We start from the raw sequence: 52,537 nt of genomic DNA on the forward strand, positions 1-52,537 counted from the left end.
TAGTTATTGTGCCTAACAGCTTGCAAAAGAACCATATCAGATAGAATAATTATGATGCAAAATTTGCTCGTCATTTCAACATCTCTAAATGGCCAATGTAAAGTTATTATGTCTAAACATACTATTCCATTTTTTAAAAATTTTATTTTTAAGCAAGACTGGTCATTTACCTACATACCCAATTTGTTTCTCCTCATATATTGGTTAAGCATACAAAATGAATAGCCAAATAAGAAAAAATAGGAGGGGGATCCATTTGTCCTGGTGTTCCATGTAGTTTAATAGCTTGTTCTTTTAAAAATAAAAAGCAGCAATTGTTCCAGTTGGGTGATAACAGCTCTCTGTTCAAATCAACTTTCCCTTTTTCTTGGGGGGTCCTTTGTATCCTTTAGCCTTTCTTCGCAAGGTCCGCCTGTCTACTACGGGCACCTCAATTTCCGCTTCCTCTGAACTGCTATCTACAGCTCTCTCAGACGCTGGCTCAGCCGATTCTTCAGACTGTTCGTCCAGCTGGTTCTTTTGCCCTTCTGTGTGCTGCTGGTATGAGATATCCTCCAGTTCAACCATCACTAAAGCACCCTGACCCAGACCAACTGGAGCCTCTGGCGAGTCGGACCCTCCCTCCTCGCTTTGCTCTTCCAAGGAGGAGGTTGTGTTGGGAGATACATTTTCAGAAGTAGTATCTTCTGGCCCCTCAGTCACTACAGAGTTTGAAAGGCCATTATTGGGGCGGTCTTCCTTTTCTGCGGCCGCAACAGGATCTGCATTTGGAGCAAATGCTGTTTTTCTTTGCGTCACTGGATGTTCCTCTTCTGGTAGGACTTCCACATCAGCCATGTTCTCAACCTGAGGTTGGATGAAGACTGACTATAGTTAGTCATGTTATAAGTTTTTTAATCGGAAGAGTACATCACTGTTTTGTTCATTTTCACCATGGGTCAATACAACTGAAAGAAACCCAACATTAAGAAGACAGAAGCCCAATGCCGGAAACACTTAGCTTAGGGGAATTAAAGGCCATTTAAAAGTGAGCCGGGGGGGGGGGGAATAGCAGCCAATTGAGACGATACAGCTTAGGTAATGTCCCCAGAACAACCTCCCCATACCTCAAGAAGCCTCCAAAAGACTCCATATAAAAATTAGGGATTGTAGGAAGAAGAGACGGGGAAGGACGGCAGTGGTAGTTTTCAAATTCTGTCGAAAAATCCCATGGAAACAAACAGATTTTGGTTTAATGGTTATATGCACCAAGGCTTAGATACTGAATAATAAATACTGTATACAATGATCTCTGCATTTTGTCCAAGGCCAGGTCTATATAACTCAGCTTTGTCTCCTGGTTCCCACAAAACCCTGCAGCATTGCTGCTGCAAAGCAGAATAGAAAGAATTACACAGTAGGAGTGAGTGCAGGCAATCCTGCCTGGGGAAAATTAAGAGTGCCATTGTCAGATGGTGGGAATAGGAAGCAAATAATGAAGGACCCAAGACAACTGCAAAAGAACTTTTTTAATGGCAACTCTGTGCAACAAGTTGTAGCAACTTTACATATCCCAATTGCCCTTACTTTTGTTCCCCAACTTTTACATCGCCATGGCGGCCATCATGAGGCTTGTTGAGCCTACCCCCTGCCCTGCATTCCCGTGCCTACTCCGCACCAGGATCTGCCCCGGTACACCCACTTTCTAAACCTGAACTGAAGCCACCACTGACAGACTTGGAAACAACTGTGGTGACATTGGAGCAATGGGAACCATTGCAGTAAATCGACACTTAGGGGAAAAAACCATGCAATTTCACGGGAGAAAGACTGGTGTGGCTACGAGTTGGCGGCTGCATCCTATAAACGATGGGGCACAACTGCGCAGTCACAATACGGTATTTAGAGCATATCGACAAGACCCAGCACTCCTTAGAATAAAATTCTAATAACTTATGTTTATATTGCAATGATGATACATATATATTCTGCATGTGTTTTTCTTGTAACATTGCCACATTTGCCTTTTCTCTGTATAACTCCTTAAACATTTTTCTTCTCTTAATTGGATAGCGCAAACCAGGAGTAGGCAACTTTCAAGAACTGGGGGTCCACAAAACCAAAGACAAAAATGGCAACATGGCTGCTTTCCCAGCAATTCTGAACATGCTGCCCACCTGCCTTGTTTCCCAGTAGAAAGACTTAGAATCCGGAAGTACAGCAATAGTGAGCCACACTGTGGAGACAAAGGACCCAGGTGGCCTGCAAAACTCCCCCTGGGAGCTGCATGTGGGCTGTGGTACCCCTGATTTAAACCTTTGACATGGATAGAAAATAATTTAATTTCCTTAGAGCTTCGGCTATTGGGCGGTATGAAAATGTAACAAATAAATAAATTAGTAATTCCCTCAACTTCCCTGTGGTGAATTTTCATGTCATTTGATGCAACCTCAGATTCTGCTCCCTGATCATTCCTTCTGATCTGACTTACTTCTTGCTCATTTGTTCTCCAGCCACCTTAATTTTTTAAAAAATTCAAATAAAATGGAAATGACAGGATGGTGATATATATTTTTTCTTCCTTTGGTGGTTTTAAAATCTTGGGAACTAATAAAATGTTGAAACAAGAAAGGACATTTTAAACCTTTTTTTTTTTTTTTTTTTTTTTGCACATCCCTCACCTTATCTGAAACATTGTCATCACTGTCTTCAGTGCATTTTACTGAAGGATCAAGGATCAATGGGACAAGTAAAGTTAGAGTTGCTTCCTCTGAACTTTCAGACTGCAACTTTGATTCTCCATCCATAACTTCATTTGCTGTTTGCCCTTCAGACACAATTGACACCTTGATAGCATCTTCCATTAGTTCACCGTTGAGTGGCTCTACATCCATTTCCTAAAATGACAGGCACACATCAAAATGGGGTACTGCCACTGTGACAAACATCAACAAAACCACTATCTTTTCCTAGTTAGACATACGTGGAAAAAGAAGGGGCTTTTTCAAACAACCCTTTTCTAACCCAATACAGAAGGGATGTAAAAAAAAAAATTCTCAGGCACACCCTCTACGTTATAAATTAATATGTAGATTGGCCACACATATCCCATTTTCCTAAATCCCCTTTTACAGTTCATACTTTGCTTTCTACCCAAGCAGAGGAGGGTAATAAAATGCACACGATGATTATGGCTTAATCTCCTCTCATAGTGGGTAGGAAAAAGGTTGCCAGAATAGAGCCTTTGACAGATAGTCATCCACCAACAGCTAGGGGACCTAGGGCAACTGGGAGGCTGCAACTTGTATTTCCCAGGAATAATAACATCAAGCCAAGGGGGAGACCAACCTGGCCCATCCATTTGCCAGAGAAGGAGCAGCTGAAAGGAGCCTGCTTTCCCCTTCGCTGCCCGAAAGAAAACTCTGCTCCTCCAGCTGCCCATTGCTCTGGGACTTCAGAAGCAAAAGAAAAGAACACTCTGGCCCCATCCACAGCCAAAGGAAAATGAGGCAATGCAAAAACACCAGCAAGGAAAGATAAGCCTGAACTGAATACAAATGCCTGCTCTTCTGGCCCTGAAGAACTCTCCCTCCTCTGTCTTTTCCCTGCACTCCCTTTCCCTTGAGTGTCTTGTCTTTTTAGGTTGAAGGCTGGGCCCTTTTTTATTATTGATGAGAGCCATTTTGGGCAACAATAATTGGCTGACAAGCAGGATAAAAATACAGCTCCACCTCCAGTGGTCTTTAATGTAACCAAAAGGTACCTCTTTATCATCTTGCTTCTCAGATAGGGGACATAGCTGTGGTGTTTCTTGGACTGGTTGTTTTTGATTTTCAACTAACACCTCCTGCTCACTTTCAACAGCATTTTCTTCCATCTCATCTATCAAGTCTTCTGAACTTTCAGATACACGTTCAATTGGTTCCAGCCTGCGCAGCAGCAACAAAACATGGATGTAAAATATTTAACAAGAATTATGGAATATTAAAATCCACACTATTAGTGTAGCAGAAGGTAAAACTTGAATCTATCAGGAGATCACAGGGCAATCTGCAATAGATTGGCAAGGATTCCTGACTCCCAAATATTTAACAATAGCAGCAAGAAGAAAATGGCTTGGGAGTAACCAGGAGTGGAAGCTTGTGTAAAAGGGCTGTGAGCGCCACTGAGTTCTGATAAATTCAATTCCTGGACTCGGAATTCTTTAATTCTAAGTAGTATGTCTTTTGCACCAGCCTCTGGTTGATGGATCTCAGGCGTTCTAGTAAAAAATAAAAAAATAGATTCCACAAGCCTAACATGTGCCCACCCATGGTGCAGCATGTGAATATAATTAGATAGGAACATGAAAAAGTACAATAGGGTGACAAATAATCAACTAATGTAATGTACAAACTGAGGCTGTATGTTCTATGCACCAGAAAACAAGAAAGCCTTGCACTTTTCTTTCTTTCTTTTTTATTTCTGCTTTTGTATTTAACTCAGTGTAGTTCCCATCCCACTGAATCCTACAACAGAATTTAAATATCAAATTTTGATCATTCTTCAAATTTCTAAGCATATGATGACACATACATATAGCTAACTAAGGCTGCAACTCTGTACCCACTTACCTAGTAGTAAGCCCCACTGAACTCAATGGGACTTACTTCTAAGTAGACATGTATACAATTGCACTGTCAGAATCTTAGATAAGTGAAAAATCTGGACTGCAAACTTTAATCAATATGTGGAGTCTATTTTGGTTCTAGTACGTTAAAAGAACAGATACTTCCAACATGGAGTGGTAGTTTGTTTATTAAATGGGAAGTTCTCACGCATATTTAATTTTGGCAATATTTAATTTAATCGCAATCTGACTTTTAAAATAAATTTTAGTTGGTTTAACTATTTGGTTGACAGATTAAGTAGAAGTCCACTAAGAGGACAACTAGCGTAGACAAAAAAACAGAAATAAGTTTCATGGCAGCCCATTATTTTGTTTACTGAACCTCATTGCTGTTTAAAAGCAATCAAGATTATTTGGTAAATGTAATCTGCAAATATGCAAGTACACATGTTATTTTTTGTATAAATCAGGACCTCTTCAGAGACTCCAGATACTACTGCAACACACAATGTACCTGTTTTCTGATGTTTGAGAAATGTTTACATCTTCGCCTTCAGGAATTTCAGATTCGTGGCATCTTTTCCCCAACTTTGGACGTTTCAGATGATTGCTTCGTGATCGAGTAGAAAGCGGTACAGCGTTAAGTTCTGGGAAAGGGGGGGAAATACAAACTTAGTTCTACATACAAATTTTTATCTTGGTTGTGGTTCTATACTGTTGTTTTATACTTTGAATTGTCTTAATTTTGTAAACCGCCCAGAGAGCTTCGGCTATTGGGCGGTATAGAAATGCAAAGGCAATAGGAATTAGTCCAAGGTATGTATGTATGTATGTATAGGATGGAACCCTAGTTTCTGAATATGTACTCTTTTGATAGCAGCAAGAGTTGAAGTTACCAGGAAGTGGAAACACAAAGACGGGCCTATAATAGAAAACTGGTTAAAATGTATTTGACACATAGTCTACATGGTTAAGACTGATCTCTTCCGGCAGGTCTACCCAGTCGAATTTTAAGATGTCTGGCTGTTATTTTAACAATGTATTAGTTTTTATATTTTTTAATCAGTTTTATGTATATTATAATATTTTGTATTTTATGTTGTTCCCTGCCTCGATCCAGAGGGAGAGGCAGGTTGTTGTTATTATTATTCTAAAGTAAAAATGAACAGAAGGCAGAACTGCTAGAAAAAGACATAAAGTCATGTCTGTTTTGGCTCTTAGTGAGGGTCAGAGAAGGTCAGACTAGGAAACTAAGAAAATTGTATTATAATTGGAATTGTTCTATAATAACTTTCTAGAACTTGCAAAACAATCAAAATTTACAGAGATATTATAGATTAATCTTTTGGAATTAGTTGCACACACAATTTTTGCCTGCTGTAAAAATCTAAATTTGGCATGTTAGCATGGACAGGTTATATAAAATGAAGAAAACGGACTCTTTTAGATGTGGAACAGCATACAGATATAAATAAATAACATTTAATAGAAAAGATGCAAACTGGGTTTTTTTTTTACCTTCAGAAGTGCCTTCACATACATCTAAACCATCTTTATTTTTATGAACATTAACCTAGAAGAAAGAAACATCGAAGTTTAGCATATACGCATACACACATGTCCTTGGTGTTACATAGCTGCTGATACATTTCTCTCATTCAAATTGTTTTTAATTATAGAGGAGTGGGGCAGAAACGCTTTCTGTTCCATAGACACTCCTGAGGACTGCACTCCAGGGGTGGGCAGGGCTGAAGATAAAAGGGAGCAGGGCCAGAAAAACCCCAAATATCGGCATATTTTAGCTTACAATGTCTTCCTGCCAGTAACTAAGGCCCTTTCTACACCTAAGGTTATCCCAGGAAAATGGAAGGATCACCCCTGCCTGCTCCCGGGATCCCCTGTGTGGCATTTGGATGCCCAGGGACGATCCCAGGAAAAAAAGGCAGGCGTAGAAACAGCCTAAGCCTTAAGAGAGGCACTTCGATATTTTAGGCCACATCTACACCAAGCAGGATATAACACTATGAAAGCAGTCTGAAAACGCTATTTGGAATGTGTCATATCGGCCCCAACAGTTGTCAGTGCACTTCAATACCGCTATAAACCAGCAGGGTAGATCCTGCCTTAGAATGAGTGAAAAGCTGTACAAACGCCAGGAAACTAGCAAACGATCAGGGACTTGGGGGCGAAGGGAAGAGGGCATGGGCTTCTGGGGAATAGTGGAAGGCCAGGTTTGGCCCGAGGTTCTGTTTCCCTGTTCTAAAAGAATATCACCAAAAGACATTGGGGCAAGACAGGGAAGAGAAACTGAAGCAAAACAACTTTTTAAACAGCTTTCCCACCCATTTTATCCATTTTAGAAAAAAATGCTCAGAATTGTTGTTGTTCTTGTTGTTAGTTTAAACCAGAGCATGTGGTTTAAATTAAACCAGAGTTGTTCTTGATGTTAATTTAAACCAGAGCATGTTTTTAAAAAGCACACATAAAAGTGCTAAACAGCCTTTTTAGACCCATGGGCACATTTGGGAACCCTAACATAAAATGGCTTCCATGGAGGGAGTGGCTAATCACATAATGGATGCCGTGGGGGCCTGGCTAGTCAAAAGAGGGGAATGGATGTGGCAAGGGAGGGGGGGAAATAGCAAGACTAGAGGCTGGGAGTGGTAAGAAAAAGCAAAATAGAGGGGTGCGTAGGAGAGAAAGAGTAAGGCTAAGGACTCCATCACACCTACTTTTTTTTCCTGGTTTGCCTCTATGATTTCTACCTCCATTTCATTAGTTGGTCAAGCTAATGGTCCCTTTCACATGTGTTTGTGGCATCACCACTGTACCAGTGAAATCTCCTTTCGCTTGTTTGCTCTCCCAATCCACCCCGGCCCACCCTGGCCCTTCTCCTTCCCCCTCCAGTTCATTGGTTCTTGTTGTTCAACTGAGTCAGCATAAGCCCATTCATTTGACATGGCGTGCTGGAGGAGAACCACCCCACCCTCCTCTTTCAAAAGCAAGACCTCCCTACAAACACACACACACAACAAAGGACATAGCGCAAGGACAGCAATACACAGGGGCAGAAGGGCACTTTCATCCTACATGGAGGAAATAAACCGGACTTGCCCCAATCTAGGAAAATGCAGAAAATGGAGGGGAAGAGGCGGGGTGACTGCAGGACAGGTACGACGTTATGTGAGTATTGCACTGCAAAATGGCAAACCAGGCATGATGAGAGTGTGATAAAATGCTGATGTGATGGAGCCCTAAGGGCTAAAAAGGGAAAGAAAGAAGCAGGCTAAGGATGGGGAATGGAAAGAAATAGCAAGGAAAGGATTTGGATGGAAAGAACTAGCAAGGCTAGAAGCAGGGAGAGAAAGAGCAAAGGGAAAAGCTCTGTGTGGACAAAAGACGATAGGGTTGGGCCATGAAGCAACTCTTCCCTTCTCTTTCTGCCTGCTGAACAGCTGATCAGCAGCAGATTCAGGAACAGGAAGGAGAACCTGGTGCCCTAGTGTTTTTCAAGTTTTTAAATTAAAAATGAAGTTTTGAACGGGGCAGGGAGTGGAACGCTTCACAGGCACCGTTGGAAGGCCATGCAGGCACCACATTGGGGACCCCTGTGCTAAATGATGCAAAGAAAATGGTTTGTGAACCTACACTTAGGCGTGTTTCACTGGGCTCAGTAGCCTGTTCATTCGCTGTGCTGTGGTCCATGACAGTTTGCAGAAAGCTATCCTCACTCTGGGAAGTGTTACTTTCTTTTTGTGAGCCTTCTGATCACAGGGGGAAAAAGAGACAGAGAGAGAATGCAAATACCTCTTTAAAATATCCTCACTGAGATACATTAGCAACACTATATTTTTCAGCATCACAACTGTAGATTTATAGAATCGACTTTGTTTTTCACTATAACCCCCAAGGTCCACCAACCAGAGCCGAGTGCAAAACAGTGGCTCAGAAAGGCAGACACAGAATTGCAGAAGAAGAGGGCCTCTGAGCACATGCTAAGCCCAGGAATTAGTTTTGAGTACCAGAACTGGGGCTTACAGACAAATCTACTCCTGTCCCCCCCTCCTCCCTCAAGCTTTCTTCAAAAGCCTTTTTGTCATCATTCCTACTCTTAAACCATGAAGGGCACAATCCTATGCACGTTTAGACAGAAAAAATGCTGGCTGGAGAATGCTGGGAGTTGTAGGACGTTTTTTCTGTATAAATATGCATAGCACCCTAAGTGTCAGAACCCTTTGCTGAACTACTTGCAAATTACTTGGAGATCTATTACAAGATCCTGATCCACCTTCACCCCACACCTTCATCATACCCCACAGCCATCATACCTCTGCGTTTTAAACTTTCTCTCTGCAATATACTAGCTACCGGTGTTCGCTGGTGCAAATGACCTATTCCTTCAACTTCCCACAGAAGGTCGTGGTCCCCTGGGTACCTTTCAAAGTACTTCTGGCAAGCTGTGGGGAAAATATAAAACAGAACAGGTCCAGTTATGCATAAGACAGAATTCTGGCAAAAAATGTCCTCTCCCCACCCTTTATTTTAAAAGTTGCCTTTGAGGGAGTGTGGTGCAAGAGATGGATAAACCTTGTTTTCTTCTCTGAAGGTACAATCCTATGCATGTTTAGACAGAAAAAAGGCTTACAACTCCCAGCATTCCCCAGCCATGCATGGCTGGTTGGGGAATGCTGGGATTTGTAGGACTTTTTTGTCTAAACATCCATAGGATTGTCCCCTAATGTATTTTTGCCTTTTCCCAAACATTACATTATCTAGATTTATACAGAGTCTAGAAAACTAGAAGATAAAATTTATTGAATTATTTCATTATATTTCTATCCCACCTTTTTTCCTCTTGCGAAGAACCCAGGGCAGTTTACATGGTCCTCCTCTTCTCCATTTTTTATCCTCACAACAACCCTGCGAGGAAGGTTGGGCTGAATATCAGGTACTGGCCCAAAGTCACCCAGTAAACTTTATGGCATACTGGGGACTAGAATCCCCAAAGTCTCAGTACAATACTCAAACCACTACACTTTGAAATTTGAATTCTTTGAAATTTCAAAGAAAGCTGCACAGATCCTTACTGTCACAGGTAGTGTGTGTTCATGTGTGCACACACAGACATACATGTGTAAGTATTACACACGTGTGTGTGCATGCACACACATACATATGCACCCTTCTTTTATGGGTCACCACTTAAAGGAATGAAGCAAAGTTGCGAAAAGTAAATGTAAGTTGCACTTGAAGAAGGGCTTACCAGCATGCATAAAAGATGTGAGTGGGAACCGCAGGCCAAGTGTGTCTTCCGTGAAAGAATCCACAAAATCTTCCAGCATCAGTAGCCCCATGTCTTTCCCCCGATGTTTCTTCCTCACAAACATTGTGTCCAGGACTGGAAGCTGGTAGCTCTGGGTAAGGAAGGCACTACAGATGCTGCCTGCAATCATAACAGCAGCTCTGATTAACACTTCTGGGTGGGGTCATCCTCAGTGTAAGTGAGGTGTTTCCTAAAAGACCATGCCCTTTACATTTTTCAACAGCATTCTATAACATCTCTAAATTAAAGGCAGGGGCTGTAGCTCAGTGGTAGAACATGTGCTTTGCATGCAGAAGGTCCCAGGTTCAATCCCCGGCATCTCCAGGAAAGGTAGGAAAAAACCCTGCCTGAAACCCTGGAGAGCTGCTGCCAGCCAGTGTCAACAATACTGGGTTAGATGGACCAATGCCTGCTTCCTATGTTCCTATCATCTGAATGACTCAACATGAACTTATATTTTTGGTTATGCATACCAAAAACGTTTCAAATTCTTCTCCTCTAAGAACTTCACTGTTGCCCTGGTTTTAGTTGACTCATTGCTTTCCTTTGCCCCCCACCTTCAAGTTGTATTTAAATTATTGCTCTTTTAGTCCTGCCTTATAGCTGCTAAGAGACAACTTTTTCTCTTTTCCGCTAATATTCTGCTTCGGGCAATGCCAGCCTGACAGCATCATCTCAGATGGCAAAGGGATGCAAGAAGGGCTAGAAAACAATGGCAAAATGGTGTCTAAAAATGACCTACCGCGCAGCCTTAACCTCAACCACCTCCATGATGACAAGGAGATGGACTTTGGGTTGCTAGATTACTTGGGATAGTTTTATAAGAATCACTTTAAAAACACAACCAGATAAAAAATCCCTGAAACCAGCCAGAAAGCCTGCACGTGCTTTTCAAATCTGTCTCCATTGACAAAGGCCAGAATATCAACAGGGACCACAAACAAAGAAAAAACCCTGCCATCTGCTTATTACCTTCTCCCAAGATTTGGCAAGTCAGAGCAGACTGGAGGCCCATCTGGCCAAATATCAAGTTTCTAACGGTCGTCAAGGCCATATAATTCGTTGCACTTGGCAACCAATTTCCTGAGAAATTAATCCATTGAGGCTAAAGGGAGCAACTATGGTGAATGTGGCTTTGCACAAATCCATTATATGTTTATTTGTGTTCAAGAAACACTTACTTTTTGAACTGAACAACAGGGGGGTTTGCTCTCTATTTACAACAGAAAACAGAAAGGAAAGAGTAGGTCTGCACCAAGCCCCTTGGATATAATTAATTTTGTTTTGATTTGTTCCTCGTTTTGCAGTAGAAGTGAGTAGCACAGGATCAACTGCAATGGCAAACAGTCACATCTAACAGCAATATGTTTACTTGGGGAGAGGCATCCCAACCTGCCACTTCAACCAACAAGCTGAAAGCAATATGCCTAATTGAGTAGCCAGGCTGGATCAGACCAACCAATGCCTACTTAGTCCAGCATTCTGTTCCCACAGCAGCCAGTCGAATGGCCCAATGGGAAGCCCACAAGCAGGACACCTGTGAAACAGCATCTCTATCCCTGCTCATGTTCCCAGTAATGGGAGGGGCCGTAGCATAATGTGATAGAGCACATGCGTCTCATGCAGAGGGTCCCAGGTTCAATCCCTGGTATCTCCAGGTAGCGCTGGAAATTAATCCTGCCTGAAACCCTGGAGAGCCGCACCCAGTGTCGAAAATGCTGGGCTGGACAGGCCAGTGGTCTGACTCCATATAAGGCAGACTCCTATGATATTGCATCTGATACTGGAGACAATATACAGCAAACCTAACTAGTAGCCACTGATAGCCTTATTCTCCACAAATTTGTAGCATCCCCTTTTAAAACTGTCTAAGTTGGTGGCCGTCACTACATCTTGCAGCAGCAAATTCCATAAAACAACTAACTATACACAATGAAGAAATACATCATTTTGTCTACCTTGAATCTCCCACCACTAGCCTCATTAAATAATCCCAGGTTCTTCCATTAGAAGAGAAGAAAACCTTTTCCCTTCCCACACCCTCCACACCATGCACAATTTCATACATAAAGAGTGACATAAGTACCCCTTTCATGAAGTTAGTACCTCTTTAATAAAAAATGAACTTGCCTGAAAATGGGACTCTTAGTTGAGTACACCATCAATAAGATAAAGATTTAAACAGAAGTTCCCAGTATGTCCCCAAACATATTAGGGAATAAACTCATGAAAAGGTACAATTAATGAGTTGTGCCCCTCTCTCTACAAAGAGTAGGCAGAACCGTGGTGAAAAGCTAATGAAGGACAAACGAAAAGATTGGGGTAATTAAAAGAGGCATAGGTCAATGGTAGATCAAATGCTCTGCATGCAAAAGTCCAAGATTCAATCCCTAGGATCTTTCTCTTCAGATGAATCTCAAACTCCTCTACAACAAAACCTGAGAGAATGAATTGGGTGGGATCCATAGAATCATAGAATAGCAGAGTTGGAAGGGACCTACAAGGCCATCGAGTCCAACCCCCTGCTCAATGCAAGAATCCACCCTAAAGCATTCCTGACAGATGGTTGTCCAGCTGCCTCTTGAAGGCCTCTAGGGTGGGAGAGCCCACAACCTCCCTAGGTAATTGATTCCATTGACGTACTGCTCTAACAGTCAGGAAGTTTTTCCTGATGACCAGCTGGAATCTGGATTCCTTTAACTTGAGCCCGTTATTCCGTGTCCTGCACTCTGGGAGGATCGAGAAGAGATCCTGGCCCTCCTCTGTGTGACAACCTTTTAAGTATTTGAAGAGTGCTATCATGTCTCCCCTCAATCTTCTCTTCTCCAGGCTAAACATGCCCAGTTCTTTCAGTCTCTCTTCATAGGGCTTTGTTTCTAGACCCCTGATCATCCTGGTTGCCCTCCTCTGAACATGCTCCAACTTGTCCTTTTTGAATTGTGGAGCCTAGAACTGGATGCAATACTCTAGATGAGGCCTAACCAAGGCCGACTAGAGAGGAACCAGTACCTCACGTGATTTGGAAGCTATATTTCTATTAATATAGCCTAAAATAGCATTTGCCTTTCTTGCAGCCATAACGCGCTGTTGGCTCATATTCAGCTTGTGATCTACAATTACAAGATCCTTCTCGTTTGTAGTATTGCTGAGCCAAGTATCCCCCATCTTGTAACTGTGCATTTGGTTTCTATTTGTCTCAGCTGTGTCTACCTGGATGCTCAATTCAGCAACAGCCTAGGCTTGAAGGCCAAGGAGGTGGTGTTGGTGTGATCTAGACGAATTCTATTCCCCTCTTCAGCCTTCCTGCCTCGTTAGGTCTCCAGTTTGTGTTTGTATTCTGTGTTAGGCAATTGGGACTGATTAGTATTTTGCTGGTGTGATATTGTGATATCCCTGCCTGAACAAATAGCCATGGCCAAGCTCCACCCACTGAAGGAACACAAGGAGCCCCTGTAGACGGAACATGGAACTTCTAAAGGCCAAATCAGGCCCACAGGTCAGAGGTTCCCAGCGTAAACAATACAGTTCTGGATGGACCAGTGTTCCTGACTCAGTGTAAGGCAGCTTCCTGTTTCTATGACTGTGCAACCTAGATAAAGAGGAGTCTGCATGTACATACCACTTCATACTGTACAACCTTCAAGAAGTGTAATGATAACCATTAGTTACATACAGCTGTTTCACCATTATGAAATGGAAAATTAATTATGAACAACATTTTTATGCAGACGCACAGGCACAGTTTTTGTCATTAAAAAGGTGGACATTGTTTGTCTGTTCCTCACATTAAATAACTTTTTTGGTTTCAAAGGACTGTCTTACCTGGAAGCTTAACAGAATAAAAACCAACTGCTTCTCCTTTCTTCCACAGAATCTTCGCATAATCATGGCTACCATGACACAGGAATGGAAACTCATTTTTCTCAATATCTTGCTTGCGATGAATTACCCTATTTAGCACATAAAGAACCACTCTCTCCCCAATGGACTTCACCTATGTAAGACACACAGGAGAATATGACGATGCTGCTATTAAAGAAAGAAATAAAGCATTTTGTTCCAAAATGGCCATGTATTTATAGAGGCTGCTAAAATCCATGTTCCTACTTCCAAGGTAACAGAAGCAGAAAGACGCAGATTGACAGTCCCTTCTAGGAATGGTTCTTACTTCAACACTTGTGGTTTATGTTAGTTTGCAAGCCAGCTTGAACAGTTTTGGAGAAGCAAGATATAAAACTTTTATTGAATAAAATAAAAACAGCATACATACACTATAAAAAACAAGCATTGGATGAAAACCTAATAGGGCATACCCATACTGTGAACTGGATTTTAAGTGGCTCCGTGTAACTCTTTGTGAGGACTTATAAGAGCTGTTGGTTTGGAAGGTGACTGCTAGTTAGTTTGGAAGAGACCCCTCCACACACAAACCTACAGCTCCCAGGGCTGTCTAGATCAGTGGACTTCAACTGGTGGGTCGTGATCCAAAAGTGGGTCATGAGATCAAACCAGATGGATTGTGGCAAAGCTGTTGCCTCCAATCTGAGCAATTGTGAGAGTAGGTCCCATACGGTCTCGGGTCTGGATCAGTTGAAGACAACTGCTTTAGATGAACTCATCTTATATTCATAGTGTTTACTTGCTTAAAGCGGAGTCAACTGCTTGTAGAATTTCATAATTCAAATGCAAATCATATGTAGCTCTAACAGAGACTGGAATTAAACACTCTACTTGCATGCACAAGCATGCCACACGCATACACACACCCCTATTCAGTAAATCTGAATTTTACAGTGAGAATACACTATGCGTTTCCTCTCTTTGATTTAGATGACCTATAGAGTCTGAGTACAGCTACCAAACATATATATTTAAATGGAGCAACAACATTACTTACCCGCAGAAGTCCTTCTCTAGAAGGAGCAGATGTTCTCACAATATCATCAATCATCCACCACTGATCAGCAAGAAACAGGGCAACAGCTTGAAAGAGAAGAGGAATATGAAGTTATGACATATTCCATTTTTTAATCTTAATCATGTCTTGTAAATGTACTTGTTACATAGATGTACACTTTTTTCCTAACTACTATAGCCCTATTTGGGCATTCAAAAATATCTTACCTTAACCAATGAGTGGGGTCATGAAGCATAGCCCTGCCCCTGATGTTACATGCATTATATCGCCCTCCAAGCATCTGTGCACATAACACAAACATTTGCTGGGGAAGGGGTCTTCTGGGTCACTGTACAAACACATGTACAGTAATCCAGAATCTGGAAGCATTCATGGGGCCATGCTGCAAAGCTGGTCCAAAACATTGTGCTGCCTAAGGCAGGCAGCAAATGGCACTCCACCCCCCGAACCACCAGGTTCAGGAGCATAGTACCCAAAGCCAGCCAAATTATTTTGGTACATGAGGCAGAAAATCCCACAAGCACTTCTCCTCATCCCTGACAATAGAAACACAGAAATAACACAGTAATAACAAAGTAAATAACAATTTGGTATTCTCTTATGATACCCAAAACTGCCTCACTCTGCCTCATAGTAGGGCCAACCCTGCTATAGTGGATGTACAGAAGCCTGGGCAAGGGGCTACATAATGTGTGTGATATCAGAGGTGAGGCTGTTTGGTCTAGCCCCACTCCTTGCTTGCATGTTAAGGTATAATGCGTGTTACTTATATTCAGGATTAAATTACTGAATATTTATTCACCAACAAAAATTTCATCCTTATAAGCAATGGATCAGTCACTGTTCCATGAGCAGTCACCACTTAATAAGCTTAGATTTGGGTTGTCCACTGCAGTTGAAACTGCTACACTTTTTCCATTTATTTACAAATTCCTTTATTTATTACATTTCTATAATGCCCAATAGTTGAAGCTCTCTTGGCGGTTCACAAAAACTAAAACCATGAAAATGCAACAATTGTGATAAAATATTACATACATTTTTAAACTACAGTATAAATCCAAAGTACAAACCAGCAGCAGCATAAAGATCTAAAAATACAACAACAAATTTAAAAATAATAAGAAATGAAGAGAAAAATGCGTGGAAGAATAAAGAGATCTTCAACTGGTGATGAAAAGATGCCAACATAGGAACCAGGTGAGTCTCTCTCTGAAAGGCAGTCCACAATTACTGGATATTTATTCACCAACAAACATTTCATCCTTATAAGAAGTGGATTAGTCACTGTTCAACTTCTTAATAAGCTCAAATCTGGGGTGTCCTCTGCAGCTGAAAAGGTCCTCTCTTTAAAGTAGACACCCACCTCCAGGGGCACCTGGAGGCCCTCTGAAGAGTTTGGATAGGTATATATGGGCAAGAATCTTTTTTGGAAGCCTTCATGAGCTCTGCATGCAAGAGGCAATTTTCTCTGAACAGAATGAGAGCCAGAAACAGAACATTTTCTTCCTCAGCCTCTATAACAAGCAGACCTCAAGGAAAACTAAGGAGGCTACTTACTTTCAAATCAAGCTCCCCAGTCAAGGGAAGCCCTCAATATTTATCAATCCATGACCAAAAGGTCTCAGCAGGAGGGGCAGTGTGAGGAGAGGGGAGTCTGTCTGTCTGTCACAGTACCACTGATAAATGTCCTGTTTCAGATGCAATGAACCATAGTCTTTTTTTTTTAATACAAGTCAGAACAAGCCTCAACTTCACACACTCTCCTTTTTGCTTTGCATGTGAGGGGAAGAGATTGAAAGCTTCTATTCCTGGTTTGTTCTAAACTGCAGTTTCCCATATTGTCTGAACTTGGAGAACTCTGGTTTGTGCAAAATGGAACCCTGTGGTTCAGATTAACCAAGAACAGAACAGGAGGAGGAACATGTAATCCAGGGCAGGCCGAAGAGATTTTACTGCCCGAGGCAGAGGACAAAATGTCCCCCTGCCCCAAATTCCACATATAAAAGCTGACCAGTTGAATCTAGAAGCTGACAGTTAAATCTAACTTCAACACTTGTGACAGGACAGCATCCCCCGCTGCACGTGAGGGCAACAAGCTAGCTTAAGTGGCACAGTGCAGGCTGCGTAGCCCACACAGGTGTAACCACTAACACTTCGCCACTGATCGGCACCCCCAAGCAGCTGCTGCCTGAAGCAGCTACCTCACTCGACCTCATGACAGGGCTGGCTCTACATGAGTATAAGACTTACGCTTGTAATAACCAACCATGGTTCAATGTTCCATCTAAACCAAGCCACTGTTTCTTTGCTCCTGTTCAGTAGTGGCAGACTGCTCCTATTCTCAAGAAGTTTGAGAAAGGGCTTGGGAGCACATTTCCTGCAGCCAGCAGAGATGTCCTCTGAGACAATCACATTAGGATGCGAGATGAGGTAATTTATAACAGCTCACAAAGCCAGCTATGTAACACTGATAGATGGGCCTGTAGGCCTTGCCTCCTGGACCAAACATTAAAATTTAGGTAGAAGAAGCCAATTATTCTCCTAGCAACTGCTTGTAGTGCCCTAGCTTCAGTTGCACCTACAGCAATCGTGACTCTCAAAGCACAATTACGTTAGATCTGAGGAAGAACAACAACAAAAAAAGGCATGGTAAAAGAATGACTCAGAACAGAACACTGCAAGACTGAGATTAAAATTTAAGTGAAACCTGTGAGTGAATCCTCTGGCGCAAACAAAGCAAGGACTTTGTGTCTTTCCTCTCCGCCATAAAGGGGAATGAAGCCAACCGTTGATAAACAAATTGGAATCTGAGAGGGGGGAAAGTTTGCCATCTGTTAGTGTTGTTGTTTTTTGCTGTAAATTGATAGCACGCTAACACATTAAAATATGCTACATAAGAGACAATAGGCTCATTTGCACAACTGCAGCATTCAAAGGTAAACACACTCATGAAAACAGACACAGGGCCTCTCTTTAGTTTGCTATGTATCAGTTTACCAAGGACTCAAGCTGAAATCTAGAAATGAAGGTTAGCTTTTAAAACGTGGTATCAGAGGGAGACAAAACAAAAAATGGAAAGGAGGAGTGTAATTATTATTCTGTGCAGTAGCTTTTTTCCCTAAGAAGTGACACCTTAACCCTCAGTGTCTTCCAGATCATGGTACCTATGACCCAGGCCAGGGGTCCACAGTCTCTTTGGGCTGGTGGGCATATTTGGAATTTTGAGGAAGTTTTGTGGGTGTTCTCACAAAATGGCTGCCATGGGGACTTGCCCATTCACAAAATGGCTGCTATGATGGGCATGGCCAGTTACAGAACATCCATTTCCCACAAGGCAAAATGGCGAGCCTAAAAGACAAGTAACTTGCCCCCAAACCCATGTACGAGGCAGGGGGCAGTCTGAGCTGCAAAACACAAAACCACTCTTTTGAACTCACCGGTTTTTGCTCCAACAACCATCTTATAGAAGGCAAATTGATGAGGCTCAAAGACAAGTAACTCGGTCAGGAAACTGAGTACAAGGCAGTGACAGGGTCTGAGACCCAAATGCGAAATCATACATTTGCCCACACAAAGTACAACAAAATATCAAACTATTGATGCTCAGAGAAATACACAGAGACACAGATAAAATAGCAAGACACCAGGTAATTTCTCAATTCTTACTTTGACATTATTGACAAGAGACAGGAACTCTGGATTTTCTGGATCCCCACATCTAAGATCAGACAGATAATCTTCTCCAGAACTCTCCAGGTCTTCATGACTATAGTTATCCAACAGGTCCACAGGGAAGGCCATCCCCTTGAAATAGATCACACACAGGGTTACTGCTGTAGGCACACTAAATCATCAGAGAACAACTTTTATTCTTTTACTGCTGTAAGCCACCTTGAGAGGGCTTCTGCCCTGAAAGGCAGCCAAGAAATATTTTAAATAAATAGATAAAACACACATATACTTCAGGTTGTCAAGTTTAAGGGAGTACCGTGAATAGGTCCTAATCTATTCCTTCCCCATGCCCTGCAAACACAAGCATGCCTGCACATATATGCACATCCACCCAGGCTCTACCACCAAGGAGTTCTTTCCATGTTAAAATGTGCAGTGGCACCAGTTACCAGGTGGAAGGAACAGGTAGAGGGAAGAAGGGCCAGTTGGAAGAAGCTTGTTTGTTTGCCCAGTCACAGCACACTTCTCCAGACCCTTCTGCTGAAATGGAGGAATAGTCAGTTAACATGGATCCCTTCACAAATGGCTATGGTATAATTCTGTTTGTGAGGGGGAAGTTGCCACAAATCAGCTCAAAGAAAGAAGGGAAGACAGAGGGGGGAATAAGCAAGTGACTCCAACTATTGATAAATGACATCATCTAGATAAACCTTAAAAATGAGTGAACAAAAAAATGGCAATTCCATCCCCATCGTATCTGGTTAAACCAGTACTGCAGGATTTGGAGCACAACTCTTAGTATCTCCCAGCATCCAGGGACAGCTACCTATCCTGAACCAGGGCTGGTTCCACAACAACATCACTCCCATCTGCTGGCAAAGGAAAAGTGAATAAGGCTTCCCAAAGAGGCAGAAGAAATGCTAAAATCTCTGATTCTAATAAAACAGAAACCTGTGAGCTACTAATTGAAAACTGTAGCATTAATGGTTTGTACAAATCAGATAGGAGTAATTATTTGTTAATGACTGTCAACCCTTTCCCCCACCCATTTGTTTCCCTACCAGGACACCATTCAGTTTTATTGACAGATAGGAATGTATGGACTATTCCAATACTAATATTTAATAAAGAAACACAAGTGCATATTTGTGCAATATTTATTTATTTATTTATTTATTACATTTTTATACCGCCCAATAGCCGAAGCTCTCTGGGCGGTTCACAAAAATTAAAACCATCATAAAACAACCAACAAGTTAAAAATACAAATACAAAATACAATATAAAAAGCACAACCAGGATAAAACCACGCAGCACAATTGATATAAGGTTAAAATACAGAGTTAAAACAGTATAATTTAAATTCGAGTTAAAATTAAGTGTTAAAATACTGAGTGAATAAAAAGGTCTTCAGCTGGCGACGAAAGGAGTACAGTGTAGGAGCCAGGCGGACCTCTCTGGTACAGTTTGGCTTCAGTTACCATTCTATAGGCTTCCATACAAGGCATACTATGGGTGCAATACTAAATGTACATTTGGAAGCAAGTTCCATCAAAAGAGGCAGAATGCTACTAAGGTTAATGACTCGTTTATTTGATGTAATCCTTACCGACTTTTCAAGTCTGCAGTTTTCCCAAAGTGACTTACAATATAAAACATAGAATTCCATCACTACAAAAAGTTCATAAAATAAGAAATTAATTATAAACAGCCCAACAGTGCTAGCCTACACAAGTGTACTCAGAAGTAAAACTCATTGAGTCCAATGGGGTCTACTTCCAGGTACATAACATAAGAATGGCCATGTTGGATCAGACCAAAGATCCATCTAGACCCATATTCTGTTCACACAGTGGACAACTAGTTACCCGTAGGAAGCCCCAAAATAAGACATGCATGCAATAGCACCTTCCCACTCATGTTCCCCAGCAACTAGTGTATATAGGTATGCTACCTGATATGGAGGTAGCATACAGCCATGAGGACTAGTAGCCATTGATAGTCTTATCCTCCATGAATGTGTCTAAACCCCTGTTAAAGCCATCCAAATTGATGACCTTCACTACATCTTCTAGTAGTGAATTCCACAGTTTAACTATGCACCGTGTGAAAAAGTACTTCCTTTTATCTGTCCTGAATTTCCTGCCAATCAGCTTCATGAGATGACTCTGGGTTCTAATGTTATGAGAGGGAGAGAGAAATGTCTCCCTATCCACTTTCTCCATACCAAGTATAGTTTTGTACACCTCTTTTGTGTCTCCCAAAAAGGGCAATTAAAATGATCAAGCGGCTAGATCAACTCTCCTATCAGAGGAAAGATAACAGATGGGATTGTTTTGCTTGGGAAAAGGCAAATAAGGGGAGATGATAGCAGTATACAAAACTATGTATGGTGCGAAGAATGTGGCTAGGGAGACATTTTTCTCCCTCTCTCATATTAGTAGAACCTGGGGTCATCTGATGAAGCTGATTGGTGGGAGCTTCAGTGCTTCTTCACACAGTTCATAGAAGGAAATACTTTATTTATTTATTAAATTTATATACCGCCCCATAGCTGAAGCTCTCTGGGCGGTTTACAAAAGTTAAACTTCTTCACACAGCGCACAGTCAAACTATGGAATTTGCCATCACAAGATGTAATGATGGCCACCAATTTGGATGGCTTTAGACAAATAACTTAAACAGATTTCAACTGTTAAGAGGTCCTGCATATGCACCATTACTTTGTAAATTTAGCACACATATAAGCCACAAGGATTCTGGCAGTGAGCAGGTGGTGGAAATGTAGCCCATGCAAGACTAAACTCAACCCGCTTCTGTTCGTGGTAAAATCTTCTAGCCAGCCACTTCCCGAGAGCAACTTCTTGCTATGGAATAGCTTGCCAGAACAATTCTATGTCATTTCTCAACTAGGATAGCACTGGATTTGTGTAGCTTCCCAAATTGTTAGCAGGCGGGGGAAACCTCCACAAAGTCTGCGAATGAGACACAACAGCCAACAGTTGTGATATCTGGTTTACCGGAAGCCTATCGCTACACGTGGGAAACTGAAGTAGGAAAGTTATTTAATTGACAGTTGTCATTATGGTTAATATCCCACATATACAACCTCCTTATGTTATCATAGTACACAGTTCAAATCAGCACTGTCTCACATCAACAGGCAGCATCAGTATATTCTTTACTGAACATCAGCAATTGACACAGAACGATGCACCTGAAACTTTGAAGCACACAGCTACTTTTTTCCAGCTCAGACTGCAGGCAGAAAATGTGATAAAATGGCACTACTACTTAAAGTGACAAATGAAATTGCCAAGGATGATTCAGAACCCTATGCAGCCTTATTTCTATAAAGACAATTAAGGAAGGATTAAGGAGGAAATTGTTTGTATTACACAGCACTGGGAACTAGTGATTGGATGAAGCTCCAGAGGCAGATTAGCAGCTTTAGGCTTTTTATTTATCACACTTATACCCTGCTCTTCTTTCAAAGAGCTTAGAGCGGCTAAGGTATGGTTCCCAAATAGTCTTCTAGCCAGGCAGCTTGCCATGCTGCCAGGCCAGAAGATCACGTAGATCAGAAGATCACTCAAGGCTAAAGTCCACTAAACCAGCATTGCAGTTGAGAAAATGGAAGGAAATAAAGATTAGTTTATACAAGCCATGTAATTAAGGGCGGAATCCTATGGCACTCCCATAAACCTCCAAACGTGGAAGGCTTATATGGGCATCCTATGCAGAGTTGTCCAGCTGGGGCGCATTGGAGCAGGTGGGAAGAAGGCTGGGGAGGCCTCAGGATACATCATACCCTGGCCTTCCCCAGGCCCCTCCCTGCCCACCAGCACACACCCTTCGCAACCTTGGAGAGGCAGCTGACATGGTCATGGCCAACTGCAAGGAGAATAAGAAGAAAAAACTCCAGAAAAAAGAATCTGCTAAGTACTATTTTTTCTCTTTTAAAACAAGAATAAAAAACAAACAAACACAGTAACAAGAACAATATAGTAGAACAAAACCTCAGCAAGGCAACAAAAGAAAAAATAATCTAACGAAGCCTCGATAACAAATTCCCTACGAGGCACCAGCTATGGTGGCCGTAAGGGAACTGAGGCGAAAGGCGGGAACATGCTGGAGTGTGCGCACTAGAGGGCGGGGGAGGGGTTCCCGCCAAAAACTTTTTTCCTCAGCTGAAGAATATCCCCAAAGCGGGGCTCGGCGCAGGCACAGAGTCCATATGTGTGATGTACAGAGACCACAAAGAAGAACTGGCATGGTTTTGGTGGCGCCAACTGCAAAGAGGAAGGGGAGGGAGTGGAGAGTACAGATTCATGGATTCACGATTGGAGCATGGTCTCCAACCTCAGATCCAGGAATCTGAATTATCCTATGCCCCCCACCCCAGACTCTGTCTAGGGGCACATACAGAAATACAATCAAGTATTTTACACAGGGTGGGGAGTAGGTTGAGAACAGATAGAGTGGAAGTTTCCAACATGCTTACACAATGAGATATGTAAGCCACCTGCCACAACAACAACAAAAACTCTAGGTCATCATTCCTGGCATTTTTAGAATAAAGTAGAATTGAAGCAGAAAATATGCAGCAACAACTGCTTAGCTGTAGTCTGGCTTCATGTTCAATTACGAAAGCATTCAAGAAGAAGAAAATAGTGTTGAAAGCAACCCACCCCCCTTCATTTGTGTGTACATAATGAACCAGAAGTAAGCTATTTGCATTTCAGGAACCCAACCCAAAGTTCTTGCTCAGGTGCCATTTCTTTCACGGAACCAGAACATTGTAAAATGCTGCGGACTTCAGAAAGCAGATCAGGTTCAAAGGCCAGTGGTGTTTGCTCCGTATTAGTAAGCATTCACCTGGGCCATTCTAAACAGGCAAGGGTTTGTCATCACTCAGCTTTCTCATGAAGCGACGTCAGTGCTAGCTCTGGGTTTTTGTGGACCTTGAGCAACGCCCCCTCCATGGGCCGCCTCCCTCACTGAGTGCAGTTTCACATCGCCATTGTCTCCTGCTGCTATCGCCTCTCTTCCTTTGCCTTATTGTTGCTACCACTTGCTTGCTGGACGGGTAGAGCCAGAGAGCAAGCAGGCAGCAGCATCTACTGCTCCTCCTTCTCACCACCACCACTGTCTGGGCCAGAGCAAAATGTGGGCAAACAAGCCAGCTGCAATGGTGAAGAGGAGCAGCAACTCCAGGCGGCTCCTGTCAATGGGCCCCAGATGAGGTGTGGGGCCTTGGCAGTTGCCCAACCATGCCAACCCGTGTGGTGTAGTGGCTAGAGTGTTGGACTGGGAGTCGGCAGATCCGGGTACTAGTCCCCACTCGGCCATGGAAACCCACTAGGTGACTTTGGGCCAGTCACAGACTCTCAGCCCAACTTACCTCACAGGGTTGTTGTTGTGAGGATAACATGGACAGGAGGAGGATTCTGTACACTGCCTTGGGTTCCTTGGAGCAAAAAAGGTGGGATATAAATGTACTAAATAAATAACAATAGCCCTGAGCATCATATTAAACCTTTAAAACTGGAATACATTTTTAAAAAATAACTTAAATGCAGCTGAGCAAGACAGAAGCAGCTGTTTATGTTGGCGAGCACCTTGCCTATTCTGTGTGGATGTTCGGGGGTTGGAGTCCAGCAGCATCGCTTCCTCTTACAAAGCCTAGGAATCGGCTTTCTCCTTCCTCTCGCTTTAAGCCTCTCCGCATTGCATGACAGTAAAACTGACAGGTCAAATCCTTGTCATGCACTCTGGATTGTGCTCTGTTCATGAGATAACCACCCGATTGGCCAGTGAATATTCCAGCTGACTGAACAAACGCAATGTAGCCCAAACCCACCCTTCCCAAGTCACTACAAATAGCATTTCCACCATGTCTTTAGGTAGTCTTTCCAAGACAAACACCTATTCACCTAAGTCAGATGGAAAGAGAGGAATAGAGATAGGCTATCAGTATACTAATACTGACTCCAAATCCTTAAACAACCTTTCCCATCACTTTCATGTAGACGTTAAAAAGTATGGGAATAAAATAAGATCCTCCTTAGATCTTAATACAGACGGCCAAAGACTACAATAAGACTAAAGTCTCATTTGTCTGATTTAAAAATAGGTTGTCAACATCCACCAGGCAACCCAGATTAATGCACCCACCATATTATTTGTAATCACGCTAAGGAGCTTATGCTGCTCTGGATTAGCAAGAGACACAAATCGAAGCTTTCAATCTGAATACAAAGCGAAATTACCAAATAGCCATTGCTCCGCCTCTTTGTCGTCATATTCACAATTGTGTCAAGGCACTATTTCTTCAAAGCACAGTAGCAAGACCATTGATTCTTGAGAAATAGCACAGATCTGGCATGTTCATAGCACTCATAAAAGTTTAATGTTTACAGCCTAGGAAATGATTTTGTTTTGTTTTTAGCATTCATTTGAAAAATAGAAAGACATCTCTTGACCTGTAACCCTAGAAGGAGAAACCATGTTGCATTACAAAGGGGAAACTAAGAGTTTTGTGGGAACTTACACAAGGATAATAAGCATATTTCATTTACACATTCCTCAGTTAGCGTTTGGCATTGATGACATTTATTATCTGTAACTGAGGATCAACCTAGATGAGATGTTGAGAGATCCATGCTTGGACTTCCCATAGTTGTTTTAAAAGTAGTCTGGCCAACCCCCAACTTCACATTCACATCTTTTTCCCAATGTAAAACTCTGCCCTCCAAACCACTGGCTCTTTGGGGGAAAACCTGCAGCTATATGTTTTGATTATCTCTCAACAACTGCAATGTATTTTATATAGGGCTGCCATTGGAGACGATTTAGAATCTTCATCTGGCTCGAATTTGGAAGGTAGAATCTAGGTTGAAGCAAATGGTGCGAAGAAGAAAGGGTAGCCTCTTTCCTCCAGTGTCACAGTCCTGACTCAGTCTCCTCCCCGATGCCCCATGGTCGCTTTTAACTTCTTCTTTTTTTAAAGTGTGGGAGGTCAGATCTCCTGCTGCTTAATCTAGTTTGCCCCTGAAACATGCCATTTAGCTAGTTCATGGTCTATTTCTGCTTGGTGGTCGGAGCTGAAGAAATAAGTTGGAAATGTTCTATCCAAGCTAGTCCTGAAAAAGCATAATTAAGGCTGCAATCCTATACACACTTTACTTGGGAGTGCCACTGAACTCAATAGGACTTGCTTCTGAGTAGACATGCATAGGATTGCACAATAAATATATGAACACCCACAAAATGAGCTGAAAACTAATACGTTACAATATCTTATTAGCTTTACTGTTTCTGAAGCCTTAGCATTATTTGTCATTCCATTTTCAAACTTCCTTCTATTACCATAGGAGTAACCAATATATAGTGTGTCTGTCTGTCTGTGAGTGTGCACCCACAAACAGGAAGTGAGAAGAATCATTCTCAGGACTTGAATAACCTTCTGTAGACCACACAAAAGTGCCCTGAAACCTTCATGCAATTTGCAAGTTAAAGGTAAGCCCATCCCAGGAAAACCATAAGGATTACAAATAGAAAACACACCGGTAAAACCAAACATTGAACATCTTTTACTGTGCACACAGAATAATGACTTGCTGCCAAGTCGAAGTCTAAGCAAGGCTACAGATCAACTGGGACTGACTGCTCTGTCTAAGAAGCATCATATTTCATTGTAAGAATGAAAAATGGCACTATTTATTTACAGTATTTTTACCCTACTCTTCAGCCAAAAAAGGCTTCTACAGCGGCTTACAAAGATTAATAATGACACAGTCATTAGCCACTATTAAGCCACTATTTGTCACTAGCCACTATTTGTCAGCTCATTTTTCTAATGTATCAGTCAAGCATTTTTTTATTATTATTATTATTTACATAGCACCATCAATGTACATGGTGTACATTTTGCTAGATATTTTAATACTATTAAAATTAGCTAATTTAAAACTTGCTGCTTTGAGTGTTTCAGCATTGTAACAAATAGATTAAATTTACAAGTCACAGTTATTCTAAAGAAAAAATACATTGTCACTCAAAACAGTGCATAACTGCATATCATCATGCTCAAGAATACCTGTCAGTTATAAAACAGATAAAATTATCTGGAATACCTGGAATCCAAATGCTAAATTGAATGGGTATAATTCCCACAAGAAAAAAATCAGGTGTGCTTTTAATCGGAGTTAAACTTTTCCTAGACTGTGTCCCATTCTAGACAAAGGATTCATGTGATAAACAAAAGCCATGTGGTAACCACCCTTAATGTTCTAATGAATGCACAAGGCTCTTTAGGTTTTCAGAATAGTTTAAATGCTTTAAATACCATAGAAACAGGTGGTACCAAGAATAGGGACAGAAATGGATGTAATTTAGAGGCAGAACAGTGGGACCTTTCTAAGGTCAGGACCTCTACATGGATATTGCCTTAAAAACTACACAAGTTTAGTGGGGGCGGAGGGCAATTCAAGAAGGGAGGATTCCGCAAACGATATGAGGCCTTAGATATCCATCTACAATAATCTACTACTGTAATATGCCAGAAGCACAAAACAAGAACTAGAAATATGCACAGACCCAATTACTCTAAAACATAATCTCATTCAGACTAATCTCATTCACAGACTACACATCAAATCACAAACTATAAAGAGTGTGTGTATATGCATTATATATACATACATGCATACACACACACCACTTACTATCAAGGAAATAAGCGTGTTTAAACTGGGTACATTTTTTCTTGCTTTTATAAAACAGGTTAGAAAAATGTCCGCCTTTTATAGAGTATACTAGTGAAATGTAACTTTCTAAATATTTCTACTGTTTTCTGTTAATCTAACACAAATAAAAAGTTAAATTCTGACCCAGTTGTCACACTGCAATTCCTGGAATAGCCAGGGCAAATAAAGCATTGTGTGCAATGCCTCCCAAGCAGTCATTGTTTCTGCTTTGAACTTAACAACTGGGAACAACCTGTAACATGCGAACTAAGAAATTCTGGGTTGTGTATGGGTTAAACAACCCAGAGTTAGTCCAACAATTGCCAATGGTTTGTTATTGAGTTACTCTGGGTTGTTTTACCCATGAACAACCCAGGGTTTCTGCATTCACACATCACGAAACAACACAGGAACGGAGAGTTCCTGAGTTAATTAAAGGTAGAAGCAACAAGCACATGGGAGGCACTGCTCTCATCACTTTGCTCGTCTCCAGCAATTCCTGGATTAAACCAGAGCTGACATCCTAAGATAATAACTAGTAAGCTGCACCCACCTACCCACACATGAATTTAACCCCTGTCATTTAGAATGGTACACACTGCAGGTAGGCCACTCATAGTTAATGAAACTACTTACACATCCCTTTGCAATACTGACCTTTTTTAAAGGTTTGGGAAAGAAACCCTGCAGGTGACGTTAAAAGCACATTAGTCCAGAGAACAGCTGCAAACTGTACATCCAAATACCTAACAATCTAAAAAATAGAACTGGGTTTAACACTTAGATCTTTTAATGGTTGCTGCCCGTTATATTTTCATCTCTGCTGGTTTTAAAAGTATTTTTTGTGCTGCTTTTGATATTGATTTTATGTGATTTTTTTTAATGGCATTTCTATTTGTATTTTATCTGTATTTATGTCAGAGAACAATTTGTTATAGAGTGAGTAATAATTTGAGTAAGAAAATAAATAATAAACTTGTGGGGATAACAGCAGACACCATTTATTCAATCACTGGAGAACAAGAGTGCCCAGAAAAAACTTTAGCTACTACAGCTCAAATGTACTGCTAGTTGCAGTCACCAAAAAAACAAAAAACAAATACTGTCCTCATTGCCGGTCCTAAATATCCCCAAATTGGGTCTTTCCCATCTTACACATCGTCAGCAATTAAAATTTTGTAGAGAGCAGCCCCATCCTATTCCATCCCCCAACACTGTAAGGAAACTTGGCAATTCTTGTTTTCCCCAATGAATTCACACATGTGTGAGTGGTTGATTTTTGTCAAACGCTTTTAATGAGGACCAAAAACAAAGGGGAGAGAGAATATAAAGAGAGCTCACAGCACATTCCTCAACCACGGGGTGAGCCTGGCTTCCTCCCAAATTCGCAGTCCGATTGACAGACAGACCAGCAAACCGAATGTTGGTGCAGCTGTGACTCTTGTCCCTCATTTTTCCATGCTTTAAGGCAGGTGGCCCAACAGAGCTTTTGATTCATTTCTCAGCGCCACATGCATCTTTATTTTAAGAACTGCAGCTCAGATCCTAAGGCAGGTTAACTTCAGCAAGTTCACAGAAGGAAAGTTTACTATCCTCTCCCCCCTCTTCAGCCACCGGCATCCCCTGAAAGGCCTCTTTGGGGTGTTGGCGGGGTCCCTTCCAAACAATGACGGATGCGGTGTGGGGGACTGCAAGGGGAAGGGGTCATTGCCCCACATCCGGCAATTGCTTAGTGCTGGAAGGGGCAATGCCCTCTCCCTCAGTAGCCCCCCACATTCCATCCCATATTGTTCAGGAGGGAGCCCCAACCATCCATAGAAGGTTTTCGGTGGGGGGAGGGGAACTTTCCTTCCATGAATTTCCTTACATTATTTTAGGCTCCATGGCTGTGACTTTTTCCAACTATAAATCTGCCACAGGGATTGGGGCAATTGAGTTTCTCAATTACATTAGAGGGTACCTGTCAATGAGTGCTTTGCACGTTGGCTTCCACTGTGCAGTTGTGCAATCCAGTTTAATCGGAGCTCAGTTATTCAGCCCAAAAGGAAGCAAGTTCCAACGAACTCCAGAAGGAAACATCTTTAAGATCCAACAGACAATCACATTAGTAAGGAATCCCTTTTATTTATTTCAACATTTATGGATTATTTTTCAGGTATAAACAGCCTCCTGCAAGACAAATGACTTATATATAACCTTTGTAGATTTCACACCAAGCACCCGCCTCCTTCTAGTTGTTAGAATGCACAAAGCTACTAAATAAACAAACAGTTTACAAAATGCTTGATATTATGACAGGCATGAGGGTACCTTTGTTATGCAACATTTTAAAACAATTTTGCCCCCACACAATGGAAGCTGGACAAAGGGAAATTAGAGAAAATAAGAGAATACTCAGTACAACACATACATTCCGTGCTTGGGGACTACATGTGATCAGACTGCTTATGCTAGAGAAGTTCCTAAAAAGTAATAATTAGGATCTAAAGTTAACATTTATTAAGGTTAACTCTAAATCAAGAATCAAGAATCCCAAATCATAAGACCCTTGTCAGCATAATTCTGCCAAACCTTTAAATCCCCCTCATTACCCTCCTTCCGTCACTGACAGATTCAAATGGGGCAGTTACCACTTAAACATAAAATGCATCAATTATAATTTAGTTACCATATAATTTTCTACTGTTCTTTGTTTCTATGACTATTTATAGTTATATTGATTGTGGATACCACCCTGGTATCCGTAAGGATGAATAGCGGTTTATACATCCTTTTGATAATTAAATAAAATAATAATAATTTGGAAAATTATGACGTTTACAGAATCACCCTATGCATGTTTACTCAGAAAAAAAAGGAACCCCTCTGCTAGTTGGAGCTATTCATTCATGAGAATGAATACTTTTGCTTTTTATACAAGCAAAATTGCAAATATACCAATAGCAGAAAGAACTGGAAAATGCTTCAGGGTATCTGTGTCAGTCTTTGACACAGGGGAAAGGGGAAAGGTCAACCACAAGGAAGGGGCCGTTCAAAAGAAATGCAGATGCAGGACCTTCTAGCTAATATCTCCAGATTAAATCAATGGTCATCAGAAGAAGGCAAAGTGCAATTCACACACAACAAAAGGCCCTGTATGCTCATTCTACCCAAGAGGTGCAGAAATGCATCTTGGATTTGAGTGCTGCATATATCTACAGTAGACATAGGAATTATCATTCTCTAATTCTATAGGTTTGTATGTAAGACAATCTTCATACTGTACATTTGGAGGAAGTAAAGGTTTATTTTAAGAAGCATTTTGCTCACTCCAGAAGAGGAAGTATTTCACAGAAGATTTTCAGTGTTCCTCAAGTTTTTAAGGGGAAAAAATGGTGTTTCCTTTCTTTATGACAGCCGGAGATACTCTGGGAGAAGGAAAGAGTCGTCGTCCCCCTTGGAGCTTTGATCTTCTGTTTTAAGTGGGGATTATGAAAAAAATGTTTCAGATCATTTTTTATCAGTTCACACCTGGGTCAAACATGGACTTGGACACAATCTGCGGTCAACCTCCATGCCTTTCTGAGCTTACAGCATGATTTGCAGACCAAAAGTAATGTATTTGACAGCAAGCATACATTTGAAAAATGAGCATGAAAAAATACTTTTGAAACATGCATACAAATACGCTTTAATCAAAGGGAGAAGAATAAGCATATTTCAAAGATGTGCCTAACAGATGCATACATTTGGGAAAGGAGAAACAAAATATGCATGGATTTTCATGCAAATAGAAAAAACAAAGCTCGCAATGTTGCTGATTCACACATCCTTAATTTTAAGGAGATATTACTTATTTAAGCCCTTACTCTTAATACCACTGGCATGCTTTAAAACTGTTAGAAATTGGTGCCATATGATCAGCAGCACTATCAACGTGCTTGGTGCTAAAGTACAAGAGAGCAGGCCTTCATTCCATTGCAATGACTCACAAAGTTGCACTTTAAAATAGCCAAGGCCCCTTGCATTAAGTCAATTTGCATGCACAAAGGTTCCACCAAAGTTCAGAGGAGATAGATTCATGTAAACATGTTTAGAATTACATTTCCGATTGTTGCAGGTTTCTCTTTTGAATTCTAAAAGTGGAGCAGAAGTTGTTCAATGTGGTCCAAAAGAGGATTCCTATGGCAAAAAAAATTATGAGACTCCCCAAATTCAACATAAAATGCAAAAACAGTGTGTGTTTTCTGGAGCCAAAGTGTGCTTTAAAAAATCCTTTTTGAAGAGATTTTATATGATTTTTTAAAAAAACTGGAAAAATAGATGGTTTGTCCCCCTTGATATTTACCCAAGTGATGGAAGCACAAGTCTCCCGGTATTAGAGATAATGTTAGAACACCAATTGGGAGAGGGACACACTGTTAACTGAGGAAGTCCCTGCATGGTGCTCTTCATCACACTGAGATACATAGATGCAAACAGAGGTAAGGACACCAGCAAACCGTTTTTTGTTACGCACCTCTATTTACAACACCAGCAAAGAACAACATGATATGCAAAAGTACGTTACTAGATGAAAAGATATGAGATCCCTTAATTATGGCAGAGCGCACCACAACAAAACAATGTAACATTACAAATGCACAGCAGGGCTCAAACAACATTTATATACTGCCTTATCTGCTAAAAAGTCATCACAGCTGTGCGCAAAAATTTAGAGCAATAAAACCTTGCATCAATAAAACCAAGAACATTTACAAAAGTAAAATACAAAAGCATTATAAACCACACGCTTGAAAAGGCCAATCTGAAAAGATGCATCTTTACACCCTTTCTAAAGGTCAAGAAATTGGGAGACTGATCATAATTCTTGAGGGAGTGCATTCCACTAGGGAGGGGGCAATACAAGAGAAAAGCCCTTTCACATATGCTCAACAAAAGGGCTTCGCCTGCAGATCTTAATACCCAGGCAGCTCCATAGAAAGACAGGCAGTTCCTGAGAGTCAGGCCCTAAGAATCGCCATGCTGGGCATTTCCTTCACTCCAGATAACAATTTGCCTAAATTTAGACTGCAATTCTACTCACACTTGCCCGGGAATTAATACCATTGACCCCAGTGGGTACATGCATGGGAATGGATTATCAGGTAATTGTGTTGAAAGACCTCCCAGTATCTAAGCTAACTTGTTAAGGATGCAATCCTATGCATGCTTAGACAGGACAAAAATCCTACAACTCCCAGCATGCCCCAGCATGCTCCATGGCTGGCTGGGGGCATGCTGGGAGTTGTAGGACTTTTTCTAAACATGCATAGGATTGCGTCCTAAGGGACCCTACCTAAAACCTTCAAGTGAACAATTCACCAAAAAAAAAAAGCAAAACACACGATTCTCTAACGTCAATATTTAAAAATACTATACACCCTGACTGGCGTTTTTTTGTTTTTAAAATGAGTCCATCACTCCACCACAATCTTAAAGAGAATTCTATGAAACGAACAGGCATCACCATAAATACTGGCCATCGCAACGCTAAAAGAAGAGGCGAGGAGGGACTGTGCAAAACCACTTAAAACAGAAAAGCGAACCTGGGCGAGTTCAGAGTTTCGCGGGATCGTACGAGCATTTCCTATCCCCCACCCCATTTACCTTTCGTTTGATTAAAACGGCGCCGCCCTCGGGACGTAGCTGCTCCGCCCGGAGAGAGCGGCTTTAATTCATTCGCCCCAGCTGAGGCGGCATGAAGACGCCGCCCGGAGAAGCCGCTCAATGGAGAGGTGGGCGTGCAAGGAAACGCTCTCGCGGGAGGGGCGGGAGATCGGTAGGGGTATGAAGCAAACACGCGCAGGGATCGTTTGGAGAGGAGGGTCGAAAACCGCCCCTATGAACCCCCGGGCGCTTTCCTAATGCTTGAATGCGCATCCATGCATATGCTTACAGCTACCTGACCGAAGCAGAAAGGCCTAAAGAACATGGAAAGGGGTGGGCGTGCGTGTGCGCGCATGCAAAAAATAAAAGGCAGATTCCAGCGGCAGGCGCCCCCACCCACCTGGTTTGCGCGTTGAGAAAAATGCAGCCGAGAAGGCAGATCAGAACGCCATCGTACTTCCCACACAGCCGAATGCCTACCAACGGCTGTGAATTCAGCCTCCCTTCGCCTGGGAGATCTGATGCTCACTAGCCTCCGAGGCAGGCCTAGATTACCAGGGGGGAGGAGACTGGCAGCCTCACCAGCAGGTTGCCATCAGCCCGAAGCTGCCCCCACCTCGTCCAATGCCCCCAACGTCATTCATTCACTCACCTTGGCCAAATCGGTCTCCTCTGGGGCTGCAAGGGAAGGCGCAGCAAAATGGGCAGCGGCTGGTGGTCGTGGCCGGAGAGGGACCGCGCTGGTTAGGGGCCCACCTAGGCTCACCTTCTGCTCGTCTCGATGATGATGATGATGCCGCCGGGCGCCTGATCTCATCATCGCCGTCCCTCCCCTTCTGTTCTCCCCTCTCCTCTCCCTGTTTCTGACGCACTCATTCTGCAACGTCTGGAGCCTTCCGCGGCACCCACTCCAGGCTGTCTTGCTGCTCTCCTTCCTCAGTGCATCTCCCTGCCGGCAAGGCGCTGCTGCTGCTACAACAAAAGAAGTCTGGGGAGAAACCAGAACACCCCAAAATCAATCCATGCCATTCTTTTGTAGTGCTCCAAAGAGAGCCCAGCTGGGCGAATGGTTTATGAATGCCAAAGGAAGGGAAATGATGGCCCAGTACGCCTAGTGGTGTCAAAAAGTGGGGAGGTTTTTCTAAATAAAATAAAATTCGGATGTGTTGCTGCACCGTTCTTCAGCAATGGCTGCAAATAGTCGAAGAGAACAATATGATGGATTGCTGCCAGTGTTGTGGAGGCAGCAAAAGAACAAAGTGATGCAGGAAAAGGACGTGGAGATTTCTGAGAGCAGTATTGCATCCTCTGCTTTGTTTACAGTAGAGGGAACTGCAATATTAATGACAGAGTCTGGCCTGCGTATTTTAACGTGTAAAAGAAAATGCATCCACATTGTCTGAAGCATTTGTCAATAAAGGAGAGTTGGCTCTTGAGGACATTTTTCTCTCAACCATATAAAACAAAAAAATATATAGTGGTGTGGTTTTTGAAAAGATGGATGTGTTATCGCCATGACAAAAAATAAAGGGCAAGTGCTAATGTTAATGGTTGTTATTCATGCCTTTGTATTCTAGGCTCCTGGAATAGAGGCTTTTGACTGAATTGTGTAAATTATATATTCCAGTAAAGATGCGTGAAGCTGATTACTGTTATACGTTGTTTAGCAGCACAATCCTAAGCATGTTTACACAAAAGTAAATACAATTCCACTCAATGCGGCTGACTCCCACTACTGTAATCTATATGCTGGCTATGTTCTATGGAACCAGTGAGATTCACAGGCTGATCTTCCACATGTTTACTCAGAAGTAAGGTAAATCCCAAAGCATGCAATGGGGATACTCCCTAGTAAACATGCATAGGGTTTCAGCCTCAGTTACAAGCAATAGTGCTGTTCACATTGTGTGTCATTTAATTTGTTTTGTTTTTTAAAATAGGATTAAGGACTATATTATTTCCTGTGGGTCCCCTGCAAGTTTAAAAGCATCTATCCTATGATGCTTGTTATAAAGATTGAGGTACAGAAAATGGCAGCTGAAGCAACTCCCCTATGAGGGAAGTTTACAATATTTGGGGCTGTTTATTTATTTATTTATTTATTTATTTTATCACATCTTTATACCGCCCAATAGCCGAAGCTTCTTTAGATTAGAAAAAGGTGAGTAAGGGAAGACATGACAAGAGATTTAAAAATTATGTATGGTGTGGAAAAAGTGGATAGGGAGAGTTCCCCCCTCCCACCCCACTCTCATAGTACTAGACCTGGGATCATCCAATGAACTGATTGGTGGGAGATTCAGGACAGATAAAAGGAAGTACTTCATACTCTGCATAGCAAAACTATTAAATTCATTGTATAAATAGAATGCTAGACTTGATAGGTGTGAAGTAGCATGGTGTTTCTTAGGTTCATAGTTTGCATATTTGATTTATTACATTTGATTTATTACATTTACATACCGCTCCATAGCCGAAGCTCTCTGGGCAGTTTACAAAAGTTAAAAACAGTGAACGTTAAAAAGTATACAAAATGTAAAACCATCAAAAACAAACAGTATAAAAACAACGGTATCCATTTTAAAACAACAGTTCTGGGGTCCGATAAAAAACAAAAAAACTTAGCGTTGTTAAATGCCTGGGAAAAGAGAAAAGTCTTGTGATATAGGGCGGGATACAAATGTTTTAATAAATAATAATAAAATTATAGAGAAAAATATATAGGAATCTTGCTATTTCACTAAATAGAGATAGGATGCTGTTATAAATGTAATAAATAATAAAGCAGAGGACAGGTCCTTTCCAGCATTATATTTCTATCCTTAGCTGTGTATTTCATGAAAATGCACTAACGTACCACCTGCCCTCTTTTGATCCAAGAGGTAAATGGCTCTAAATGATGCTTACAGAAAAGCCCTCCATTCCATATGTGTGTATCATATTTTGCCATCCTTTTCAGACTTCCATGTTTCTATATTAGCATTTTTGTAACTTCAGAAATAAGGATGTGTTACTTTATAAACTGTTTAGGAAGGGTTAATTGAGCTCAATAAGAATCAATATTTTCTTTAATGCTGTTAGCATTAATGCAACAGATTTCAAAGTGTAGTTTGCTGTCAAATAAAATGTGTGATTTTCTAATTTCCACATGCAATTTTAAACAACAGATATTCACGTCTGAGTATTCATGATGACATTGCTCTGAATGATATGCAAGTACTTCCAGAGTTCATTTTCTATGAAGTGTGTGTAAGGGAAGAGGCTGTTTGACCTATAGGTGAAGGATGTGAATGAATATTTATTTATTTAATTCTCTTTCTATACCACAGGTTAGACAAAGCTTAAAACCACAAAATACAATAACATAGTAAAGCATAATATAAAACCATGAGTTTAAAACATAAAGTAGTAACCAAGGTAAAAGCCAGCACCAGTACGAAGATATAAATATGCACTAACATTTTTTTAAAAAACTAATGGGCTAAGAAGCCCGAGAAGATAAAAAGGCCACAAATGTAAGCCAAGTGACCTTCTCTGTGGATAACACCATTCCACAACTACTGGTTATTACATAACATAATCACTCCACACCCTACACACTCAGTCATTTCCCAGAGATGAAAACTTTTCTCCATGTCTTTCTATATGTAAGGAAGATGCTTTTTTTAATAACAACCTGGGTTATTAGGTGAGGAGAATTCACACATGCAATGTAAGCTTGAAGCTGAATCATCTTGGAAAGACTATCATCTGCTATTTTTTTGTAAGTTTGAAGCGACTCTGTGTGGTTGTCCATAAAAGCTCATGCATAAGGGGCTGTATTCATAACTGTGTCAACTCATGACAATTAGGATAGGCAGTTGCAAAAGAGAGTGAGGCTACTACACCTTTAATAGTTGTGCAGAAGAGGGAATTTCAATAGGTGCAACTTGTGGCAATCATGTTTTTCAGACTGGCCATGCTAATTTCCACCCCAGTAAGCCTCTTGCATGTGAGTTCAGTAAGCCTGAACTCACATGCAAGAAGTTGGTTTCCAACCTGATTGAGAAGGGATGAAAAAAATACACGAGCCTAATTCAATCAAGGACGATACATAGACCCAAAGTCAGGCCTGAGCATGTCTGCAACAAATTCAGTACATATTAAAGCCTGAGGGCTATCTTGTCTTCATTGATCTGTTTACACCCTGCATGGTACAAATGCTCCAAATAAATAAATTAAGCTGGCCACATAGGCCCTGTTCAGAAGACACCTTAAGCTACAGCTTTAACCATAGTGAATAAGGCTTTTTGCCTTATTCACTGTGCTTAAAGCCATGTTTTAAGGTGTCTTCTGAACAGGGCCATAATAAAATAATTTCCGATTGTTCCTTCTTATGGCCATATCAATTTCCAGTGCATGATCAGATAAACATAAACAGAAAAGATTTCAAATAGGGGTGTGCACGGACCCCCCGCTCCGCTTCACTTGCAGATCCGCGATTTTCGGAGTGGGCCGCTTCGCCCCGCCCCTGCCCCGCCCACTTCCGCTCCGCTCCGCTCGGAGCTCCGGATCCGGATTGGAGCTCCGTTTTTTCCCCCCCATAGGGTTGCATTAAAAGCTAAAAAACTAAACAACTTTTTTTCTGTTCAAGTTAGAAACCTCACGTTTGGCACCATGACACCTCATGGGGGTATACACACGCATGCCAAGTTTCAAAGCAATCCCATCCCCTGATTTTTGGGGAATTTTTGAAAATCGGGCACCCCATTCACACCCCTTTCCATAGCTCCGTCAATTTGCACGTTAGAATCCTCAAACTCGGCACCATGATAGCTTATCCATGTGTCCCCATGGACGCCAAGTTTCAAGGCAATCCCATCATCCCCTGATTTTTGGGGAATTTTTGAAAATCGGGCACCCCATTCACACCCCTTTCCATAGCTCCGTCAATTTGCACGTTAGAAACCTCAAACTCGCCACCATGAAAGCTTATCCAGGGATACATACACACGCCGAGACTCAAGCAAATCCTATCATCCCCTGATTTTTGGGGAATTTATGAAAATCCAACACCCCTTTCCATAGCTCCGTCAATTTTGCACGTTAAAAAAACCCCTCAAACTCACCACCATGACAGCTTATCCAGGGATACATACGCACGCTGAGACTCAAGGCAGTCCCATCATCTCCTGTTTTTTGGCGGGGCTTAAACCTGCAAAATTTGGAACTTCCAAAACTCCAAGTGAGCGCAGGAAGGACTTCTCCCCTGAGTCAAAGCCACACACACACAACATCCCTGCGAGGTGGGCAGGGGAGGAGGGAGGGAAGGCAGGCAGGCATGCAGCTGGCATTTCTGGGGGCATAAGGAAGTGAGCCAAGGATAAGCCAGTAATGCATATAAAATGGAATAAATAAACAAATAAACAAAGGAGGGGTGGAATTAAAAGCAGCAGTGTTGCTCAATAAACAGCAAGAAGAATTTTTTAAAAAAAGGCTATATCTGTCTTTTACCAGCAATAGGGGGACGTGCCCGGGGGAGGGGGGAAGCAGCTGCCAGTTCAGCTCAAGAAAGCCATTGCTTCACCACGAGAGCTCTAAGAAGTAAACGCTCACTTCAACTCATAAAAGGCATCGCTCCACCACTAAGAAGTAAACGCTCACTTCGACTCATGATAGACATTGCTCCACCGTTTTACTCTCTTTGGAAGGCTCTAATGGCCTTCCAGTGCAGGAGAGAGTGGGGGCACGTCCACGATGAGATGCCCTAGGGGAGCTCATCCCCTTGCACCACATCTTTTCAGTTGTTCCCCAAAGTTAGGGTGGGGAGCAGTGCTGTGTTTCTATCTCTTATTCTTGGCTTAGTATATGATTTCAGGTTGTGTTTGTGCATTTGCTAGGGCTACTGTGTTAAAAAAACACTGGGAAAAGTCCGTTCAGATGAAGAAAGAGAAGTTTCCCAGAATCCCAAGTTACCCGTTTTGCCTATACCCTCCTCTAACTTTGGGATCATGTGATCATGACCGGGAGCTGACTCTGCCCCTCAGCCCTTTGAAAAAGGTATTTTTCCCGCCGATTTTTCCAAAAATTCTAGCGTGCGACCCGCACCACGCAGAGAGGTGAGAGTAGTCTCAAAATGACCCCCATCCACGACTCTCTGTGCACAAGAATTTTCAGAACGATAGCTTAAAAATCAACCCAGTTATCCCCGATTGTTTTCCGCAATGCAATCCTATGGGCGAAAACCTCCGTTTGACCCGCGCTGTCCCTGTTTGTAATGTTTGTTTACCCGATTTTTAAAAATATATAGCACGCGAACTACATGACACAGAGAGGTGAGAGTAGTCTCAAAATGACCCCCATCCACGACTCTCTGTGCACAAGAATTTTCAGAACGATAGCTTCAAAATCAACCCAGTTATCCCCGATTGTTTTCCGCAATGCAATCCTATGGGCGAAAACCTCCGTTTGACCCGCGCTGTCCCTGTTTGTAATGTTTGTTTACCCAATTTTTAAAAAAATATAGCACGCGAACCACATGACACAGAGAGGTGAGAGTAGTCTCAAAATAACCCCCATCCACGACTCTCTGTGCACAAGAATTTTCAGAATGATAGCTTCAAAATCAACCCAGTTATCCCCGATTGTTTTCCGCAATGCAATCCTATGGGCGAAATGTTTCAAGATGGCGATCGGAGCGCTCCGCCTGAACTAGGAGCTCCGAAAAATGTCCGCTTCTCTTCGCCTTGCTTCTAGGGGTCCGCGGTCCGCTTCTACTCCGCCTCTGGGTAAGGCGGAGCAGGCCAATCCGCTACTGCTTCTCCGCTCCTAATCGGAGCGGAGCACATGCCTAATTTCAAAGCATTGCATGCTTAAAACCATTCTGGCCACAAGATGGAGCTATCGGATAACCATTTCTGCACAGCCAGAAGGGAAAAATCTGGATTTTTCTTCAAATTTCATAATTCCTCCCCCCCCCCTTCCCAGATTTGTTATAAAAAATCCCAACAAATCCTGGTTTTTCCTGTCATATGGTCACTCTGAACTCTGCACAGCAGGGATGATTTTGATTAATTTGAATTGCTTCTAAGCCTGAGTGAATGTACACACTTCCCATGGACTCTTTAAAAGATTACCCAATGGCTGATCTGTAAGTCAGCACCACTGTGGTGTAGCTACAGCTTCTACATGGTAGGGTCCCATGCTATGCTAATATGGTCTGTATACAGATTTATTGTGATGCAAACTTTGTGGACTAGAGCCCCCTTCATCAGTTGCATGATATTAGCCTCTGTTGGCAAATAAAGGAGGTACAGAGTTAAAAACAGCATAAATAGTAGGGCCATGAAACGCACAGGAAAATTATCAGTAGCTTGATCTGGAGACATTAATAGATATTAATAGTAACTGGGTCTGGGAATTTTAGTCGGTGTTAACGTAGGGGGTCAAACTTTTTTAGGATTGAATTCACTTTCAGAGAAGCTCTTTCAGACTGTATTTCAGTGGTGGGTAGAGCTAGAGACAGAAGGAATGTGGCCAAAATACCAAAAATGCCAGGATATTTTAGCTTCAAGCTCTTACTACCAGAAACAAAACCTTCAGGGGGAAAAACCCCTCACAAACCCAAAGAAACTACAAACAACTGGCAGTCAAGGAAGGTGGGGTGGCCATTTTGGGATAGCTCTAGATAGCTCTAGATAGCTGGATTGGCCCACGGGTCTGAGGTCGGACACCCTTGTTTTAAAGGCAGAGAAGCAGCCAAATTTGGAGTTTTCACAGTTTGTTGCAACTCTAGTTTTGATCCTCCCTTTTTATGTTCCACTTTTTGCTCAAGAAGCTTAAGGTAACATGATTTTAGGCTCACTGCACTTTTAAAAATTAGAGCTTAAAATAGATTTTGAAGAGGACACCTAGGTAGCAGTTCTAATTCAGAAGCTTCCAGTAAACTGCCACAATTTAGCTGCATAATCTAGACTAGGGATGGGGAACATGTTGTCCTGCAGTTGCTGTTGGACTGCAACTCCTATTATCTTAGGATCACCATATGGAAAGGAGGACAGGGCTCCTGTACCTTTAACAGTTGTATAGAAAGGGGAATTTCAGCAGGTGTTTGTGTGCATGCAGCACCTAGTGAAATTATCACAACAGTTAAACCTGCAGGAGCTATACTAGAATGAAAAGAGGGCAGGGCTCCTGTAGCTTTAACTGTTATGATGAAGAGGGGATTTCACCAGGTGGTGCATGCATACAAATGACACCTGCTGAAATTCCCTTTTCAATACAGCTGTTAAAAGTACAGGAGCCCTGTCCTTTTCAGTAGGGGTGTGCACGGACCCCCCGCTCCGCTTCACTTGCAGATCCGCCATTTTCCGGATCGGGCCGCTCCGCCCCGCCCCCGCTCCGCCCACTTCCGCTCCGCTCCGCCCGGAGCTCCGGATCCGGATCCGGAGCTCCGTTTCCCCCCCCCCATAGGCTTGCATTGAAAGCTAAAAAATTATACAACTTTTTTTCTGTTCAAGTTAGAAACCTCATGTTTGGCACCATGACACCTCATGGGGATATACACACGCACGCCAAGTTTCAAAGCAATCCCATCATCCCCTGATTTTTGGCGAATTTTTGAAAATCGGGCACCCCACACACAACATCCCTGCGAGGTGGGCAGGGGAGGAGGGAGGGAAGGCAGGCAGGCATGCAGCTGGCATTTCTGGGGGCATAAGGAAGTGAGCCAAGGATAAGCCAGTAATGCATATAAAATGGAATAAATAAACAAATAAACAAAGGAGGGGTGGAATTAAAAGCAGCAGTGTTGCTCAATAAACAGCAAGAAGAATTTTTTTAAAAAAGGCTATATCTGTCTTTTACCAGCAATAGGGGGACGTGCCCGGGGGAGGGGGGAAGCAGCTGCCAGTTCAGCTCAAGAAAGCCATTGCTTCACCACGAGAGCTCTAAGAAGTAAACGCTCACTTCGACTCATAACAGGCATTGCTCCACCACTGAAAAGTGACCATTCACTTCAACTCATGATAGGCATTGCTCCACCGTTTTACTCTCTTTGGAAGGCTCTAATGGCCTTCCAGTGCAGGAGAGAGTGGGGGCACGTCCACGATGAGATGCCCTAGGGGAGCTCATCCCCTTGCACCACATCGATTCAGTTGTTCACCAAGGTTAGGGTGGGGAGCAGTGCTGTGTTTCTATCTCTTATTCTTGGCTTAGTATATGATTTCAGGTTGTGTTTGTGCATTTGGTGGGGCTACTGTGTTAAAAAACACGGGGAAAAGCCCGTTCAGATGAAGAAAGAGAAGTTTCCCAGAATCCCAAGTTACCTGTTTTGCCTATGCCCTCCTCCAACTTTGGGATCATCATGACCGGGAGCTGACTCTGCCCCTCAGCCCTTTGAAAAAGGTATTTTTCCCGCCGATTTTTTAAAAACTTCTAGCCCGCGACCCGTACGATGCAGAAAGTTGAGAGTGGTCTCAAAATGACCCCCATCCACGACTCTCTGTGCACAAGAATTTTCAGAATGATAGCTTAAACCCCCCCCCCAGTTATCCCCGATTCTTTCCCTCAATGCAATCCTATGGGCGAAAAGCCGAAAACGCCGTTTGAGCCGCGCGGTTGACCCGATTTTCACAAAAATATAGCACGCGACCCGTACGATGCAGAAAGTTGAGAGTGGTCTCAAAATGACCCCCATCCACGACTCTCTGTGCACAAGAATTTTCAGAATGATAGCTTAAACCCCCCCCCAGTTATCCCCGATTCTTTCCCTCAATGCAATCCTATGGGCGAAAAGCCGAAAACGCCGTTTGAGCCGCGCGGTTGACCCGATTTTCACAAAAATATAGCACGCGACCCAGACAACGCAGAGAGGTGAGAGTGGTCTCAAAATGACCCCCATCCACGACTCTCTGTGCACAAGAATTTTCAGAATGATAGCTTCAAAAACAACGTAGTTATGCGCAATTATTTGCCGCAATGCAATCCTATGGCGAAATGTTTTCAAGATGGCGACCGGAGCGCTCCGCCTGAACTAGGAGCTCCAAAAAATGGGCGCTTCTCTTCGCCTTGCTTCTAGGGGGTCCGCGGTCCGCTCCTACTCCGCCTCTGGGTAAGGCAGAGCAGGCCAATCCGCTACTGCTTCTACGCTCCTAATCGGAGCGGAGCACATCCCTACTTTTCAGGGTGACCAACTGTCAGGATTTCCCCAGATTTGTCCTGATTTTTGTTCTATCTTAGGTGTTGGGATTTTCTGTAATGAATGACGTGCTTTCCCCTTTAAGGCCACTATTAGCATGGTGGTGGTAATGGCACACTTTCTGGAGGTGCATGCATCATTCCCCTCACAGCTCCAATCGGGGCCTTAAATGGGAAAGTGTGTCATTCTTGGACATTCTAAAAGGCCCTGACTGAAGCAGTGGGGGCGGGGTGCACGAATGTCATCCTTTCCCCTCCAGTTGGGAGTGAAGGAGGGGGAAACACGCTTTCCAGGGCCTCCAAAAAGCACATTGTTCCCCCTTGCCACACTAATGGTGGCCACCATTAGAATTGTCGTGTTCCTCAAAACCTCCTGCCTTCTTGGGAGACCATATCAAGGCCTGCTAAGTAATCCGCAAAGCTTTATTTAAGTAATAAAATCTCTTCTCACCTGAAGAGAGTCTAATCTCTTGGAAACTTTCTCTTAGGCAAAACTATGCAAAGTAAGCGAGACAGTTGTTCTTTCGAGGAGAATGGAAAACTTTTTCCCAAGACACGTTAACTTCAGAGAGATTAGTTCTGGGGCAACTTCTGATGCAATGTAAGCTGGGCTAACTTTCTCTCGCCTTCTTTTTGCTCCCCCCATTTTAGTCTGCGGCGTACTCTAGGGTCAGCTAACCTGTCGGTGCTCTCTCCTTTGGAAGAATGTTGGCTTCCCACTGACTGTGTATTATTTGCCCTTGACAAGATAAGCTCTGGAGAGAGCAGGGCCGGTGCCAGACTATTTTGCGCCCTAGGCAAGGTGAGCTACTTTCACACACACACCCCAAAAATGCCAACTTTGATTTTTAAGAACATGTTTCCTGGAAAAAATAAGAAGCACAAAACTTGAAACTGCTAAATTTATTTTAAAGTGCAAGAAATACGTCATGCCAATTATAGCAAACAAATTGGAAAGGAATGTCTATGGGTCAAAAATGCATTATTTAATAGGAATATCACCTCCAAATCACCCCAACTCACACGCGCGTGCACACACACACACTCAGCATCACTCACTCCAAACAAACACACGCATGAACACATGCATTCACTCAAAGACCCCATGCACCCCATTCACCCATACATTCTCTCTCTCTCTCTCTCTCTCCCAGGCGCATTCCAGAAGTCCAAATTGGAGCCATCACACCCCCACCCCAGCATCCCTGGCTTTGCTTCACCTGGGTGGGTGTGGGGCACCATCTCACCCACCCAGGCCCAGCTGAATCCTCGGGCTGGCCCAGCTCAGAGCCAATGCGCATGAGTGCTGCGCTGTGCCTGGCGCCCCTCTTAGCTTGGCACTCTAGGCGGCCGCCTGAGTGGCCTCTATGGTAGCACCGGCCCTGGGAGAGAGTTCACCACCAGCTGGTAAAGAGCCCATGAGATCTTTCTCCCCCACTGGTAAAGGCTGGCCTGTGTCTGGCACCAACTCCTCTACTTCAGAGTCTGATTCTGATTGATTACCTGAAACACCTTCTTCCAAACCAGGGGGAGCAGGGCTAGACATGACAAGAATGGCAGGGGAGAATGACGCATTTTCTGGAGGCTCCTGAAAGTGCACTTTCCTGCTGCCCCTGCATTGCTCCAATTGGGGCCTTAAAGGAGCAATTGGTGAGGAGGATGACACGCTTTCCCCTCCTCCTTTTCAATTGGTGCATTTAAGATGGCCGGGGGCGGGGGGAATGATGCACTTTCCAGTGGCCCCAAAAAGTCTCTTTCCTGCCCCCACCACTGGGTGTCCTCTTTTTTGGTTTCCCAGGTATGGTCACCCTATCCTAATTATACCTCACTATTGGCTGTGCTGCCTAGAGCTGATGAAAATTGCAATCCAGCAACATCTGGAGGGCAACACATTCCCCACCCATGATCTAGAAAATTGCACCATGCAACATAATCTCAGGATTTAAAAACTAAATTATTCTATAATTAACAAAAGCAAATTGTTGTCTCATAAGCCACATAAGGAATGGGTTGTGTCTTACTCTATCAGAAGCTCCATGAGATTTAGAATTCCATTTTTTGTGAATTACTTGCAGTGATTGAGTTGGTCAGCAGATGGTGCATCTGTCCCCCTTTCTGTAATCCCAGTTAAAGGCAGACACACACAATTTTTAAAAAACTTTTTTTACTTTGACTGCTTACAGATGAGGCTTTTACAGTGCAATCACACTGCCTCATTCACAGAGTTTTATGGAGGGTGTAGCTCTCCATGTTTTCCCACCACTTCTTCCATCCTTTTTCTTCCAGAAAAAAACTGTTAAGAAAATTATTATTATTCCTTACTTTTATACACCGCCCCATAGCTGAAGCTCTCTGAGCAGTTTACAAAGATTAAAACACTGAACATTAAAAACTGATATACATTTAAAAACTGTAAAAAGCATAAAAACAGATAATATCCATTTAAAACAACTATTCTGAGGTCAGATAAAAACTCATCATCAACTGTTAAATGCCTGGGAGAAAAGTCTTGACCTGGCACCAAAAAGATTACAATGTTGGTGCCAGGCAAGCAGAATAGATGCATAATGTCTTTTGACTTTTCATGATACTCCTCCATGTATAGGGTGACCATATGAAAAGGAGGACAGGGCTCCTGTATCTTTAACAGTTGTATTGAAAAGGAAATTTCAGCAGGTGTCATTTGTATATCTGGGGAACCTGGTGAAATTTCCTCTTCATCAGAGCAGTTAAAGCTACAGGTGCCCTGCCCTCTTTTAAATCTGGTCACTCCAGTATAGCTCCTGCACCTTTAACTGTTGTGATGAAGAGGGAATTTCAGCAGGTTCTCCATATATACAAATAACACCTGCTGAAATTCCCTTTTCTATGTAACTGTTAAAGATACAGGAGCTCTGTCCTCCTTTTAATATGGTAACCCTATCCATGTAGAACCACATTTAGGCATTTCGAGCTTTATCACACCAGCCTTATAGTCTGCTGTTGGGGCAAAGGAGTCAGATGACGCCGACCATGTCCTGCTGTGATTGCGGTTGTTTCCCCCCACCCCGTTAGCAACTTATTTTGGTGTGCAGAAAGTTCGGTTCCTCCGGTAATGTGGAAGCACACCACTCGAACTTTAACATGTATTTTCAACCATCGTTTTCAATCTGACATTCTGTGGGCGTGTTTTCAAGGGGTGATATGGATGACGAAAGTGTGTTCAAGGTGTGTCTTTTCTCCAGCAGGTGTTTTTAAATGCCAACTCAAATCCTTTCCTCCTGCTGCTTCCTCCTGAGTAGGCGTTTTCACCTTAAAAGAAATGTGGGAAATGCACCCTCCTTGCCAGCAGTACCCTTATTTTTAAAGATAAAGAGATCAAAATTTGTACACTGATACACCTTAAGGAGGGCTTTCAGCATGCCGAATTTGAATCCGATTGGATCATCCGTTGACTTTTTAATGATTTTTTAAATGGAAATTAAACAAATGTCTTTGAGTTTTATAAAGCATTTGGCCAGAGGGGAAGGTTTCAATTAGGAATCATGTGGTCATATCTGAAGGAGCTGTATTTAATGCGAAAAAGCCTGAGAAAAGAAAAGCATGGTAAGGGGGGTGGGATTTTTCCTTACTGTAGAGACACGTTATGCTGAGTTACAAGTATGGGCTTTTCTGCATGAGGCTGTTAATCTGCTACATCTACTTTTGTTTCATCACTACATGGGAATCATTTCCTTTCCTGCTTTTCTGCTACATAACCTCTATGTGGCACTGCGGTACAGAGGAATAGCACAAATACATGAGAGGAAATCACGTTTTCTTTACCATCAGAAATAATACCCCATTTCCCTCCTTGCAGAAACTATTTACAAACAGAAGCAAAACTGTTGGTTCGTGACAAGAACCCATACATAACAGTTGAGTAGAGAATGATGAGCACACAACAAATGCCTTGTGTAGAAAACCTCTATAATATACAAACATGGTTATTGTGTCGTCTGGACCCAGTCAGTGTCTCAATGTTGTCCAGCTGTGAAATGGGACATTTTGCTTAAGATAAGAGTGCTGGCAATGTTTGCAGTTTCATAAAATTGCAAGTTTTTTGAAAAATGCCATTTCTCAGTTTTAGGTTTTCTCATCTGTTAAATATGAACATTAACTGGGTGGCTCTTACCACTAGCTCTGCTGGTCGGTTTTAGAGTTCTGGGTCAGAATCTTTTATCTGCGGTCACCTAGATGCAGACTGGTACTCACAGCAGTTCATGCAGGTCATCCAGTATATGACTCATAAGATACTTTAACCCTGACTCTGTCACACCCTGGTGTGTTGGACTACAGTCTTGATCATCTCCATCTACCATGGCCATTGGCCGTATTGGCTGGGGGTTGTAGTTCATCACATCTGGGGAATATCCAGTTGGGGAAGGCTACAATAGGTAATGGGCTCTGTCCCCTGAACCAGTAGATCTCGCCAGGGCCCCTCAGACATCATATAGGGGTCATAGGATTACACTCTTAGGGCACACGCCTATGCATGTTTAGATAGGAAAAAGTCTTACAACTCCCAGCATTCCCCAGGCAGCATGGATTGTCTAAACAAGCATAGGATTGCACGCTTCATGTATTGTTTAATCCAACCTTATCTGTTCCCTTTGGCCTGAAAGGAAAACACCTGCCTTGTCATTTACAAGTTTCTGTGAGCAGAGTCAGCTTATCTTTCTACCCATGTAGCCTGACAAGCTCAGAGGAATGACGTTTCCAATTCAGAGGTGATAATCCTTCTAAACTGAAGGTGCCCTGAAAATGCCTCTGGCAACATTTTAATAAGCTCTTGCTGGATTTAAATGCACATTAAAAGCAGAAGCTTAATGGCTGTGTATACTTCCTCTAAAGAAATGTACCTGTGCCTTCTCATTTGAACCTCTCAAATCCATGAAGCACCTTTTTCTTCAATGGAACACTAACAGCATAGATACCTTGAGGACCTAACATGGGGAAGAGGTAGCTGCTCCCAACTCATGTCTCCTCATAATCTCCTCAGACAGGTCTAGTAAAAGGAACAGGTGACACCATGTCATCATACCCAAAATGTCCTTATCTCTCATCCATTGATTAGCTGCTGCTAGTGTAACCTCTGCCTCTGTGGGTGCTATGGGGTTTAATTGGAATAAACGTGCAAAGATTTGAATTAAACAAACTTTCTTTAGTTAGAACCAAGTTATACATAAAACAATTCAGGAATTGGACACAAGGAGCTAAATACATAAATAGCCTGTTAAGACAAGATCATTAGAAACAATAGTTCCTTTTAGTCCAAAAGGAGATATGTATGTCCTGCTTGAATAAATGTTGCAGTTAGCCACTCCAATGTTCTTTTGGTCCACCAAGTGCTGGACACATCAGTTACTCCTCTGTAGATAGCTTTCATCCCGAAGCAACAGCACAATGGCAAATGGCACAATTATAAATCGAAGCATGGAGTCCATAAGGCCTGCAACAACAGTGCAAATTTAACAAATACCAAAGATGCGAAGATGTATTTCCCATCCCCTTGCGCATCAGACACACACATATATCAGTTCGATTTACCTTGTACAAGAGCCTGTAATTATTATTCAGCTCCCCTGCACAACAAGGTGACTGCTTCTTCTTTTCTGAATTATAACTCAGCCCCTACGGGGTTAAACCAACTGGTTCATGGGAGTTATAGTTGCACTGAATGTGATTTTCAGGGAGATGTGTGAGGAGACATGATGCACTGGCCATATAGCCCGTGTGTGTGTGTGTGTGTGTGTGTGTGTGTGTGTGTGTTGGGTTGCCATTGGCCATGTTGGCTGTGGATGATGGAAGTTGTATTCCAACACAGCTAGAAGGCATTGTGGCATTCCTGCTTATTCTCACTTATTGACTAAGATTTATATTGACCAGATACAAAAGAGGGCAGTGATCCTGCAGCTTTAACTGTTGTGATGAAGAGGGAATTTGACCAGGTGCTACATGCATACAAATGACACTTGCTGAAATTCCCTTTTCAATACAACTATTAAAGATACAGGAGCCCTGTCCTCCTTTTCATATGGTCATCCTAAAAACAGATGTTTGCCAGGACAACTTCATCTTTGTGAAATACAGCTCAATGGATCCAGACTTAGTCATGCATAGAGTAGACCCATTGAAGTCAATGGGACTGAAATTAGTCATGACTAACTTAAGTACAATTAATAGCAATGTGTCTATTCTAGCCAAGACAAAGTCTGGATTCAACCCAATATCTTTATCCTCTGGTGCTGCTGGAGAATTATCTAAGATAAAACAGAAAAGATGTGCATGGCTGTATATGAATGCTGCAGTGTTAAATCAGGACAGAAAACCTCGCAGCACAGCCCTTAACAAAAGGGGAAACAATACACTCATTAGGCATTGTCAAGTCCAACACTGGATGAATAGCATCTCTTTGTGTGTGTTTGCAGCAAGAAGAAAATATGGGAGGGATGTTGTGATATATTAAAAAAAAAAAAACACGAGTAGAGAAAGTGCCTCAGAGTGACCTTTCACAGGCTGATGCACAAGCCTGACTTTTCAAGGCTGATGTCCAAAGGGTGATTCATTTCCATAAATTATTGAAGGAAAACAAACTTGCTGATCTCTGAAATAACTATCCCGTTCGTTGCTTTTCCGTTATTTACCCTGCATGTGGTGTTTGAGGATGTATGCTAAGGAGTGCTACAAGGAATGAATCAAATGTTTAGTAATTGAAAGCTGTATACTTTGTGGGAAAGACAGGCACATGACATAGGCAAACATAGGAATTGCAGAGATGTCTTCATTTATTTATTTTTGGATAGCTCTCACAGCAACAACAACAACAACATTCTTTTAGCTGCTTCATTTTCTCACACTCTCTCATTCTCTCTCTCACACACACACTCCACTAAAAACTTGGTGATTCATTGCTGAATGCTTGAACTCTCTATTTAAAAAACATGGGTGTGAGGATTATTCATAGAAACAATTTTCAGATTTCTTGTAGGATGGGTCAAAGCACCAGTGGACACTCATAATACAAGGGTAACCATATGGAAAGGAGGACAGGGCTCCTGTATCTTTGACAGTTGTATAGAAAAGAGAATTTCAGCAGGTGTCATTTGTATGCACGCAGCACCTGGTAAAATTCCCTCTTTGTCACAACAGTTAAAGCTGGGAGTCAATGATAGCAGCAAGAATTAATGAAAAAGAATGGAGAATCGTTTTCATAAGAGGAACGGCCAAATCAATCTGTGTTAACATAAAAGAAAATTATTATAAACTAATTTATAATAAATGCTGGTATCTAACACCTCATAGATTAAATAAATATATAGAAAAGCTAATCATGTATGTTGGAAATCTGGGATACCCACTGCTGATTATATGCATATGTGGCGAATGTATCCAAAAGTCCAACATTTTTGGAAACAAGTTAAGCGCGAAGTTCTTAAAATAACAGGATATAAAGCATCTGTCAGGGATGCTTTAGGGTGGATTTCTGCATTGAGCAGGGGGTTGGACTCAATGGCCTTGTAGGCCCCTTCCAACTCTGCTATTCTATGATCCTATGATTCTATTTAAAACAATGTTGTTAGTACTTTTTCAATCTGAGTTACCAAAAATTCATCAGCCTATGATATCAAATTTGTTAACAGCAGCAAAGACAATAATAGCCAAGAACTGGAAAAATAGAAACCAATTGTATCTAAAGAATGGTTTATTAAAGTTTGGCAAATTGCACAATTATTTAAAATCAGTGAAGTAGTCAGACTGAGAGATGGCAGACAACAGATGCCCAAATTTACAGAGGAATGGAAAACTTTTACTGAATACTGGAAAAATAATCATGATAGAGAAATGAACATTATTTTTGTTTTGCTATTTAATAAAGCATTGGTTTTGGAAGGTATGTGAACCTTGATCTTACGTACTATCAAATCTGTTTAGTTTAGTTTATATTTAACTCATTCTTGGATGTTTTTGTGTGGTGTTATGAGAATTCACTATTTGATATTACATTTATTTAACTCACTCTTGGATATGTGGTGCTATGCTGGGTGCTTTTCTTGAGTAGCTAAAATAATTGATTGTGTATAATGATTGTGTTGTATACCAATATGCTGTATATTTTTTAAAAAAAGTTTTGCAACCTGTTGTTGTTTTTAAGAGATGCTTAGGACACAATCCTATGCATGTTTAGACAGAAAAAAGCATGCTGACTGAGGGATGCTGGGAGTTGTAGGACTTTTTTTCTGTCTAAACATGCATAGGATTGTGTTCTCCCAAGAGCTTGAGAAAAGTAGCAGCACCCACAGATATTCACGCTAGCTAAGGGAAAGGAGGCAGATGTGTTTGATAAACAGCAGCTTACTGTTTCGGGGGAGAGAAAGAGAGAGCTTTATCACACCAGCGTTATACTGTGCAATCATTGCAAATTGCGTGCAAAGGACTCTGAAGTTTTCCATCTTATAATCTGCTTTTATTGTGAAGTACTCTGAAGTTTTCCATTTTATAATCTGCTTTGACTGTGAAGTAAGTACTCCCATGCATCCTGCTTTAATTGTGCTTCAAAGGCAAAAGAATCGACCTATTTTGGTACTACTTTTGGAGCGAATCATTTGTTGTTTTCCGAGCAGCCACTGGGGGTTCAGAAGCAGGATTTGATATATTTAAAGACAATTAAACAAATGCTTACATCTGCGTAAGTTTTAAAGATAGAGATATCAAAATTGGCACAGTAATAGATATTAAGGAGAGCTTTAAGCATACCAAATTTGAATCGGATTGGGTCATCCAGTGGCCAACCAGCCATCAGCCAGGGATGAACAAGCAGGACATGGTGCAACAGCACCCTCCCAACTATGTTCCCCAGCAACTGGTGCACACAGGCTTACTGCCTCAAATACTGGAGATAGCACACAACCCTCAGGGCTAGTAGCCATTGATAGCCTTCGCTTCCAAGAATTTATCCAACCCCCTTTTAAAGCCATCCAAATTGGTGGCCATCACTACATCTTGTGGTAGTGAGTTCCATAATTTAACTATGCGTTGTCTGAAGAAGTACTTCCTTTTATTTGTCCTGGATCTCCCACCAATCAGCTTCATGGGATGACCCCAGGTTCTAGTATTTTGAGAGAGGGAGAAAAATGTGTGGTAGTGGATCTGCTGCCTTGTAAGAGTGCCTCCACTTATGCTCTTTTTGTAGATTTGTAGGTAAGTGTTTCAAAGATGTTGTAAGCCTCCTTGGCTCTCTCCAAGTATACCCAGATAGTCCACCTCCTGGAATACTCAGCATTTAGGAAAGTGGGAAGTGTACAATAGTTGATGCTGGGGGTTTTTTTTTTAGAATTTTTAGCAATTAGGAATGGAGAAGTTATGAGGATTCAGTAGTTGATAGGAGGAGGAATCATATATTTGTCTTTTCCACACACTTCCTTCACCTTGTGGCTAGTCAGTTTCATACCCTGAACATA

General features: G+C 42.1%; 1 protein-coding gene across 1 annotated transcript; it reads right to left on the reverse strand.

Annotated features, from left to right (window-relative positions):
* Positions 1 to 334: 334 nt before the first annotated feature.
* FAM169A (family with sequence similarity 169 member A) lies at positions 335 to 33,887 on the reverse strand. Its single transcript, XM_063128641.1, has 13 exons — positions 33,535 to 33,887; positions 18,499 to 18,636; positions 17,540 to 17,639; positions 14,809 to 14,894; positions 13,734 to 13,905; positions 9,852 to 10,031; positions 8,917 to 9,045; positions 8,237 to 8,352; positions 6,107 to 6,161; positions 5,103 to 5,235; positions 3,743 to 3,908; positions 2,661 to 2,876; positions 335 to 846 (listed from the first exon to the last, which is right to left on the reverse strand). The coding sequence occupies exons 1-13, from the start codon at positions 33,700 to 33,702 to the stop codon at positions 346 to 348; spliced, it is 2,160 nt and encodes a 719-aa protein (XP_062984711.1). The 5' UTR covers positions 33,703 to 33,887; the 3' UTR covers positions 335 to 345.
* Positions 33,888 to 52,537: the final 18,650 nt, after the last annotated feature.

Source organism: Elgaria multicarinata, chromosome 6 (assembly GCF_023053635.1).
Source record: "Elgaria multicarinata webbii isolate HBS135686 ecotype San Diego chromosome 6, rElgMul1.1.pri, whole genome shotgun sequence".
Classification (NCBI taxonomy): domain Eukaryota; kingdom Metazoa; phylum Chordata; class Lepidosauria; order Squamata; family Anguidae; genus Elgaria; species Elgaria multicarinata.

Bases quoted from the DNA above. Each gene is read 5' to 3' on its own strand.
- FAM169A (XM_063128641.1), bottom strand. From the start codon at position 33,702: ATGATGAGATCAGGCGCCCGGCGGCATCATCATCATCATCGAGACGAG. The intron at 18,637-33,534 runs GTGAGTGAATGA...ATCTATTTCAAG, and splicing joins AGGAGACCGATTTGGCCAAG to GGGATGGCCTTCCCTGTGGA. The intron at 6,162-8,236 runs GTAGGTTCACAA...TCTTTCTTCTAG, and splicing joins CCAGTGAAACACGCCTAAGT to GTTAATGTTCATAAAAATAA.